Raw genomic sequence first — 70,476 nt, 5'->3', positions numbered from 1 at the left:
GGGGTGATCACTCACCTAGAGCCAGACATCCTGGATTCGAAGTCAAGTGGGCCTTAGGAAACATCACTATGAACAAAGCTAGTGGAGGTGATAGAATTCCAGCTGAGCTACTTCAAATCCTAAAAGATGATGCTGTTAAAGTGCTGCATTCAATATGCCACCAAATTTGGAAAACTCAGCAGCAGCTCACAGGACTGGAAAAGGTCAGTTTTTATTCCTATCCCAAAGGCAATGCTAAGAGTGTTCAAACTACTGCACAACTGCAGTCATCTTACATGCTAGCAAAGCAATGCCCAACATTCTCCAAAAGACGCTTCAACAGTACGTGAACCGAGAACTTGCAGATGTTCAAGCTGGATTTAGAAAAGGCAGAGGAAGCAGAATCAAATTGCCAACATCCAATGGATCATAGAAAAAGCAAGAGAATTCCAGAAAATCATGTACTTCTGCTTCATGGACTACACTAAAGCCGTTGACCATGTGGATCACAATAAACTGTGGAAAATTCTGAAAGACATGGGAATACCAGACCACCTTACCTGCCTCCTGAGAAGAATCTGTATTCAGGTCAAGAACCAACAGTTAGAACCAGACAAGGAACAATGGACTGCTTCCAAATTGGGAAAGGAATACATCAATGCTGCATACTGTCACCCTGCTTATATAACTTCTATGCAGAGTACATCATGTGAAATCCCGGGCTGGATGAAGCACAAGCTGGAATCAAGATTGCTGGGAGAAATATCAATAATCTCAGATATGCAGATGACACCACCATTATGGTAGAAAGCAAAGAGGAACTAAAGAGCCTCTTGATGAAAGTGAAAGAGGAGAGTGAAAAAGCTGGCTTAAAACTCAACATTCGGAAAACTAAGATCATGGCATCTGGTCCTATCACTTCGTGACAAATAGATGGGGAAACAATGGAAACATGAGAGGCTTTATTTTCTTTGACTCCAAAATCAGTGCAGGTGGTTAACTACAGTCATGAAATTAAAAGACGATTGCTCCTAGGAAGAAAAGCTATGACCAAGCTAGACAGCATATTAAAAAGTAGAGCTATTACTTTGCTGACAAAGGTCCATCTCGTCAAGGCTATGGTTTTTTCCAGTAGTCGTGTATATATGAGAGTTGGACCATAAAGAAAGCTGAGCGCCGAAGAATTGATGCTTTTGAACTGTGGTGTTCAGAGAAGACTCTTAAGAGTCCCTTGGACTGCAAGGAGATCAAACCAGTCTATCCTAAAGGAAATCAGTCCTGAATATTCATTGGAAGGACTGATACTGAAGTTGAAGTCCCAATACTTTGGCCACCTGAGGCGAAGAACTGACTCACTGGGAAAGACCCTGATGCTAGGGAAGATTGAAGGTGGGAGGAGAAGGGGACGACAGAGGATAAGATGGTTGGATGGCATCACTGACTCAATGGACAGGAGTCTGAGCAAATTCCAAGAGTTGGTGATGGACAAGGAAGGCTAGTGTGCTTCAGTTCATGGGGTCGCAAAGAGTTGGACACAACTGAGTGATCGAACTGAATAGTGTATTTTAACAAGCCAATAAAAATGCAAGGCACTCGTAAATAACTGCAACAGCATAAATAAAATAAATAACCCCCCAAATGTTATCCTTCTAAAAAATCCTAGTTGTAGGACCTTGCCACCTTGCCTAGTGTGGCAGCTCAAAAAACAGTTGCTAAATGAAACAGTGTAAATTGGAAAGGAAAGTTTACAGGATAAGTAACTCTTCACATGGGTTAGGATGAAATAAAAAGTTTCAGTTCCTTTTTAGCTAACATACTCTGAAAAGGAAGCAGAGGTATCAGAAAAATTTCCCATATTTGATGGATCGGAAGTGGCTGCTTTATTTGGTATTTCTCTGATTAGCAGGAAAGGATGAATGCTTTTTTATGTTTATTTACATATGAAATTTCCATTAGTGCCTATTAATTTCTCTGTCCACCTGCCTATCTATTGAAATCTTGATATATTTATTCCTACAGATTTGAATTAAACTGTATATTTACAATGGCCTTTTGTTGTATTTGACATTTCCAGACTAATTATCTTCCATAGTTTTATTTTTCAATGAGCAAACATTTTAACATTTTAATATTGTGGTCTGCAAACCTCTTCCTTCGAATTCTTCTGCTTTTAAACAGAAATTTATTCCTTCACTGACACATGTATGAGAAACTGTTCCAAGAAAGTTTTAGGAATTCTCTCTGATAACACAGTTTTGCGTTTTCTCTACAGTCTCTGTAACTGTAAACCTCTGTCCTGAATCCATCTGGACTTGGCTGTGACGACTCTTCTCAGTTTCCTCACTGCCTTCCCCCTGGAGACTGAGGGGTGTGTCCCTCCCCACCAGGCCCAGGGGTGGACATTCCAACTGTGCACCAGCAAACATCTGTCCTGAATCCATCTGGACTTGGCTGTGACGACTCTTCTCCAGTCACCTCACTGCCTTCCCCCTGAAGACTTAGGGGGGTGTCTCCCTCCCCACCAGGCCCAGGGGTGAACCCTCACTGCCTTCTCCCTGGAGACTGAGGGGGTGTCTCCCTGCCCACCAGGCCCAGGGGTGAGCATTCCAACTATGCACCAGCAAACGTCTGTCCTGAATCCATCTGGACTTTGCTGTGGCGACTCTTCTCAGTCGCCTCACTGCCTTCCCCCTGGAGACTGAGGGGGTGTCCCCCTCCCCACCAGGCCCAGGGGTGAGCATTCCAACTATGCACCAGCAAACGTCTGTCCTGAATCCATCTGGACTTTGCTGTGGCGACTCTTCTCAGTCGCCTCACTGCCTTCCCCCTGGAGACTGAGGGGGTGTCCCCCTCCCCACCAGGCCCAGGGGTGGACATTCCAACTGTGCACCAGCAAACATCTGTCCTGAATCCATCTGGACTTGGCTGTGACGACTCTTCTCAGTTTCCTCACTGCCTTCCCCCTGGAGACTGAGGGGTGTCCCCCTCCCCACCAGGCCCAGGGGTGGACATTCCAACTGTGCACCAGTAGCGCTCGCTACCGCCGCGTAATCTTCACCGTAATCTGTTTCACCTCAGTTTCCTCATTTGTAATGAAACATATTCAAATCATGTTTCAAGGCTGTTGGGACAATTAGAAAAAATAAGTGTAAACTATCTAGTACAATGTCTGACACAGTGAGTACCTGACAAACAGGAAATATTTTAATTATCTAGTATCTGATGAGAATGTGGAAGTAGTTGCTAAAAAAGTTCATTTCAAAAGCTTCAAGAATATTAAGTTTAACCAACTAAAAGTTAAAATACATTAATTAAAAACATTCTGTTGAAACTACTGTGTTCTATCAACACATGGAGCACAAATAAGGAAGTGAGGTTTCTCACTCTAACTCAATTTCTAAATCAACACTGTAGTGTAGGTTACTGAAAGAGACTTGGGTGTGGTTTTAAAAACAACTCTGGGTGAGGCAGCCAAAGATAAGCCAACCAACTATCTGTTCAACTAAACAAATTTAAGTGAACTGTACTGCACCCTATTCTGTTTATATTTCCAAAATCTGAGAGATAATATTGATACACAAAACATCTGGCTTGGGTCTTCATAAAAATTCTGCTAGCCTCTCAATGCTGATTAATAAATGTGCTCAATTCATATCGAGAGTAGAGACCCTCCAAGCCAAGCCTCCTGGGTTCTGATCCCAGTTTGCCATTTTCTAGCTGCGTAACCTTAGCCACATTTTTAATCTCTCTATAAACTTTCCAGGTGGCTCAGTGATAAAGAATCCGCCTGCCAATGCAGGAGACGCAGGAGACGTGGGTTCGATCCCTGGGTGGGGAAGATCCCCTGGAGAAGGAAATGGCAACCCACTCCAGTATTCTTGCCTGGAAAATCTCATGGACAGGGGAGTCTGCAGGATACAGTCCATGGGATTGCAAACAGCCCGACAGAAGCAACTGAGCACACAAACACACATTCTATGCTTCAGTTTCTTCACCTGTCAGTGGGAATGATATTATTATCTACTTCCTTAAGATTAAATGAGTTAATTTATGTCAAATGTTTCATACAGTGCTTGGCACACAGTAAATAGAATAAATGGCTGTTGTTGTTGTTCTTTTATTATTATTACAAGCATCATTAGCATCTCTAAAGACTGACTGAGGGCTTCCTTCGTAGCTCAGTGATAAGAGTCCACTTGCCAATTCAGGAGACACCGGTTTGATCCCTGGTCTAGAAGGATCCCACATCTGTGGAGCAGCTAAGCCATGTGCCACAACTACTAAGCCTGTGGCTCTAGAGTTTGGGAATCACAACTACTGAGCCCATGTGCCACAACTACTGAAGCCTGCGTGCCTTAAGAGACCCCAACAACAGGAGCCACTGCAATGAGAAGCCTGCCCACCAAAATTAGAGACTGGTCCCTGCTCGCCAAAACTAGAGAAAAGCCCTCGCATCAACGAAGACCCAGCACAGCCAAAAATAAATAAATAAAAGTTATATATATTTTATATATATATATATATATATATATTTAAAAGACTCAATCTCTTTAAAAAGAACACTAGAAGAACATTCTACGATGGGCATTGTCTTCCTCAGAACAAGCACAGGGAACACACAGCAGTACCACTTTTTGAGTTCCCTCTTACAGATATATCACTGCTCTATACTGTCAATTTTTAATACAATTCCTAGATTTCAAGCTTACTGAAGCAGGGAACTATTAAATGCTTTACCTTCCAAAATTCCCAACACAATTCTCTAAACACAGATTTTAAATAATGCTGATTAAATTAACATAACAGAAATAAAGAGCAGTGAGACAAAACCTTATAAGTACACATTTTTAGCACCAGAAAGAACTTGAGAAACCACGTGATCATTTTATAGATGAAAATACTGAACACATGACTTTAGCCAAGTCTCATATTGCTGGTCAAGCTGTGGCTCGCTCTTTCCTGCAAAAACAAATCAACTTCACTGACCTTCAAACTGTGCATTTTAGAATCACCTCATGCTAAATATCCTCTTCCTAAGTTTTATACCAATACACAACCACTATTCCCATTACTAACAAATACCATTTGGAGAGCTCAAGTAAGAAATAAAGTTTTAGAGTCCTGACCACTCAAATAAGATGTTCCATACTGTCATTTTCTAAATATTACTTGCATGTAAGAAATACATAAAACCTCCAAGGGCAAAACAACAACTACAGCAATAACAGCCAAAACCTTGAGACTGAAACCAGAACTCTGAATTGGAATCACTCACAGAATGTGACATGACCAGAGGTCAAATGACAAAAATCTCAGTTGGTAGAGGCAAAAAAAGGAGTAGCTGATGCACTGAACTCTATCAGGGGGTGGAAATGGTCTCAGGCTGAATAACCATGGGTCACAGTAGAAGAAAACAAAATCATCTCAGGAAAAAACATCCTCAGGTTATCCTACAGGTTAAGATCAACCAAATATGGGGTCCAAGTTAAAAACTGAATAAACCCAAAGACAATCTCCATAAGTGACAATCACTGAAGAAATAAATATATTATAGGTCAGGGCCTTCAAAGACTTCAGATACTAGAACTATCAAACAAGACAGAGAATAACTATGTATAAAGAGTGCTTAAAAATAAATTAATCATAAATCTAAAATAAGCAAGAAGAGCTGAAAAAGAAACCAAACAACTTTTAGAAATGAAATAATTTAGAAAAAAAAGTTTAATCAACAATGAATTAATACAATTAATTTCCTACAAACAGCAATCAGTGAATTAAAAGACAGATTTGAAAAGAAATTAACCAGAGAACAAGCACAGAGGGACAAGGAGATGCAAATTATGACAGAAGACAGAATAAGAAAATGTAGAGGGAATGGCTGACAATTCTACATAACTGAAAGACATGAATCCACAAATGTCAAGCAAAGTAAATATCTGCCTCATAAATATTGTAATCATTCTGCAGAATAGCTAAGGCAAAAAAGTTTTTTCGAATAGCAGACAAATGGAAAAACAGACATCACCTACCTAGGAATAACAATCAGACAATCGGCAAACTTGAGACAGAAACAACAAAAGCAGAGAACCTGCTGCAAGGGAATAACTGCCGATCTAGAGTTCTGCACCAAGCAAGACTATTTTTGGAGAATGCCTATGAGATGATGTCATTCCAGATAAACAAAAACAGTTACTGCCTACAAACCTACAGTAAAGGAGTTTCTAGTGAAGAAAAGGGATTCCCTGGTGGCTCAGATGGTGAAGAGCCCACCTGCAAAGCAAGAGACCTGGGTTCGGCCCCTGGGTCAGGAAGATCCCCTGAAGGCAATGTCAACCCACTCCAGTATTCTTGACTGGAGAATGAAGAAAAAATAATCCCAGGGTGAAAATCAGAAAAGCAGTAAGCATCATGAGTAAAGAAACTCTTAAATGTGAAAGCGAATCTAAAAATGTTTTTGAAAAATATAATGATGATGCTGTTCAATCTAGGAGTTTAAAAAAAAAAGGCTAGACTAAAATACTGAACAAAGTAGCAAGTAACTTGATCACTGGATTTAATTGGAATTAAAGTATTTTAATGTCTTTGTTTTGTCTGATAGTGGAATATGAAACTAATTTCACTTTGTTAAATATGCATGGCAAAATTCCAAGGACAACCATGAAAAGAACATAACAGATTATGTAACTTCCAAACCAGACAAGGAGAATACATAACGAAAAACAAGCCAAACAACCTGGTTGTTCAAAAAGGCAAGAATGGAGGGGGGGAAATTACAAATAGAAGACAAATTGTTAGATGACAGAAAAAGTACAAATCTATCAGAATCACAATAAATGGAAATGTTATTACACCAGTTAAAAGACAGATATAATAATACCCACTGTGGTAGGTTTGGTGACGATCCCCAGAGAAATCAGTCCTAATCCCTGTTAGCGATAACCTTACTTTAACGTTGCAAAGATTCTGGAAATGTTAGTAAGGTACTGAGAATGGTGAAATTACCCTGGATTACCTGGATGGACCCTAAATGCAATCGCCAGCATCCTTACAAAAAGGAGGCAGATGGAGATGCTGGCTACAAAGACAAGAGAAGAGGGCAATCTGACCAGGGCCTCGGGAATGGAGTGAGGCAGCGACAGCCAAAGAGTGCTGGCAGCTATCAGTCAAGGAACAGACTCTCTCCTCTACAACTTGAGAGGAAGTACGTTCCCATCAACACAGAGATTTTGGCTTGGTGATACTGGTTTTGGATTTCTGGCCTCCAGAACTGTGAGAGAAAATTTCTCTTGTTTTAAAGCACCAAGTTTGCGGTAATCTGTTAAAGCAGCCACACAAAAAAACAACTAATATAATCATAAAACATAAGAACAGAACATAAAAAGTTTGAAAAGTAAATGGATGAAAATATGCATACCAAGCAAACAATAACCAAAAGAAAGCTGGAATATCTATATTAATGTTGAGATAATAAAGAGCATGGAAAATAAAATCATTTCTTTAGAATGGTAGCACCATTCTAAAAAGTGATAAAAAAAAAATTTCAACGTAACAATAAAATATTCATATATATATGCCTAATATGGTGTCAACACATATAAAGCAAAAACAGTAACAACTCAGAAACTGAAAATCTACCATCATAATGGTGGGCTTCCCAGGTGGCTCAGTGGAAAAAGAATCTGCTTGGAATGCAGGAGACATGGGTTGGGTTCGATCCTTGGGTCGGGAAGATCCCTGGAGGAGGGAATGGCAACCCACTCTAGTATTCTTGCCTGGAGAATCTCATGGACAGAGAAGCCTGGCAGGCTATAGTCCACAGGGTCACAAAGAGTTGGACATGACTGAACTGACTGAGCACGCATGCATGCACCATCAATCATAAAGGGTAGTTTAACCCATAATGTAGAGATTAACACCAAATCATTAGCCAATTATTAACAGGAAAAACAGTAAAAAAAAAAAAAAAAATCAGCAAACAGTAAACAGAAAAGAAGAATAATGTAATCAAAAGATCATCAGAAGTACACAGAACCTTGCAGACCCCTGCTTTCCAAAACAGTTACATTTCATGGGAGTCCCCTGGTGGTCCAGTGGTTAGAATTCAGCACTTTCACTGCAGTGCCAGAACTGAGTGGGGGAACTGAGATCCATGAATCTCGCAGCAGGGTCAAAATAAATAAACAAATATTTTTAAAATGACATCCTTAAAAAAATTCTTCTCTAGAATACTATGAATGTTTATTAAACAATCACATCTGGACGGAAATAAAGAAAATCTCAACAAACTCCAGAGAACTAGTACACACGAAACATTACTCTGATCACAATGTAATTAAAGCAAGTTGATAACAATTTTTTAAAACATATATTTGGAAATTTAAAAGCACACTTTTAAATAATGTCAGGCCAAAGAAGAAATCATAATGAAAATTTGAACACACATTATAAAAATACTATACTTTGAAACTGCTGGGTTTACTAAAGACCTACTTCTAGACAAATGTATAGCCTTCAAAGTTTCCACAGAAATGGATAGCCCTCAACACTTCTATTAAAAATAAGTATGCAAAAAATAAATAAAATTTTTAAAAAGTATGCAATCAATGTCTAAGAAGTTAGAAGAAGAATAAAGTCCAAACCACTTAACAATCAAACTATGCTTTATATAATTTCTAATCCTTGAAACTACTCTGAAAGTTAGATTATAGCTTTGATTATATAGCTACAAATGTTCTGCTTATATGAATTTAAAAACACGAACCAAATTCACTGACCGTCCAGTGGTTAGGACTCAGTGCTTTCACTGCTGGGGCCCAGGTTCAATCCCTGGTCAGGGAACTAAGACATTGCAAGTCATCAGATGTGGCCAACAAATAAAAAATAAAAGCACAATCCATATGCTCCCTCAGGGGAAAAAACATGCATCACATACGATGTAACTCATGTATCCTTGCAACTCTCATTCAGTCTTGATTTTTACTGAGAATAAAGATGACATCATGGCTGTTCTCACAGCACAATAAAATCTGGGGTCAAGAGCTGAAATAACATACAAATAACTCATTTTAAGAAGGTACTAGCAACCTTCCACAGCTGTAGTCAGCAAATTGTACACTATTTTCCTGAGGATTCTACTTCACCCCAGTGCATTATGAAGACATCAAAATGGAAATAATCCACCAAGAAAAAGTAAAACATACTCTAAAACTGCTAGCTTGAAAAAAAAAAAAAAACTGCTAGCTTGATTTTTATAAAGTAGAAATAATAAAAATAACTGAGTGAGTGATATGAAACATTTCAGTGATCTGGGAGCGCTCCTGTCCCTACAGAGAAGCCCCTAGCAGGAGTCTCCGTGTCCTCATCCTCACTGGCTTCCGCACTCTCTGATCTGAGGAGCCATGAGCCCTGGAAGAGGGACCTCTGTTCCTGTTGTGTTTGACACCCAGTGCCCACCCAGTGCAATGCCTGGCTCACTAAAGGCCTTTTTAAAAGTTCCATGAATTAGTAAGTCTCCTAAATGTGACTACTATCATTACAAACTAGAGACAAACAAAATTCATACTATTGCTGTCTGACAAAAAGCCGGAAATGTTTCCCTGAAGAAATTCCTTATTTTCCAAAATAATCAAACACCCCAGGCAGAAGCGGAGCACATTCAGTATTCCAGACATTCTAGGTAAGGGACATTCCTGGTGGTGATGCTGTCAAAGTACACAGTGTTTCAGTTCCTGGGGACAACTCTCAGAACAAACCTAAGACAGCATGTGGATGACAGGGTCACCCAGCTCCCCAACAATGGGCAACTATCTTCACATCTCTCCTATGGAAGTAGACACTCAGTCCTAAAGGGAGTTCATTCCATGAGACCCAGCATCATTTCTACACTCCCTTATCGACTGAAGTTCTGTGCAATAATAACCTGATTAATGGTATCACCTGGGAACAAGGCTGCTCTTAACTGAAATATTCTTAAATCTTGGGAAGGATGGCTTAACCACAAAGTTCATGCTAAGCTGCAAAAGCTTACAGCTGTAACAAACAAAATTATCTCTGCACAGAAATTTACTTAAAAAACAAAAAGTTGGAGTAGCTAGTAACCAGGGCTCTGTATCGCTTTTCTGTGCCTTTCCCTCCTAACACCTGCTTCTCCCTGGTCCGTACAATGGAAGAGAAAAGGAAAGGAAACGCACGCTGACAGCATATCTACATACCACATGCATTCAAAAGCCCCACTGTGGCCCCACAGCAACTCCAGGTAGACAAGACTGTTATGATCACTACTTCTGTTTCAACAGGAGAAAAAAATGAGTTCAGAGAATGTCATCAACTTGATCAGGGCAAACTTTAAGTGGCAAAATGCATCCAGATGCCATACCCCTAATACTCAGCACTGTACTAACAGTTGACAATTTAGTTACTTCAGTGAGAATAAAAATGCCTAATGCAGTACTCACATTTTTCAGCTTTACAGGTATGTATTCACATATCACACAATTCACCAACTTAAAGTGTACAGTTCAGTGGGTTTTAGTATATTCACAGACACATACAACCGCCATCACAATCTAATTTTATGACATTTCAACACTGAAGAAGCCCCACACACACTGACAGTCACTTGCCACTCCTATTCCTCCCCTCCACCACCACCTCTTCCCCTGGCTTCTTTCATTTAGCATAACATTTCTAAGTTCAGCCATACTTAGCACGCATCAGTATTTCATTATTACTGGGTTTGTTTCCATGTTTCAGCTATTAATAATAATACTGCTATGAACATTCATGTACCAATTTTTGTGTAAATGCTTTTTCACTCAGCATTTGCATTTTGAAAGAGTTCTCACAACATGTGACAGAAAAAACGGAGGCTAGGCGCAGCCACGTGACTTCACCCTGCAGTAGCGGGCAACACGCAGGGACCCTGCGTGCGCTCGCACCTCCCGACTCAAGGCCTGCGGCCGCCTCAGCACCACACTGCTGCTCTCTCCCACAAGGAACGTCAAGCAACAGCACGCAGATGAGGAAGCCTGCTTCTCAGGTGAGGCGCTCCCTGAATCATTCCCGCTAAGTCAAACCATGAGGCAAATTTAAATTAAGCCTTACCAGATTAAGAGAAGGGAGGAGCAAGTGTCAGAGGCAGGATGTTCTACAGGGCCTCGCAGAGGACAGCCTCCTCCTCCTCTGGACACACAGAAGGCTGCCAGCTTCTACTGCGTCTGGCCCCTGAGGGCGCCCCAGTGTTATCTGCACGTGCCTGTGGGACTGACCCCAACCTCAGCCTGAGGCCCACAGGCCCCTGGAGCTCCCAAGGCCTCGGTGCAGAGCTGAAAAGGGGACAGCATTTGGGGGCATATATTTCTATGGTTAATTATATAAACCCCTTTTCCAACCTCCTGAAACAGTTCCTAGGCTTATAATATTTTTGGTAATAAGGTTCAGAAATATGGTTAATAATTATATTAGTAATATATAACAGCCACTTACTAGGTAGAATTTAATTCATTGACACCTCATCAGTTCAATTTAGTCACTCAGTCATGTCCAGCTCTTTGCGACCCCATGGACTGCAGCATGCCAGGCTTCCCTGTCCATCACCAACTCCTGGAGTTTGCTCAAACTCATGTCCATCAACTCAGTGATGCCATCCAACCATCTCATCCTCTCTTGTCCCCTTCTCCTCCAGCCTTCAATCTTTCCCAGCATCAGGGTCTTTTCCAGTGAGTCAGTTCTTCACATCAGGTAGCCAAAGTATTGGAGTTTCAGCTTCAGCATCAGTCCTTCCAATGAATATTCAGGACTGATTTCCTTTAGGATGGACTGGTTGGATCTCCTTGCAGTCCAAGGGACTCTCAAGAGTCTTCTCCAACACCACAGTTCAAAAGCATCCATTCTTCAGTGCTCAGCTTTCTTTATGGTCCAACTCTCACATCCACACATGACCACTGGAAAAACCATAGCTTTGACTAGACAGATCTTTGTCAGCAAAGTAATGTCTCTGCTTTTCAATATGCTGTCTAGGTTGGTCATAACTTTTCTTCCAAGGAGCAAGCATCTTTTAATTTCATGGCTGCAGTCACCATCAGCAGTGATTTCGAAGCCCCCAAAAAATAAAGTCTCTCACTGTTTCCATTGTTTCTCCAACTATTTGTCATGGAGTGCTGGGACCGGATGCCATGCCAGATGCCAAGATCTTAGTTTTCTGAATGTAGAGTTTTAAGTCAGCTTTTTCACTCTCCTCTTTCACTTTCATCAAGAGACTCTTTAGTTTCTCTTCACTTTCTGCCATAAGTTCAGTTCAGTTGCTCAGTCACGTCCGACTCTTTGCCACCCCATGAACCACAGCACGCCAGGCCTCCCTGTCCATCACCAACCCCCAGAGTCCACCCAAACCCATGTCCATTGAGTCGGTGATGCCATCCAACCATCTCATCTTCTGTCATCCCCTTCTCCTCCTGCCCTCAATCCCTCCCAGCATCAGGGTCTTTTCAAATGAGTCAGCTCTTTGCATCAGGTGGCCAAAGTATTGCTGTTTCAGCTTCAGCATCAGTCCTTCCAATGAACATCCAGGACTGATCTCCTTTAGGATGGACTGGTTGGATCTCCTTGCAGTCCAAGGGACTCTTAAGAGTCTTCTCCAACACCACAGTTCAAAAGCATCAATTCTTCGGCGCTCAGCTTTCTTTATAGTCCAACTCTCACATCCATACATGACCCACTGGAAAAACCACAGCCTTGACTAGACGGACCTTTGTTGGCAAAGTAATGTCTCTGCTTTTTAATATGCTGTCTAGGTTGGTCATAACTTTCCTTCCAAGGAGTAAGCATCTTTTAATTTCATGGCTGCAATCACCATCTGCAGTGATTTTGGAGCCCAAAAGAATAAAGTCAGCCACTGTTTTTTCCACTGTTTCCCCATCTATTTGCCATGAAGTGATGGGACCGAATGCCATGATCTTATGTTTTCTGAATGTTGAGCTTTAAGCCAGCTTTTTCACTCTCCTCTTTCACTTCCATTAAGAGGTTCTTTAGTTCTTCTTCACTTTCTGCCATAAGGGTGGCTTCATCTGCATATCTGAGGTTATTGATATTTCACCCTGCAATCCTGATTCCAACCTGTGCTTCACCCAGCCCAGTGTTTCTCATGATATACTGTGCATTCAAGTTAAATAAGCAGGGTGACAATATACAGCCTTGACACACTCTTTTCCCAATTATTGAACCAGTCTATTGTTCCATGTCTGGTTCTAACTGTTGCTTCTTGACCTGCATACAGATTTTTCAGGAGGCAGGTAAGGTGGTTTGGTATTCCCATCTCTTTAAGAATTTTCCACAGTTTGTTGTAATCTACACAGTCAAAGGCTTTGGTGTAATCAATAAAGTGGATGTTTATCTGGAATTCTCTTGCTTTTTCTATGACCCAAAGGATGTTGGCAATTAGATCTCTGGTTCCTCTGCCTTTTCTAAATCCAGCTTAAACCTCATAATAACTGTAAGACAGGTACCATGATCACCTATATGTTACACAAACACACTTTCTTATGTGGGGAATACATGCAGTTGGCGGGTGTACAAACTGGTACAGCTCCTCAGAAGGGTAATTTGGAGACAGCTATGCAAATTAAAGGGAGTCTCTTGGACAGCAAAGAGATCAAACCAGTCAATCCTAAGGGAAATCAACCCTGAATACTCATTGGAAGGACTGATGCTGAAGCTGAAGCTCCAGTATTTTGGTCATCTGATGGAAACAGCTGACTCACTGGAAAAGTCCCTAATGCTGGGAAAGATTGAGAGCAGGAGGAAAAGAGGGCGTCAGAGAACGAGATGGCTGAATGGCATCATCAATGCAATGCACATGAACTTGGGCAAGGGAGGGACAGAGGACTCACATGCTATAGTTCATGGGGTGGCAAAGAGTCAGACATGACTGGGTGACTGAACAACAACATGCAAACTATCCTTGGACCGAGCAATTTCACTTCTGAGTCAATATCTACAGATACACTTCACAGTGCCCAAAGACAAGGAATGCTAACCTTAAAAAGCTTGTAACAGTAAAAATCTGGAAACAAATACCTATCAATATAGCAGTTATTAAATAAATTATATAGGTAAAAGAAAAAGCCTGAGATTATTACAGAGAATGATATAGATTTGTGTGCTGCTATTGAGCACTGGTCAAGATGTATTAAAAAGGAACAAAATCAGTGTTGTTACGTATAACACTTTTAACAATTTCTCCTTTAAAAGAAGTACGTACACACCACCACTCCAGCTGTGTGCTCTTGGGCAAGTTTCTTAACTTGCCTCATGGCTTCCTCGTCTGCAAAATGGTACAATACTCCCCACAGAGTGCACAATAAAAATTACCTGTGGCTCTTACTATAACTTAATAATTACTTAATAATGATACTACCACTACTAATATTGTCATTAGTAGATGGGCTCCACCCCAAAAAAATTCATTTCCTCTCTGCACTACCCAGAGCCAGGCACTAGGCATCTACAGGGACACTGGCACACAGCACCGGCTCTGCTTCCTCGTCGAGTTCACAGCCCGTAAGGGTTTTCTTTTCCCAGATGTCTAGCCTAATTACCTGACCCCACCAACAGGCAACAAGAAACCACAGATAGAAAGATGGGTCTCCACTGCCCAAACGCTCTCCCCCAGATGCACACAGATTCCATCGCTAATCCAACGTCGCCTCCTCAGAGAAGCTTCCCTCACTCCCCCACCTACCACAGACCCTGCCGCCCTCATTCTCCGCCCCCTATTCTGCTTCTGTGCTCTTTACAGCAGTTATTACTACCGACAGTCCAGCTTTATTACTTCATCTCTCACTCGAGAACGGAAGCTCCCGAGGGAGGGACATGCATCTTATCCCCTGCTGTGTTCACCGTGCCTAGAGCAGTCCCCAGCACAAAACAGGTGCTCAATAACGGTATGTGAAGAAATGGGACTCCAAGTTAATGAAAGCTACAGAAAGGAAAACATCCTTGCAAAATAACATTTTAAAACTTACTGTTGTCACTTTATCCTGGCAGAGCAGGTTTTCAAGATGCTGTTCAGTTAAAATTTAAGTGTCCCCCAGACTTCACTCCTACTGCATTTAAAAATGCTATTTTTTCCCATGTAGGAAAAATGCTATTTTTTTCTTATGTATATTTTAAATCAATATAAAATCATATAAAACATGCTCAACACTTTTAAGCTAACAGATATTAAAAACAATGTTACACATTAGGCACAACAATTGTTTTAAAAGGTACTTCTGGAATAAAGCTCAAAGGGCAAACAAACTTAAACCCACTTCCCTTCACTCCTTCCAACTCAAGCCTCCTGCATGTAGGAGGTCAGAACAAGCATGAACTATTAAACAGCTCTGTTAAAGTTTAATATCATGCTATGTCAAAGTTCCTAAATATGTTAGATATCTGGAAGAGCCACGTGACAGCGAGTGAGCACTGAACAAACTGAGCAGGTGCCAGCGTATTTAACCTGCTACTGAACCAACTCTGACTCAGCTCTCAAAGCCTCAGACTAAAGGAAATCAAAAAAGGACGGCCCTCTACTCACCAAAGTAACCTGCCAAAGCGTAGGGGAAAATAAAAACACAATGATTATCAGATTCACAGGTAAAGCAGGTCAAGTGTCGCTGTTGCTGTTGTTTCAGTCACTTTCCATTCTCAAGGGGGCTAGATGCAGTCACTCAGTCGTGCAGACTGTAGCCTGCCAGGCTACTCCATCCACGGGATTTTCCAGGCAACAACACTGGAGTGAGCTGCCATTTCCTTCTCCACAAGGAGGCTAGTAGTTTATGTAAAAGAAAATGTTGCCATTCACCATCTACAACACAGTAAAAATTTTACCATCTACAACATAGTAAAAATGTTAAAGTCCTACTGCTAACAAAACAGAGCCAACAAGGCTTAAGAATGTTTATAGGAAGAAATAATGATTCAGAACCCAACAATGTAAAATTTACAGTGTCTGGAATCCAATAAAAAATTACCCAACAAGAAAAGAAGCAGAAAAACAAGATCCATATTGGAGATATAAATCAATCAAACCAACCGAGAAGTGAAAGTAAAGTTAAAATTAGTGGACAAGGTCACTAAAACATTTAGTACAACTATATTACATACGTTCAAAACCTCAAGTAGAGAGATGGAAGATATAAAAATGACACCAACTGAAATTCTAAAGATGAAAGCTACACCATGTAAGATGAAAATTTACACTGAACAAGATTAATGGTGGATTAAATACTGTACACGAGAGTAGTGAATTTGAAGACAAAGCAATAAAAAGAAAAAAAAAGCAAAGGAAAAAGACAATCAAATAAATGAACAGAGCATCCCTAAGCTGCTGGTCAACTTTAAATAGTCCAACATGAGTGGGACTGGAGTTCTCAAAGACAACATCACAAAGAAAATATACACGAAAAGATAATGCCCAAAATTTTCTCAAGTTTGATGAACAAACCCACAGATCTATAAATTTGGCTCTATAAACCCAGAGATCCAAGAAAACTGCTCAATGAACCCCAAGCACAAGAAACATGAAAAAAAAAAAGAAAAACCCACTAAATTCAAAAGCATATCAAGGGACTTCCCTGGTGGTCCAGTGGCTAAGGTTCCTTGCTCCCAACGTAGGGGCTCCTGGTTCAATTCCTAGTCAGGGAACTAGATCCCACATGCCACAACCAAAGATCCTGCATGCCGCAACTTAGAACTGGTACGGCTAAATAAAGAAATGAAAGAAAAGCACATCAAAATAAAATTGCAAAACCAGTGATAGGAAAATCTTAAAAGCAGTCAAAGAACAAGGGCATGTTATGTAGAAGAACAAATATAAAGGTGACAGTAGACCACCTGTAGGAAATGATGCAGGCAAGAAGACAGTGACGCAACATTTTTAAAGTAAAAACGAGAAGATTTTAGCCCCAAGGATTTGAGTTTCAAGACTTTTGGCTCAAATTTACAATTTCACAATTCAAATTTACAATTCAAAATTACAAATTTACAATTCCGTGTAGTAAGCTTCTATAGCAATGGCACCTATGAATTATAAGCATTACATTTTCTCAAACACTAACCTCTCATTTGGCAAAATGAGCTACAATATGTATAGCATAGCTTTTTCAGTACAATCTTTCACACCCAAAAGTCATGACATAAGTTAACAGCTGGGGGTGCATTTAAGAGAAGTTAATGCACCATTAGTAATGGTTCCTCTCTTGCTTTTGCCCTCAAGTATGTTCTAAATATATGATAATAACACACTTAAGCAGCACCTGTCGCTTACAGAGTACTTTTTAATTTAATCATCATACCGATTCTTTTTTGGTATTTATTTTTATTTATTGGCTGCATGGGGCTGTGGCACACAGGCTCTCCACTTGCACTGCCAGAGCGCGCAGGCTCAGTCACTATGCGGCATGTGGGGTACTAGCTCCCTGACCAGGAACTGAACTCACGTCCCCCGCACTGCATGGTGCACTCATAACCCTGGACCAGCAGGGAAGTCCCAAACCATCACACTAGCTCTGTGAAGTACCTATGGAGGGCATTATCATACCCACTGTACAAACGGCGAAACTGAAGTTCAAAACAGGGAAGTGATGTGGCCAAGGATGTGAGGTGGAGAAAGTGATGGAGGTGAGGGTAGAAAATGAGCTTTGCCACTTCCTGGGTTCTTCCTCGGGGCCAGGTACAATGCTAGTTTAAGACTAATCTAGCAAAATTTGCAGCAACACGGAGGGACCCAGAAATGACCCACTAAGTGAAGTGAGACAGAAAGACAAACGCCACATATCACTTATATGCAAAATCTAAAAAGACAGTAATAATGCACTTGTTTACAAAAAAGAAAGATTCACAGACTTCAAAAACAAACACAGTTACCAAAAGGGAAAAGGGGGAGATAAATTTGGAGTTTGGGATTAACATATACACACTACCATATACAAAATTATCAGCAAGGACCTACAGTATGACACAGAGAACTCTGCTCAATATTCTGTATTAACCTATATCGGAAAAGAATCTAGGAAAAAAAAAAAGGATATAACAATCATTTTCCTGTGCACCTGAAACTAACACAACACTGTAAATCAACTATACTCCAAAGTAAAATAAAAATTAAACTAAAAAAAAAAATTAAACTCAATAAAAGATCTATTTAGTGAAGAAAGTTAAACAACCAGGTATAACCAGGTCTTTCTAACTCCAAGTAGTGCTCACTATTAAACCACAGCTGAAATATATTATCTAAAGGACAAACATAAAATACAGACATCCATTCTGGGTCAGAACTAGAATAATGAAGCTGAAACTTCTACTCAAAGAAAAGTAAAGCAGATCTCCTGAACAAAGGAGAGTCTTTATTTCATTTACTATAATGAATAAAGCCCACAGCAGTGGCCCTGCAGCCAGTATCATGTGGCATCTCAGGACAGTGTTTCTCCTCCGCAGTTCCTTTCTGTAGACCAAAGCAGGAAGCAGCAAAAGAAAGTCCACTGGCAAACAAAACAAGGGCGGGCAGAAGAAGGATGTCTAACTTGGTCTAATGAAAAAATTTAAACTCCGGGCAGAAATCAGCAAATGATGCCCCACCTGAAGCCAACTCCAGCCCACTGCCTATTTTTATAAGGGCCACAAGCTTTGTTTGATTTTTAAAGGCTAGAAAAAATAATATATGCAGCATAAACATATGATGGACATGAAAATCAATTCAAATTGCAGCATCCATAAATAAGGTTTTATTGGACAGTCATGTCACTTACGAATCACCTATGGCTGCTCTCATGCAACAGCAGAGCTGAGCAGTTTACTTGCAACAGAGATCATATAGCTCTAAGGAAACACCTGGCGGGCCAGACGGTAAAGAATCTGCCAGCAATGCAAGAGACCTGGTTTGATCCTTGGATCAGGAAGATCCCCTGGGGAAGGGAATGGCAACCCACTCCAGTATTCTTGCCTGAAGAATCTCATGGACAGAGGAGCCTGGTGGGAGCTCCAGTCCATGGGGTCGAAGAGAGTCAGACACGGCTGAGCAACTAACACTCACTCAAAGCCTAAAATGTTATCTGGCTCTTTACAAAAAGTCTGTCAACTTCTGCTTTGAGGGAACAGATGAGCCTTTAATAATTTGCCATGAACTTTATTTTTCACAGCTAAGCTTTTAAAAAATTAACTGAAGATCACTAACAAAACAAATATTTCTTAAGGACCTGCTCTATTCCAGGCATTACTAGCCTCAGCAAACAGTAATGAAGCATAGCTGCTGCCCTCACGGGGAAGACCAGGGCCAACAGTTACAGTCCGTGACTGAGTGGCAGGACTAAGGAAGCGCACAGAACACAGGCAGCACGGCCTGGTGTCGCAGAGCATCATCCCCGGAGTCAGACACCCTCGATTTGAATCCCAGCTCCACCGCCTCCCATGTGACCTTGGCAATTACTTAACCTTTCTCAGTTCTTCCATCTGATGGGATGAAAATAGTATCCACTCAACAGGATTGTTTTAAGGATTAAATTAGATAATATTGGGCTAGCAAAAAAAAAAAATCATACAGGTTTCTCCGTAACATCTAATGTAAACACCTGGATGAACTTTTTGGCTCCCGCACATAAAAAGTACAATGCCTAGCACACAGTAAGTATTTAAAAAGACAAAAATTTAAGCTTATAAACTGAATTTAGAAAACCTGTGTTGCCACTTAAAAGCATATCCCTATTTTCAATAGTCATTTAAACGAGAAAGTGACAGATATCAAAGCAAAGTCCAAAGGCATTTAACCACAAAGTATGCACTCAATGTGGACAGTAACCCCACCTTCACAGCTCAGTCAAAAAAAAAAAAAAAAATAAGAGCTAGACAGGTTCTAGGAAGGCCATGTAAATGCAGCATAAATGGGCAAGTGGAAGAATGGAAGAAGGTGAGCTGGGAGATCATCGTAAGGAATCTGGGGGAATTCGCTGACTCAGTGGCTAGGACTCAATGCTTTCCCTGCCAGGGGTCCGGGTTCAATTCTTGGTCAGGATCATTCCCACAAGCCATAGGGCACAGACAGAAAAAAAAGAAGAAGAAATTTGGATTTTGTTCTACGTATGAAGGAAAGTCATTGGATTGACTTGTTTGTACAATTACTTAATTTATTCTGAGTACATAATTCAATTACATGAATCAAAACTCGAAAGGTTTATTTATGAGATTATCCAGTAAAATGTAAGGCTTCTTCCCACCCCTATCCAACAGCCACATAGTTACCTAAAGGCAACCATTAATACTTTACTGGTCTTTGAGCAGCTTTAGCAAGGCAGACCATGATCCAATTTCTACTGTATGTAAATCACTCTGGCTGTCAGGGGGAGATTAAGTAGAAAGAAAGGACCTGCAGAGACCAGCTGCAGACTGCTATGGTAGTTCAAGGGAGATATGACATCCACTGGGACGCAGGTGGTAACAGTGGCGATGGGACAGAAGAACTGAGCCAGGACGTATTCTGAAGGTAGAACTGACAAAACTGATGTTACCAGACAGCATTAACAACTACAGCTATAAGCACCGGTTTTCCCACACTAAAGTCTCCGGGTCTAGTATTTTAGACTTTAATGGCTCAATACTCAAGAGTTCAGTGATTATGAAGACCGGTAATACATGAGAGAACAGATAACAGAAAAAAGGAGATTACTAAAACGTGATATTTACAATTGGATTAATATTGTGTCAATAAGAATTAGATGATTTTATATCAGAAATTACATTTTTTAAGCCAACTCCAAACTGTATTAATGCAGTTGAGGGACTGAAATAGCAGATATTAAAAAGCAAAAAAAAAAAAAGTTAAAGTGAAATCTTTTAACATCAGTATTGGCTAACTACCACATAAGAGAAAAGACTGAAGTCTTCTCAACAGAACAGAATTTAAGAGTATGACATTACATTTATGTGAAGTACTTCTTACCATTCTGATCACTTTAAATGCATCAGTAAAATTTCACCACGTTACAGTGTAAGTGAAAAAAACTGCCATTAATGGACAAGAACATTCATTAAAAAGCAGTCATATCTTCCTGAAAAAAGTATGGTACAACCATATAAAGGAGCACAATGCAACTGAAAGGAATGAGAAATGTCTATAGTATAGTCTGGCACAGATGCCCCAAGTTAAGTGGGGAAAAAAAGCCTGATGGCACAGTGGTAGCCTGTAGCCACAGTGGTCATCCTAATGGGTATGAGGACCACCGAGGCTACTATCAAAAAAAAAAAAGGAAACAAATGTCCCCAAGAACATGAAAACACTGGAGTCCTTTTGTTCTACTGGTGGGAATATACCAGTAAAACGGTGCAGCGACTGTGAGGAACAGCACAATGGTTACTCAAGATGTTTTAAACAGAACTACCATCTGATCCAGCAATGCCACTCCTGAGTACATAACGCAAAGAACCGAAAGTAGGGTCTCAAGGAGGTATTCACAATTGCTGAAATGTGGAAGCAAACCAAATATTTGCAGAGGGATGAATGAATAAACAAAGTGTGGTATATACATACAATGGAATGTTATTCAGCCTTAAAAAGAAAGAAAATTCTGATACTTTCTATAATATACATAAACCTTGAGAATACTATAAATAAAATTAGGTCAGACAGAAAGACAAATACCACATGATCCCACTTAAACATGGAACCTCAAAACAAGACAAAAAGCAATTTCTTAGCCAGTATTTTATAGTAACTATAAATGGAGTATAACCTTTAAAAGTTATTTATCACTACACTGTATACCTGTAACTTACATGATATTTCAATTTGAAAAAAAACAAAAAGCAATCCCTAAACATTGAAAACAAAATAAAAAAAAGAACACTAAACATCCAATAGTAGCAAAATCATGCAGTAACTATTCCAAGTGACTTTAAAACACAATAATTTGACTACATATTCCAAATAAGGATACAAAAAAGACCTCTTAAACACCTTTTATTAGTTGGTACTAGTGTTCATATTATTCTTCTGATACTGATATACAGTGTAGGATAAAACAATGAGTAATTAGAGTCAAGATGTTTGTCTTAGAAGAAAAAAGAGACACATGCAAGATTAAAAAGGTTAAACAGAATTCTGTCATCTCACTTTACAACTAAAAGTGTCAGTAATCCACCATGGGTGCACTGAAAAGACCTAGAAACAATGATCAACTCAGCAGCAATAAACAACTCCAGGGCACAGATTGTTAATTACTAAATATTATTTTTTCATTAAAAAAAATCAAGGCTCCTTGGAGAAATGATGATTCCAGGGCTGGGACAAAAAATGTACAAGATGAGCCTGGTGTGGTTTGTCATACCAGAAAAAAGAGCAATCAAAGACTTGTGTCTAAAGGATTTAGGAGCCAATTTGAACAGATTTCTATTACACAATGATGGAACAATTTGAGTCTCAATAAGGATCTACGATGAACTGAACCATATAAATACGTTTAAATCCATGAGTTCACAATGACACAAATACATATACACAACTCACTGGCCACTTTTGGAGAATGCCAACTCATTATTTTGAAAACTAATATAAAATGTAGCAGGATTAACCATTTATCCTGCCTTTCCTATGAGAGTTACAATTCAAGGTAACCAAATCATGAAGGAAGGGAAATTGCTCTTTACAGAAATATTCCAGCTAATAAATGATGAAGTTATATAATTAAAATATCAACATTTTTAATACCTAATGAAAGAATGACTCTTAACACTGAGCATCAAGGGATCCAAACATGAAGACTACTTGCAGCAACATTGATTGACCTAAAGATTATCATAATAAGTGCAGCAAGACAAGGAAAGACATCATATGATATCACTTCAGCGGAATCTAAAAAATTATACAAATGAACTTACTTACAAAACAGAAACAGACTCAGACTAAGTAAACAAATTTATGACTATCAAAGGGGAAAGAGGGAGCAGAATAAATTGGGATTTGGGATTAACAGATACACACTACTATATAAAAAATAGACTTAAAAGTACCTACTATATAGCACAAGGAACTATATTCAATATCTTTTAATAACTACAATGGAAAGAAGTTGAAAAGAAAATGTATCTATACACATGCTATATACCTGAAACACTATAAATCATCTATACTTCAATTTAAAAGACTACTAATCCTTATCTGCCTACTAACCTATGAAGTCTTGCTAAAAATAAATCAACCTTGAATGTGATAATGCCTTTAGTTCTAACTAAATTACATTACATTTACAGCAAATACTGTTTTGTAGATAAACTACAAAACAGAATAAAATCCAGACTGTGAGTAACTCCACAGGACAAACCAACAAATAAATTACAAGCGACAACAAAAGATGGAGGAGGAACCTATAGATTAAAACATTTCACAATGTATGCATTTGGATCCTGATTCAAACTGTTAAAATCAAGAAAATATACATACAGAAATATTTAACAGCTAAAATCATATGACATCTTGGGTATGAAGATACAGGTAAAGCAAAACTAGCCATGAGTAAATAACTACTGAAGCTAGATGAGGGTAAAGAGAGGTTTATTATACTAGTCTCTCTACACGTGGTGGGAAGAATTCAACATGTCAAAATAAATAAGTCCAATTTAACCTCTAAGTTTCACATAATAAGTCTTTTTTATATTAGCTGTCAAACTGTTAAAAATTATGACAACCAAGAAAATTTTAAACTGGCTGGATATCTGATTATTTTTTTTAAATATCTTTTAAAGCACTTCAGTATTTACTGATGCAATATAAGGACAACTTGAAAGACCTAAAAACTAATAATCATCTAAAGAAACACCTTTTATACCAAAATCAATAACAACTGAATACCAAACAAAACCTTACCAATATCAGACAACATCAAAGAGTTAAAGGAGAAAATGGCTAGCTGTATAAATCATATTTTAGAGAGGAAACTATCCCACCTTTTGAAGACTGGGTAGAATTTAGATTCACGTCTTTCAGTGAGCCTTTGTAACTGAAACCACACAAGCAGTAAAACAAATCATACCATTTGTCCTGCTGTAAACCACATCAAAACTCTGAAAAGCAGCTGGGACTGCCAAAACCATTCACTTCCTTAGAAAACAACTTTACCATTCTAGTGTAACCCACTATCAGAATACCAAGATTCTGGATTTAAATAAGTAATTTACACGTGGGCTGGCACTTGTCCGTTAACTAAAGACCCCAACTGTACAATCCCACCCTCATACAATTCATCTTTGCCTGGGGTGCCCTTCCCTCTCTGGTGCTCGTCGACTCCAGCTGGGTTTCACCGGGCGCCTTCACTGATGTGTTTAAGCAAAGAAGACCGAGTGGACCTTTCAACAGCTTATTTCCTATCCTCATTAAGATGTAACCAATTTTTCACCCGGAAAGAAAAAAATCCTTCTGTAACAACTTACGAGCATTGCATACAACGCTCAGCTATGTTTTCGGCCCGTGCGGATATGACAAATTGCTTTCTGTCATTTAGGCATAAAATCATATGGTCACACCACTGCTAGCAGCTCCAGGTTAACAACAAAAAAAATACTATTTTAAGGTAAGAATGCATGAAGCGAACGCCAAAGCTTACGAAATCTCCTGACCATGAATTACGCGACCAAAGATAAAACGGTTAAACGGCAAGAGACCCTCTAACACTCCCCGAGACGAAAAAGAAAGGAAACAGAGGGCGAGGATGAGCAACAGCCCCTTCCCTGATCAAGCTGCAGGACAGCCCTATTACCGTCCGCAGGCAGATGTGGCTTCTCTTTTGGCAGAAGCTGTCGTTTTCTTTAAAAAGAAAAAAAGGAAAAAAAGCGCAGACGGGGGACGGGATCCGGATGCCCCCGAATGTCTGCGTCTGTGCACGAACCCTGGAGCCCTTGGCACCGCGGGACCAAGGGCCGGGTCGCCGCGACCACCGCGCCGACGCACCGTCCGGCCCGCGCCCTCCTTCTCCACAGGGACCCCCGAAGCCCACCACCCAGCCCACCAACAAGCTGTCCAGCCGTCTCCACAGACCAGGCCCTGGGGCCAAGGGTCTGCACGGTATAGCCACCCCACCCCCCGCCTCCGCCCTTCAAGGCCGACGGCCGAAAGGCGGGGACCCCTCCCATGGCGGCCCCCGCCCTCCGTGCCGCAGCCCAAGGCCCGCTCCTCGGCCTGCAGCCCCGAGCCCGCCGCCGCGCTGGGCACCAGCCTCACCTCAGAGGCGAATGGCGGGCACGCGAAGGCTCCCAGGTCCCAGTGCGACAGCCTCCCGTCCGCTCCGGCGACTCCGGCTCCGGCTCCGCCCCCTGTCCGCCGCGCGAACTCCGGCCCGCAGCCCCGGCCCGCCCGGCCTCCCGCCCCCTCAGCCCTCCTCACAGCCCCAGACGCCCGAGCTGGGTGCGGCCTGCGGCGCCGCAGCCCAACAACGCGCCACCCCATAGGCCCAGCCCTTGCCGCACCTCCCAGCAACCCGTGCTGCTATTGGCTGGGCGCGGGCGGGGCGCCGCGGGGCGGGACCGAGGTGGCGAGGGGCGGGGCCTGAGCGGGCGGGGTTGCCGCTTGGAGGCAGAGTCGAACTTCTGCCACCCGGCCCCGGGTCCTGCGGACTGGGCGGGGTCCAGCGCGTAGGGATGACCGCTCGCAGACTCACAAGCCTCTTCGCTGAAACCGGTCAGGCCGGCGTGCCGGCGGCGCCCGCTCACCCGAAGCCGCTCGGCCACTCATTCATTGTCGTTGATCGGGCTCTTGGAAGCCTCATTCATCGTCGTTGGTCAGGCTCTTGGAGGGCAGGTTCGCAGGACGCGCATGAGCGCGCTCCAAGGGGTCCGTTCCAGGCCCTTCTCGGCCTGAGGCCTCAGGCCTCTCCCGGCCCGACTCGCCCATTCTTCCAGCGGACGGACTCTGCCCCTGTGTCCAGTCTGTGCCCTGTGCCCAGAGTTTGGGGCCGGGCTGGCAGCCAGGGTGGGGCCAAGACAGCGAGGCCTGTGGATCCTGATAAGGCTCTGTCTACGCGGCCGCTGCCTGATGCCCGGAGCCTGGTGTCCTGATGCTGGATGAGCGAGAGCACCAGGGACCTTAGCAGAACCAGGGCATCGGTGAGACCAGGCCATCTGCCAGTGACCTGGAGGCGCCTCCCCAAACTGTCCCTCCTGTTGGTCTCATCTGAGTCCCCAAAGACGCAAGAGGCATATGAGCCAGCTCCCTTTATACCCACAGAAAATTGAGGCCCAGAGCTGAGCAGTGAAGGAACAGTGTGGGATCCAGGCCTGCCCTCCCAGCAGGCTCCTCGTTGGCCTGGTCTGCTGAAGGGTCAGGGACACTCTCCATGGACAAGAGACACCGACCTCTGATCTCCTGGGTGCGGACTTTTCTCAAGACAAGACTCAAAATTGTACATCACTCACTTTGTTTCCCTTTCACCCAACAAAAAGGCCTGGCCCACAGGAGATGTCAGTGGGGGCTTGCTGAAGGGAGGAGGGGAGTAGAAGACCACTGAGCATGTTAAGTAGTGACAGGGAAGATACAAAAAAGACCCAGGTCAAACAAAGGTGCAAAATATAACGTGAGACTCGGCAGCATGGCCTGATAAGCACAGGGACTCAGACTCCCAAAGCCAGAGGGCGAGTTGAGAACACTCTGGAATGGGTGGTGGAAAGGGGAGGTGTTGGGTATCAGTGTGGCTTTGAAGCCAACTGCAGCAGTGGGGGCCACAGTTTATCCCTCTATCCATCTTCCGTAAGTTCTCCCAGGTACTTGGACCAGTGAAAACACTGAAGAGTCTGTGTCTCAATGGACTGAACTTAATATGAGAAACATTAAGTGGATCTGAGCCCTTCAAAGGGTGGACAAGGGGTGTTGCCATTGGTGTCCAGCCCACTTCCCTATTCTGGGTGGGTGCTACAAGTGGTCCACTCTCCAGGTGCTGTGAGTGTGAGCTGCTAATTGCCACGGACCCCCTTTCTCCAGAGTGCTGCCTTGCCCAGGACTCCTACCTGGACAGTAACTGGCTGACCAGTTGTAACTGGGGTACAAGAGGCTGGTCCCTTCAAAGCAAAACCAACTATGTAGGACAGTCATACTCCAGAGATCCCCTTAGGGCCAGGTTAAAGCTAGTCTCCAGCTGAACCACCTCTTTCCCTTTGTACTATCCTAATTCCCCCATTCAGCTTATCCTGAGAACATTCCCCAATAAATCACTTGTACAAGATTCCTCTTCAGAGTTTTGCTTCTGAAGAACCCAATCTTAAGAAAACTGCATATAAGAAACCCTTTATCTACACGTTAACACCAAAAAAGTATACAACCCAGTTAAGGAATGGGCAAAGGACTTGAATAGACATTTCTCCAAAGATATATAGATGGCCAATGAGCACATGAAAAGATACTCAACATCACTAAGGATTAAAAAATTGCAAATCAAAACCACCATGAGATACCATTTAACATCCATTAGGATTGCCATTTTATTTTTAAAAAAGAAAATAAGTGTTGACAAGGAGTAGAGAAATTGAAACGCTTGTCCATTGCTGGTGGAAATGTAAAATGGTGCAATCAGCGGGGGAAATGGTGTGGTGGTTCTCGAAAAAGTTAAAGAATTACCATATACCATAGCAATTCCACTTCATGGTATATATGAGACTAACATTTGCACATCCATGTTCATAGCAGCATTATTAACCATATACAAAAGGAGGAAGCAACTCAAATGTCTTTGAAAGATTGATAAAAAAAAAAAAGATTGATAAACAAAATGTGGTCTGTCCATACAATGGAATAATATTCAGCCTTAAAAAGAAGGAAATTTTGCCATAGGCTATGATATGGATGAATCTTAAAAGACATAATGCTAAGTGAAACAAGTCAGTCACAAAAACACAAATTATGATTCCATTCGCATGAGGGCCCTGCCAGTGGCCAGTGAAAGTCGTTCAGTCATGTCCAACTCTGCCACCCCATGGAGTATACAGTCCATGGAATTCTCTAGGCCAGAATACTGGAGTGCAGGACTTAAGTAGTCAAATTTATAAGACAGAAAGCAGACAGTGTTGCCAGAGGCTGGAGGAGGGGGAAATGGGGAGTTCCTATTTAATAGATACAGAGTTTCAGTCTTACAGGATGAAGAGTTCAGTGGATGGATGGTGGTGACGATTCACAACAATGTGAATGTACTTAATGCCTCAGAACTGTATGCTTTAAATGGTTAAAATGGTAAACTTATGTAAATTTTATCATCATAAAAAGTTTAAATGCTATTAAAGTACACTTTCCTTTTCCAAAAAAAATAAATTAAGGGAGGTGTTGTGTATCTTCTGAGTGATACTGTCTTGGGAGTGAAAGTTGCTCAGTCATGTCCAGCTCTTTGCAACCCCATGGACTATACAGTCCATGGAATTCTCCAGGCCAGAATACTGGAATGGGTAGCCTTTCCCTTCTTCAGGAGATCTTCCCAACCCAGGGATCAAACCCAGGTCTCCCACATTGCAGGCAGATTCTTTACCAGCTGAGCCACAAAGGAAGCCCAAGAATACTGGAGTGGGTAGTCTATCCCTTCTCCAGCAGATCTTCCCCACCCAGGAATCGAACCAGGGTCTCCTGCATTGCAGGTGGATTCTTTACCAACTGAGGTATCAGGGAAACCTCTATGTAGGAGCTTAAAAACAAAACAAAAAAAAAACAAACCCAACAATACAAAATTAGACACAAACAACAATGAATATCAATATCAAACGATGAGATGAATAAAATTCAGCCACCTGAAAGCAGCTCTCCGGCATCCCCAGTGGTTAGTACTCCATGCGACCACTGTAGGCAACATGAGTTCGATCCCCGGTCAGGGAACTAACATCTTGCATGCCACAGAGTACAACCAAAAAAGTCACCTGAACTCCTTGTGTTGTGCAGGACAGTAAAAGCACTGACTGCTCTAAACTTAGTTAAGAATAGAAATAGACTGTATAACTTTCAAACTAGAAGAGGGAAAGCGGCATGCTAAAAAAAAAAAAAGAAAAAAGGTTGCTCAATCCAAAAACAAGAAAAAATAAGAGAAAAACACCAGCACAGATGGAAAAATATGACAACAGATTTAATTACATTAAACACAAATGGACAAATTGCTGCAGTTAAAAGACAAAATGTGTCCTATATGCTACCATTACATGACAAAAAAGTTAAAACCATATACGATAAAGGGAATACGAAACACCTATGAATGAAACCTAGCGAAAGCTGAGCAAGACCGTAAAGGACAAAATTATAAAAATCCTATCGGTAAACCTTAAAGACAGACCCAAATGAAGAGAGAGAGACCCACGTTCATGAATCAGAATAATCAGTGATTTCAAATTTCCACCAGTTGATTAATAGCTGCAATGAACTCCTGGTCAAAATACCAACTGAGTTGTCATTAATGGAACTGACTAAATGATTTTAAAACTTACACGGAAATCACTAAGAGCCAGAAGAGCCGAGACACATTCAAAGAAAAATATGGACTTACTTTACCAGATATGACGACTAATTGTTGTTGTTTAGTCGATAAGCTGTGTCTGATTCTTGTGACCCCATAACCTCTAGCCCACTAGTCTCTGTCAATGGGATTTCCCAGGCAAGAATACTACAGTGAGTCGCCATTTTCTTCTCCAGGGGATCTTCTGGACCCAGGGATCAAACCCGCGTCCCCCACACTGGCAGACAGCTTCTTTACCAATGAGCCACCAAGGAAGCCCATCAGAACTAACTAAACAACAGTGATTAAGATAGCTTGGTATTGGCATAGAAACAGACAAATGGAAGAGAACAGAGTCCAGTCACAGACCTACACGTGTATGGATAGATGGCAAGTGGCTTTGCAGATGCCTAGGGAAGGGGCTGATTATATACATAGACAATGCAGGGACAGGTGGGGTCACCCTCCGTGGGGAGGTATGAAAGTGAATCCTTACCCCGTGCTACGTCCAAAGAACAATTATCGAGTTGGAAAGATATACATGATACATGTTACTGACAGTCTCAAGACTATATAAAGAATTCTTAGATTAATAGAAAAAGACAAACACAGGAAAATGGGCAGAAGAGTTGAACAGACACTTCACAGGAGACAAAATCAACATGGCTAATAAATATGTGAAAATGTGCTCAGCCTCATTAGTAACTGTTTAGTCACTAAGTCATATCAGACTCTTTGCGACCCCATGGACTGTAGCCTACCAGTCTCCTCCGTCCATGGGATTTTTCCAGGCAAGAATACTGGAGTGGGTTGCCATTCCTTCTCCAGATCTTCCTGACCCAGGGATTGAACCCAGGTCTCCCACATTGTAGGCAGATGCTTTACCATCTGAGCCACCAGGGAAGTCCGGTAATAACTAGCTAAATGCAAATTAAAGCCATAATTATACACCCACCAGCTTGGCAAAGATGGAGAAAAGTCTGACAATCCAAGTATTAACAAGGAATGTGGAACCACAGGAGATCTTTTACTGCAGAATTCTTGGGAAACAGTGGAAGGCCCTGATGCCCTAGAACTCAAGAGTCCTGAGTACACACCCCAGAGAAACTCGTGCACACATGGGTCAGAAACAGTTAAGACTGTTGCTAGCAGCACTGTGATTGTCCCAAACTGCAAACTAAACGTCCATCCACAGTAAAACGGATCCATGAACTACTACACCATCAACAGAACAGTTTTCTGCAAGAAACTACAGCTACGCATAGAAACCTGGATAAACCTGAAGACATGACAGGCAGAAGACAGATGCCAAAGCTTGCATGGGTATGACTCCACTCATGTAGGTGCACAAACAGGAAAGCACGGAGACAGATGCAGGCTTCACAGTAAAGCAGGAGCCCCCACAGCCGGGGGAGACAGGGCAGGGGTGGCGCTGAGCTGGGTGGGGCACGGGGCGCGGAGGGGGGGCGCTGGTCCGCTTCAAAGCAATGCTATGCTGTACATCTGTGTGTTCTCTTTTCTGAATGCGTTTTATTCCACAGGAAATGAAAGGGAAAAGGAGGTGCCTCCGCTCTGAGGAGCTCAGGGTGTGGCCAGGATGCAGCTGGACAGTGACGCAGGGGCAGCCATCAGGCAGCCTCTGAGGTTTCTGAGGGCGGCAGATGGGTCAGGGCTGCTCTGTGCCCCGTGACTCTCCCTCCCCAGAGAGTGCTGGTAGCCTGGCCCCCAGCAGCCACTTCCAGGGCCCTGACAGGGAGCCTAATGTGTGTGCAGGCTGCCCGGCCAGGGGCTCCCTGCTGCCAGGTCATAGCCAGAGGTGGGTTGCGGTCCTCCCCTCACTGCCCTTCCTCTAGGGAGGCAGGTTTGTCCATTGCCAGCTCCCTCTCCTGATGTTCCCTGCGTGGCTCTGCCATCCCCTCCAGAGGCCAGCCCAGTGCTGCCCAGCTGGACAAGAAGCCCCTTGGCCCCAGGCCCGAGGCCCCTGAGGCTCAGCAGGGGGCTGCTGGAAGCCCCCTCCCCATCCCCCCCACCCACCCGCCTGCCCCAGGCCAGCAGGGGTCGTCCACGCCATGTGACCCAGGGTTGGGGTGGGGGCAGGGAGCAACCCCGATTGGTTTCGTCAGGTCTCTTCTGGTTCTAAAAGCACATTTTTGCAATAAAAAATCACTATTAACAAGTTACAGGGGCTTTCTGCACTCTTTCTGATCAACCGCAGGAAGAGTAAAACCAGGCTCAGTGCTTGGCTTGGAGGAGCTCTCAAAGCAGCTGGGGCCTCTTCCCAACGGCAGGGACTGAACCGCCTCTGGACTCAACCAGGCTGGGCAGGTCAGCAAAGCCTCTGTGAGCCTCAGCTTCCCTGTCTGTAAGGTGAGGGGCAGCATGGCCCCTCGGGTGGGCCTCCCGGCGGGTCTACCCACAGACTAGGGCTGGGAGGACAGAGAAGCGAGGTGGGTCGGTCTTGTCCTCTGCCACCCCCCAGCTGTGGGCCCCTTGCTGGGTGAAGGCAGGTCTGGAACCCTGGGGGTGCAGGTTAACCAAACACCCCACAATGCCTGTCCGAGGCCGCTGGGCAGACGCCAGGGTCTGGGCTCAACGGCAAAGGACAGATCACGTGGCTGGGACGCAAGCCCAGGCCGCTCCACGGCTCGGTTTTCTCACCTGTGAAACGGTCTGCCTGCAGCTGGAGGAGCGGCGGCTTAAGTCAAGTCTGCAGCTTGGCGCCTCGAGTACAGGAAGTGCTCGGTGCTAACCACCCTCCAGCCAACGGGGGGAACAGAACATTCTGGCAGGTCGGGGACCCCCGCCTCCCCGCCTCCACATCAGAGGATCACATCTGGTGCCCCATCCACTGCCTCCAGCCCACACACTCTAGCAACCGAGGCCCTGAGCTTGCATGGTCCACAGAGGTGGGCAGCTGTCCCGGCAGGCCCTGTGCTGGGCCTCCGGCAGCAACAGACCCCATCTGTCCAGGCGGCCGGAAGGACCTGTCACCTGGCTCTGGATGCCAGAACCCCCACAACTTCCAGCTCGGGGTCTTCTAACACGAGCTGGCTCCCAAGCAGCTGCATGCCAGCTAAAGGCAGTAGCGTTCTGCGGCGGTCCCCAGCACAGCAGACCCCAAGCCTGGCTGGAAACTGCGTCTGACCCCAGGCCCCACTTGAAGCGGCAGCCACACAGGAACGGTGTGCCTCCAGGGGTTCAGGGCAGAGCGGGTGAAGGAGGGCAAACTGTTCATTCCCCGTAGATGCTGCAGGAGGAACACCAGGACTCCCAAACCCCAGACCCCCAGAGTGGGGGTGACCCCGGTGACCCCCATCCCTGGGGGCTGAAGTGGAAACATCTGCAGAGCTGGACACCCCATTTCTGGAAGCAGACGGCCGTCGTCTTCCCCATCAGAGAGCCGACGCCCCTGCCCGGCCCCCCCTCCCCTCTCCCCTCTCCACCACCTCCCACAGGACGTGCCCCAGGGCAGAGGCAGGGACGCCCGAGTGGCCTTCTCCTGGGGCCTTTAATCAGTGCCAGTGGGCACAAGTGCTCTCGTGGCCTAGGTTTTACACAACAAATTCCTCTTTCCTAGCAAAAGAGGGCAATGCAGAGGATCAAATGGCCCTAGGTTCCCTGGCAGCCCCGACACCAGTTGAGCTTGTTTTTATGCAAAAAAAAAAAAATCACCCCTGGATGGTCATGCCAGGGAGACCAGCCTGCTGGAGGAAGCACGGAGGTACTCAGGGCTGGGCATGTGTACGGACCGGAGCATCTGGGCATCTAGTTCCATCGTCCCCATCTATCCTTGGCCGACACGGGGCCCACTCTTCCCCTAGTGCTGTAGCCATCACTTCCTCCAGGAAGCCTTCCTGGAACCCTCAGCTGGGTTCCAAGCTCCCAGCCCCTGCAGACCCTACTGCTGCGGACAGTGGACGCTGGGAGAGCCTCCCACCTGGCTGTGTCCCAGCTGCTGGTTAATCCAGCCAATGACCCAACTAGAGATGTGCGGGGCCTTCAGCCTGCCCTGGACTGGACTCGCGGCAGCAGAATCTGGTCCTTCATGTACAGGCTTTGAACCCAGACCGTCCGACTCTGGGGTCCTGTCCTGTGACCAGCTGTGCACCCAAGATCAAGCCATTTAGCGACCTGTGGTCTAGAAGACAAGACCACCATTTAGGGCGAGCTGACCTGGCGAGGTCACTGCTTGGACCCTGGAGTGGGTACTCAGTTAGCCCTGGCCACGGTGCAAAGGTCATCTGTGCTTTATTGCTCAGCACCGGCCCCTCACAGAGCCTGTGTTGTAACGTTCCTGGGGGGTCCAGCCCCTGCCTCCCCACCCCAAACACGCCAGCCCTGCCAAGCTCCCAGCCCAGTGCAGGGTGTGTGTGCTGGGGGAACCTCCATTCCTGTCCGTGAAGTCCAGCCCAGGCTCAGTCCTGGGCCCCTGGGCAGTGGGCAGGGTGAGATGGGAGAACCCCACCTCATCCTCTGGGGCCCAGGGCCCGGCCCGCCCCGGGACCCAGCCTGCTGGGCGGGGCCTGGCCTTGAGATTCCTCTGAGATGTCCGCTGGGGAGGCCCCAGGTCCGAGCTCGCCGCCGGCTCTGCTCAGCCCCCAACGTTGGCCAGCGTCCTCCTGCGCGGCCTGGGGCCGGGGCCCCCGGGGTCGCCTCTGCCCAGTAGCGAGGCGCGCAGGTGTCACCTGGGCCTGGCATAGCCGTACGGGTGCTGCAGCAGCAGGCTCTGGTGGCCGGGCAGCACGTGGGTGTGGTAGTGTTCCACCAGGCTGCCCACGCTCACAAACAGGACCTCACCCTCCAGGTAGAACTTCGAGTCCTGCGGGGGGAGGGGGGCAGTGTCGGGGGGCTGGCCAGCTTGCCCGCCCTGTGTGGGGTGCTCGGCAGTAACGCCCGCTCAGGGGGTGCCAGCGAGGTCTGCAGATAAGTTGAGGGTTGGGGGCGGGTCACCCCATCTCCTCTGGGGTCCATGGGGGGACACAGCTGGGCCGGGAATGGGGGAGGGGAGGGGGAAGGAGGAGGGGTGTTTGGAGATCGCGGGCCTGAGTGCCCACTGCCTGTGCTCCACCAGGGAGACTCCCGGGACCCCAGCCAGGCTCCAAGGCAGGCTTCCCCTCCTGCCTGGGGCCTTCCGCGAGGCCCCTTAAAGGCCGCTCACCTTCTCAAAGATGCGGTAGTTCCTCACTTTGCTGGAGGTCTCATCCCACACGACCAGAACCTGCAGGCAGAGAAGCAGGCAGCACAGGGCTTGCTCACCTTGGGAAGACGATGACCCTCAGACCCCGAGCGGCCCCTCAGAGACCGAGTCGGTGGGCAGCAGAGTCAAGGCTGGGTCCGTGGGGGAGGGCGGCCCTGCACACGGACAGCAGCGCCCAGGGATCCCGCCCTCAGAGTCGGGTGAGACGTGAGCAACAGCAGCATGTGTCTGGTCCACGCTGGGACCACCCCTGATAGTCATGGGGCAACTGAGGCCCAGTGAGGTCACACGAGTCACCCTTGGAGGGCCCTGGGCAGAGCCAGCGGACGTCCTACCAGGCTCACCGCCCCCAAGAAGCCCCCCTCAAGTTGCAGGAACAGGAACGCCACCCTTTCCTTCTTGCCTCCTGCCCGTGCTGCGGGGTGGGCATCACTGCCGATGCTGACGAGACCCCCGGGCCCACCTCCCTCGGTGCCTACCTTCCCCGACTTGGTGGAGGAGTTCCGGATGCAGTAGAGACCATCCTGGGGTGCCCCCCGGGGGCTCGTGGTCTTGAAGAGCCTACAACAACACGGCTTCGTGGAGGGGAGCCGGCCGTGGGCAGCTTTCGGGGACCCTCCGACCCCACCCACCTCCCCCATTCTGAGCACCGGGGGCCACAGGGGCAGACGCACAGAGCCCGGGCGGGGGGCAGAGAACCTCGGGTTTGCCCAAACAAGGCCGTGGAGAAAGGCAGACGGCACACCGACCTTTCCACCTCGCAGGACTCGGTGGTGTTGATGAAGACTGAGCTGGGCAGTGGCACCTGAGTGGTCAGGGTCAAGGGTCAGGGTTAGGGTCGTGGCCCGGGACCAGGGCTGGGGTCCCTCCGCCCCGCTGGCTGCCAGCCTGTGCTGGGAGCCAGGCCTTTGTACCGGGTTCGACCCTCCAGCCCCAGGGCCCCCAGCTTTCCGACAGCCCGCCACCACCCTCCACAGCCCCCTCAGCGGCTGAGATGTGGGCACCGCCCCCCAGCCTTGCCTTCTCATAGTCATCGTCGGAGCCCTCCCCGCCAGCGTCCGCCTGCGACGTGTCACTCTGCACGGCTTTCCGGGGTTTTTCAAAGGAGAAGCTCCTGAAACTCTGCCCGTCAGGGGGTGATCGCCTGGGAGAGGGACAAGAAAAGGGAAGCCGTGGTCCATCAGACGGGGAACAAAGCCCCGCTCCCCTCGGTGACACCCCCTCGCCCTCCGGGCGACCACACTGAGCCTTGGAACCCAGGAGGTCTGGGGCCTGAAGCCCTGGCGGCCGTCAAAGGCTCGTGACTGTGGAGCTCCAGGAGCCGGGGTCCATGCTGACCACCCTGGGGCGGCAGGAATAGCCTGAGGCTAGGAAGCCTGAGCTGGGATCCCTGGCCTGGGTCATCCTGGGGTCTGGATGCTGCGGAAAAGGCCCCAGTCTAAGGGCAGTCTCCTTGCTACGGACCAGCCCTGTGGCCTCAGCCAAGCCATGCTCCCCCAACAGCAACCGAGGACAACGCCAACAGCCCAGGCCAAAGAGACACGCCCTTGCGCGTGACCACGTGCTCCTAAGGCAGGGCTCCGGGGAGGATTCAGTAAGGCGCCCGGGATGGGCTGCCAGGCTATGGGTGCCGCTGTGCTGTGGATGATCGGCTGTGGCCCAGGCGGCCCTGTGGCACTCAGGGCCAGGCCCAGAGCCTGATACAGGGACCCAGCCCGCGACTCTGCAGCCCCTCACAGGACAAAACCGCCAGGGACGTCCTGACAGCACAGTGCTGGCAGAGCCTGGGGAGGAGCCAGACACGGTCAAGGGCTCCCGGGAAGAACCGGGCGGGAGCATCCGCTCGGGGCTCGCCCCGTGGCCCCCAGAGCCTTCACTATTGAGGGTCCCACGTGCTGAAGATGCCATGACACACGCCTTTCCCAGCACTGCCCAGCAATGAAGCCCACGGGGTCTGGAGCAGGCCTCAGAGGGAGTTGGGCGGTCCGGCATTCCAGGGCCTTTCCAGTTGGGAAGGGCTCAAGGCAGCCTTGGTGGCTTCAGAGCCAGTGCTGGGAAGGATGCTTGTGGCCCCAGAGGGCCCGCTGGCCCACAGAGGCTCAGCACCACGCCTCCCCGCAAGGCCAGCTGCCCTGCAGCCGCTCCCCTGATCCTGGGGGGCCCTCCCCACCGACAGGGGCTCCAGAAGGCCAGTGTCCCCAAAGCCCCCCTCGCCCACTGCTCCCCGCAGCAGCCACAGACCCCAGGCTCACCACCCACTGGGTAAGGCGGGACGCCCCCGAGCCCCAGGGTCAGGTGTGAAGGGGCAGCCGGTCAGCCTAAGCAGGTAGGCGATCGAGGACCCTGACCTCCCTGTGCCAGGGCCGCCTGGCACCCATGTGGGCTGAGAGCCGGGGGCAGGGAGACAGGGTCACCAGTGGTCAAGAGGGTCAACGGGCTGGGGAGGGGATTCCGGGGGGCCCGGGCCGCAGACTCACTGGAGGTGCGGGAGCGCTGGCTTCTCTGGCCGGGGCAGGACGGGGGGCCGGTCTACAGCCTCGGGCACGGGCAGCTTCAGCGGAGGCGGCCGGGGGGCCACGGGGGGCACACAGGGTCCAGGCCTGGCTGCCTCCCTTGGGGGGCCCTCTTCCACCATCTTCAGGAACTTGGGCTTGTTGGCCGGCACGGGCGGGGGCTCAGGGGCGGGTGGCCCCCGGGGGGACAGGTGGAAGGACTTGAGCTTGTCACAGTTCCGGGAGGCAGCCATGGCTGTGCTGGTGGGGCTGACCCCATGCATGGGGATCCTGGGCTCCAGGCTGGGGCTGCTGTTCTCAGGGAAGCAAGGGGCTTTCCGGAGACCGGGCCCGGGGGGCAGGACGTTCAGTGGGGGGTCGCTCATCCTCCGGGAGATGGCGGGCACCCTGGGGCTGGGCTCTACCCGCCGAAGGGCCAGAGGCTCCTGCCTGGAGTCCTCGGGGGCCGGGCCGGCGTCGGGGAGGCCGCGTTTGGGGGGCGGGGGTGGCAGCAAGGGGCCTGGACCCTTGGAGGTGAAGGAGTGGGCGCGGGGCACCTCAGAGAAGACTGGCTTCCTGGGCGTGGGCACAGGGGGCGGGGGGTAGGCCGGTGGGTGGATCAGGGCGTCTGCAAAGCAAAAAGAGCCACGTGGTAAGCAGGCGTCCCCCGCTGGAGGCTGCAGCTGCACCCTCTCTGCGGGTGGCGGACAGCCAGGGCCCCTGCCCCGCAGCCTGGCCGCCCCACAGCCCCGCACACCCAACACTCCCCGTGCGGCCTTCCTTCTGGGTCTGACCCGCCTCACACCACTGGGCCCATCCCAGCCGCCCTCCAAAGCCTGGACAAAACTTCCCGAAGCCCAGATGCACACCAGGTTCCCAGAGGGAGAGGCAAGAGACAGAGAGGAGGCCGGGAAGCCTCCCAGGATTGGGCTCAGAGGGCAGCTGGGACTCCTGCCAACAGGCGAGCGAAAGGGCAGGAGCAGGCTGGGGGGAGACAGGTTGGGTCTACTCGTGACACATTCAAGCTGCTACAAAGCATTTAGTGGACGCTGAGTGGACTTGATGCTTTCAAACTGTGGTGTTGGGGAAGACTCTTGAGAGTCCCTTGAACTGCAAGGAGATCCAACCAGTCCATCCTAAAGAAAATTAGTCCTGAATATTCATTGGAAGGACTGATGCTGAAGCTCCAATACTTTGGCCACCTGGTGCGAAGAACTGACTCATTTGAAAAGACCCTGATGCTGGGAAAGATTGAAGGCGGGAGAAGAAGGGGACGACAGAGGATGAGATGGTTGGATGGCATCACCGACTCCATGGACATGAGTTTGGGTAAGCTCCAGGAGTTGGTGATGGACAGGGAAGCCTGGCGTGCTGTGGTCCATGGGGTTGCAAAGAGTCAGACACGACTTAAGAGACTGAACAACAAGAGCCAAGAAGAGGTCATGAGGGGACGAAGGAAGGCAGAAATCTAGGTCACTGGACAAGAGGTCAAGGAACAGGTAGGCGGTGGTGGAAAAATTGGGCCAAGTCCCCAGGGATAATGAAAGTGACAAGGACAAGAGGGGCTGGGAAAGGAAAATGGGGTGGGGGAAGGACTAGTGAGCAATGAGACAGAAGGCAAGGGATGGAGAGGTGGGGACGGACAGCAGGGGCGGGGAGTGACAAGGCATAGAGCAGGACAGGGGCATGGCCCTCCCACAGGCCTCCCTGTCTTCCTGGTGATGCGGGTACAAGCTCACAGCCCTGGCTTTGGAAGGTAGGGCCGGGTGGGGCGGTAAGTGACCACATGGCCACCAGAGGTGCTCACAGAGGGCTAGCCTTACTGTCCCCGGCTCAGCCAGGGCCTGGCTAAGTGGAGGGCCCCCCAATTTATCCCTGAACCCCCCTCTCCCACCCAGGCTAACTGGAGGAGGTCGGAGAGCAGAGCCCGCCACTCCTGGTCTGATTCTCCAGTGGAAGGAGGAAAACTGAGGCCCGAGGTGGAGATGGTCAGGCCTGAGGCCACCCAGAGCCCACCAGGACAGCCACACCCAGCGAGGGGGCTCTGCCCAGTCCCGAGGCCCCGCTCCCCGCCCCACGCGCTGCCCCGGCCGCAGGCCTGCCCGACCTACCCTCAGGCCTCCCGGGGTCGGGGGAGTCGGGCTCCAAGTACGAGTCGTCCTCGTCATCATGCTCGTAGTCTGCGGGGCAGACAGGGCGTCAGGCCCGGGGCGGCCTGGGACCAGGTGGCTGGGCGGGGCCCTCCAAACCCCACCCGCTCAGGGGGGCAGAGGCCAGGATGGGGACCCCGGACCCACGACACCCAGGCAGCCTGAGGAAACCCAAGGGGCAGAGCAGGGAGGCCAGTCAGCCACGCCTCCCTCCTGGGCAGCAGCCAGCCGTAGAGGGGCGCGGGCCGGGCCCACGGGACGCATCTCACCTTCGCTGTCTGTGGGGTGCGGAGACAGGCTGATGTCCACCGGCCGCTCGATGGCGCCGTAGAAGCTATCGGTGTCCGAGCTGGAGTCGCTGAGAGTGGGGCGGGCAGTGAGGACCGGGCACTCACACACGCGGACACACACAGAACAGGAGACTGGGGCGGGGGGCGACTGCCTTCTCAGCCCCACTGTGGTTCTCGCCACAGGCCCACCTCCTGCCTGCCCAGCCCGGTGGCAGGCCTCAGGGCTGGGCCCAGGTCCCCGCCCGCTCCTGCCCTGGGGGCTCAGGCAGGGGCCCACCGGAATCCTCATCACTGAAAGGACCGGGTAAATGCTCCCACCTGGAGAGCCCCTCTGTCTGCTGAGCCACCCTCCCCATGCAGTCAGCAAGACTCGGACGGGCCCTGGGGACTCACTCCCCTGAGAAGGGGGCTGGGGACCCACAGGACTAAGCCGCTACAAAACCGGGCCTCCCGGCTGGACAGGTAAAACCACATGTCACCTCCCACACAGACGCCCTTGACAGGGCGCACGCACACACAGGCTTACACACTCGGGGGCACACCCTGCACACACACAGCCCAGGTGGCACCCGGATAACAGCCTTCGACGAGGGGACCCTGGGCCCAGCCCCCAGGGGTTGGGGGCCGGCTCAGGATCCCAGCCGGGGCCCTAGGAACACCCTGCCTGCCCCCAGGTCCTGCCCACCTGGCGTCTAGAGGCAGCTCCTTCTTCTCCTGGAAGTGGCCGATCTCCTTGCGCAGCAAGGCCATCCAGCTCTGCAGGTGAGCCAGGGCCTCAGCGGGCAGGACCCACCCTCGCCTGCCCTGCCCTCCCCTCCCCACACAGGCTGGTCTGCATCAACCCCCAAGGCCGGCTCTTCCGGGGCTGCGGCCCTCTGCCGGCCCACCCGGGTTCCTCCTGAGACCGCCACCCTGAGCCAAGGGCTGCCAGTGCCACGCTCTGGGCGCGAGGACAGGAGACAGAGGAGCAGCACCCGCCCAGCTGCCCGCGTCCCGGGGGGCCCCACAGGGCCTGCATGGGGGCCGCAACCGTTCCTTGACCCTCAGGCACCTTGCGCTCATCCTCCGAGGAGGCAGAAAAGAACCACGTGCGGTGCTTCTTGCTGATGTGGATGATCTTGAAGGGGAAGACGTTGTTAGACGTCGTCTCCTCAGCCGCCCGCATCACCCTGAGGTCAATGCCAGTGGTCACCGTCTGCTCCCCATCCACAGGAACTGCCTGAACATGGACCCACCCCTGGACAGGCCTTGGCACCCAGCACCACGCCCTGACGGACACGGTCATCCCCCCTGTGCTGCGGCCTGAAGGCCGGGGTGCTTGCAGCAGACGGAAGGGTGTGGGCAGGAGCGGGCGGTGAGGGACGGTGCAGATCTGGGAGGGCTTTCAGGAAGCAGTGGTGCAGGGCCCCGAGTCAAGGACACGCCACTCTCGCTGCCCTCCCACCCAGCAAGACTTTACTTGGATGCCTGGGGCCCCACCTGACCCCTGGCTGCCTGCTGGGGACCCTCATGGGGCTCGGGTCAGCCTCGGCCCCACCCCTGGTCCCAGGCAGCGTGCCCCAGAGCACTTCAGAGAAGTGACTGTGGCTGTTCCCAGAGCTGGGACGTGGGGTTCAGGGAACGATCACATCTGCCAGGGGGATGAGGTCAGGCTGGGCACCCGGGCAGGTGCCATCAGGGGGCGTGGACCATGCCCTGGGGCAGGGCTGCACCCCCACCAGGCTGTGGGCAGTGTGTCTGTGGAAAAGAAACATCCCTCTTCAGAAGACCCCAGAGCTCCACGCCCCCGTGCCTGCTGGCAGTCACAGGGTCCTGGAGCCTCTCCTGTCCTCCGCTTTCAGACCTGGTACTAGGCTGGAGGCAGGATGTACGCAAAGGCCCAGAGTCACTCGCCAGGGGTCCCTGTCCTGTCACTGACACCATGGGACCCGCGGGTTCTCCCAGGCAGGAAGGGCCAGGCCCTTCTCAGGGGACCAGAGCTGCAGGGCCTGGGTGGTGTGACCCCAAGACCTAGAGCCAGGAAGCACAGGCCTCAGCGCAGGTCCCAGAGGCTGAGGGTGGGCCCGGCCCGCCCCGCCCCGCCCAAACCAACACGCCCCATCCCAACGGACCATTAGCCAGAAAGGCCCTGGGGGGCAGGCTCGTGGCTGATTAAAGCCCCAGCGCACAGCCTGGGCCAGCAGGCTGGGCTCTCGGCCAGAAGGAGGCGGCAGTGGGGGAAAGGGCGAGGGGTGGGGAGGAAGGAGGGCTGGAGGGGGACTCTGGAGAGCAGATCCTGGTGGAGGCCCTCGCCTTGCCCCCAGGCCCTCGGCCAAGCCTGAGGGCTGGCTCTCAGGAGAGGAGGGACTGGGGTCTTGAACAGGAAGGCCTGGACCTGCCCTGGTGGGAGCCGGGGGGAGCCCTGGCGGCCAGCAGGGCACTTACCGGTTGTAGCCGCTCAGTGAGAAGGCGCCCTGCGGGGAGGCGGATGTGCTGCTCTTGAAGTAGTAGATGCAACGTTTGTGGATGACCACAAAGCGCAGAGGCCCTGCGGGTGGGGCGGGCGGGGCAGGGCAGGTGAGCCTCGGCCAGGCAGGCCCCACTCTGGGGACCACGCCCAGAGGCCCAGGATGGCTCCAGGGCAGAGTCTAAATGGGCAGCAGGCTGATGGGCACGCAGGTCCCCCGGGCGCAGGGGGAGATTCGGGGGGCTGTGTGGCGCCCAGCAACAAGCACTAAAGCGGGCTCCCGGAAGGGCAGAGGTGGGGCCAGCGGCCAGAGCCACCTTGCTGGTGCTACCCAGCTTCTGGGAGGTGCCCTCCACCCCGGGTGGTGGAGTGAGGGTGGGGGCAAAAAAGCCCAGAGATGCTGCCAACAAGAGCGCCACCCCCCAACATGGAGCCGACCCCAGGTAGTGATCGTGAGAGCCCTGTCCCTGAGCAGCCCCTCCTGGGCCCGGGAGCAGCTCAGTTCCAGGCCCTCGTTGGAGCCTCCGGTTCAGAAGAGGAGAAGGGAGACACCAAACCAGTCAGCCTGGGCCCCTCAACCAGGCAGCACAGGGTCAGGGAGTCCCTGGCAGAGGGCACAGCTCAAGCAACCCCACGGGACCTCGTGGCTGGTCAGAGGGATGGACAAGGTCCTGATGCTCTTGGGCCTTCAGTGTCTCGAAGCCAGGCATCTGCCAGGCCTGGGGGCTCCGCCTCTCCCAGGCTGCTCTCCTAGGGACCAGAGCCCAGGTCTTATGAAGCTCTCCAGAGACCCAGCACCCAGATGGGTGTTAGCTTGGCACATGGGTTCACTACAGATGGAGTGACTGCCTGACTCAGTGAACACCAACCTGATACAGTGAAGGCACCATGCAGGAGCCAGACCTACCAGATAAACAAGGGCCCACAGCTCCTGACCACGTGCTGAAGCTCCCTGGCCAGCTGGTCAGCACTATGCACCCAATGCCCTCCTGTCTCCCCCAGCTGCACCACCCCAGCCCCTCCCACAGCCCTGCGGGCTAGAAAGGCCAAGGTCAGGGCCCAAGAGGGCAGAGACAGAAGGGAAACTCCAGAGGGCCCACGGCAAGGAAGTAAGCAGAGGCTCAGGAAGGCGGGTTGCCTGGCCACAGAGGCCCAGGGGGGCTCAGCCCTATTCCTGGGGCCTCCCTTCAAGCCCCCCCTCCCCCAGCCAGGGGACTCACATTTGAGCAGCTGCAGCTGGGTACCGCCCTTCTTGTGCAAGTAGCCGGCCTTGGCCACACCCCCAGGCATGGTGAGCAAGTTCTGCGCACCGATGGCCTTCATGGGGACAGGCCAGTGCATCTCTTCGGCCGCCATGAAGCTACAATACAAAGGGAAGGGGACGTGTCTTAGCCAGGGATGGGGACGCACTATTGCCTACTGTGGCCATGACAACCATGTGGTGGGTTGACTGGGATCCACCCCGTCAGCCTGGGGCATCACTCGGGCAGGGACCACACAGTGCAGACACCAGGGACAGGCTGCCTGCCTGGGGGTTAACACAAGACCCTCCGTTCCAGGACCCCACTCCACAGCCTCTTCCTCCTGTTCCAAGCACTCTCCCAGAAACCTCGCAGGCTCTTTAGTCTCACACTTCCAGCCTCCACCTGGAATGACTGCTAACCCTCTTCACCTGGAGAACTCCTACTCGTCCCTCAAATCCCAGATTCAGAGGGTCCTTCTCTGTGAGGCACCTCAATGCCCAGTCACATTCTGGTCCACTCCCTACTCCTGGTCCCTCTGAACTACACCCCCACCCTGCGCTGTTTTTTCCAGTGCCTGCCCCCATCCCACCGGCGCCTGGTCCCTCCTGGGTGCACAGTGGAGCTGGAGGAGTCAGGGTCAGACCCAGAAGCCCAGTCTTGCTGGAACTGCTGCCCCATCCCCAGACACACATGCATTCAGAGAAAACCACTGCTCTTGGCAAACCAGCGCACTCCACCAAATGTTCACTGCCTCCCGCCTCCCCGGACGCCTCATCCTCGGTGGGGCCCCGGCCTCGGCCTCTGCCCAGGTCCCGTGGGCTGCCCCCTTCAGCTCCCCCTGCACACAAAGCCAGCCCTCTGGCCTGCGTCCCCCAACAGCGGAGGCTACGACAAAGGCGCGCCACCCCCGAGCCCGACCGGCCGGCCCAGGACAGGGCACCGCGGGCGTAGGGAGAAGAAGGCCCCGCGCTGGTGTCCGTCCCAGGAGGTGTCGGCAGCAGACGGGCCCTCGCCCCACCCAGAACCCCCAGACCTGCAAGGGGCCGGCCCCCGCCCGCCAGCCCGCCTTTGTTCTCGCCGGAAGCGCCGGCTCGGTCCCGCTCGGTACTCACGATGTCCACGCGGCGGGCCCGGCTGGGTTCGGGGGGGCAGCCCGCACCCGCTTCCCCTGTGCGCACCGACATGGCCCCGGGCCGCGCGCCCCGGCTGCCGCCCCGGCCCCGGCGCCAGCCTCCCGGCGGCCCCAAACCCGCGGCCGTAGCCCCGCGCCCGCCATGCCGCCGCGCCCCCTGCCCCGCGCCCAACCGGGCCGCCCCGCCCACGCCCCGCCCCAGTCCGGGTCGCCCCGCCCCCCCAGATCCGCCCCTCGCCCGGATCCCAGCCGGGCCGCTCCACCCGGCCCCGCCCCTCGCCCCGCCCTCTGCCGGGTAGACACGCCCCCAGTCCGGACCGGACCGCCCCGGCCCCTCCCCTCGCGCGGCCCTACCCGGGCCTCCGTTTCTACCCCGGCCGCCCCGAGGGGGCGCACGGGCGCTAGGAGGAGGCGCATGGGAGCTAGGAAGAGGCCCGAGGGAGCCTGCCGGAGGAGTCAGGAAGCCTCAGAGGCGAACGGGCAGCCGGCTTCACAGCCCCGCGGCTAGAAGGCCCCCGCCCGGACCCCAGCCCCACCCGGCTCCGTGCGGCGGAGCCCTTGGGAAAATGCCTCCTTCTCCCCGGACCCCACCCTGAGGGGCTCTGGTCAGTCGGGGCGAGGACCGCCCTGCCTCTCGGCTCAGGCGGGGCTGGTGGGCGAGAGTGCCCCCTCCGGGGAAGGCTGCCGCGGCGGTCTGACCCGGGATTCCCCGCAGGAGTCAGGGGTCTGGTCCTGGGCACCTCCCACCTTCTTGGAAGTCGGTGGGCACTCTCCCAGGAGACCCCCTAGGTTGGCAGAGGCCCTTGGTGGCCTCCCCACCATTCTGCCTCCCCTACTGCTGACCAACATGGGCCACGGGCAGCAGAGGGCAGGTCTAGCTTCAGCCCTGCTCCCACCTGGCTGCCCGCCCCTGGTTCCCAGCTGCCTTCTCAGGCCAGCGCTCAGACCCCTCACCCCTGCAGCCAGCCCTGGCCTGTCCCAGCAGCCTCCCTCCGCTCCATGCCCATTCACAGTGCCCTTGCCAACCCCTCCCAACAGCATTCCCAGCCCCCCCCGCCTGTGCCCCCCTCCACCACCTCCGGGTGCTACCACTTCCTCTCCTCAGTCCCCTCTGGGCCTCCAGTCTCTCTTTCCTCCATCACCCTCCCCTCCGCACATTCTCTAACGCACCCCCAGTGCCCATCGCTGCTCAGTTCTAAAACACCAGGACCTGCTCCCATCCCACCGGCCCTTCCGGATCCGGCCCCTGTGGACCTCTCCTCCTGCCCTCCGCCTCCGCTGTGCCTGCACCAGCCAGGCCCAGGGCACGCGTTACTCAAGTCCACCACACTCCCACCTTCAGGCCTCTGTCCACTGTGTTTCCACTGGCTCCTCTTACAACTGAGCTAACTCAACCCTCAAGAGTTGGTCCAAATGAACACCAGTCCTTCACAAACTCAGCCAAAAACCAGAGGAAGGCACTCATTCTGAAAGGCCAGCATTACCTTGATACCAAAACCAAAGACCTCACAAGAAAACTACAGACCAGTATCCCTTATGAGTGTAGACAGAAAGTTGCTCACCAAAACACCAGCAAGCTGAATCCAACACCACACACAATGAATTCTAGACCACGCCTAGTGGGATTTAACCTAGGAATGCAAGCTTGATCTAACAGTCAAAATTCAAAGAATGCAGAAAATTCCTTGGTGGTTCAGTTCTTAAGACAGCACTTTCACTGCCAGGGCCTGGGTTCAACCCCTGGTGGGGGAATTAAGATCTCGCAAGCTGGCACTGGGGCCAAAAAAAAGTCAAAAAGCAAAATTCAAAGCATGTTATACATTATATCACCCTGCTTATTTAACTTCTATGCAGAGTATATCACGTAAAATGCCAGGCTGGTAAAGCACAAGCTGGAATCAAGATTGCCGGGAGAAATATCAATAACCTCAGATATGCAGATGACCCCACTCTTAGGGCAGAAAGCAAAGAGGAACGAAAGAGCCTCGAGGAAGGCGAGAGAGTGAAAAATCTGGCTTAAAACTCAACATTCAAAAAACGAAGATCATGGCATCCAGTCCCATCACTTCATGGCAAATAGATGGGGAAACAATGGAAACAGTGAGAGATTTTATTTTCTTGGGCTCCAAAATCACTGCAGATGGTGACTGCAGCCATGAAATTAAAAGACACTTGCTCCTTGGAAGAAAAGCTATAACAAACCTAGACAGCATATTAAAAAGCAAAGACATTACTTTGCCGACAAAGTTCTTCAAGTCAAAGCTGTGGTTTTTTTCAGTAGTCATGTATAGATGTGAGAGCTGGACCATAAAGAAGGCTGAGTGCCAAAAAACTGATGCTTTTAAATTGTGGTGTTGGAGAAGACTCTTGAGAGTTCCTTGGACTGCAAGGAGAGCAAACCAATCCATCCTAAAGGAAATCAGTCCTGAATATTCATCGGAAGGACTGATGCTGAAGCTGAAACTCCAATACTTTGGCCACCTGATGCGAAGAACCGACTCATTGGAAAAGCCCCTGATGGGAAAGACTGAAGGCGGGAGAAGAAGGGGACGACAGAGTATGAGGTGATTGGATGGCATCACCGACTTGATGAACATGTGTTTGCGCAAGCTCTGGGAGATGGTGAAGGACAGTGAAGCCTGGCATGTCCATGGGGTCGCAAAGAATCAGACACGACTGAGCAACTGAACACTACAGTACAAATCTAATAAAGTACAAAACCAAACAACTGTCTCAACGTGCTGTGCTTAGTCAGTCATGTCTGACTCTTTGTGACCCCATGGACTGTAGCCCGCCAGGCTCTTCTGTCCATGGGGATTCTCCAGGCAAGAATACTGGAGTGGGTTGCCATGCCCTCCTCCAGGAGATCTTCCCAATGCAGGGTTCAAACCCAGGTCTCCTGCACTGTAGGCGGATTCTTTACCATCTGAGCCACCGAGGAGGCCCAAGAATACTGGAGTGGGCAGCCTGTCCCCTCTCCAGGGGGTCTTCTGACTCAGGAATCAAATCTGACTCAGGAATGCAGGGGTCTCCTGAATTGCAGGCTCATTCTTTACCAGCTGAGCTACCAGGGAAGCCCCAACTGTCTCAACAGAAGCAGAAAAAGCACTTAACAAAATCTGGCAATTCTTCATGATAAGAACACTCAATAGGAATTTCCCTAGTGGCCCAGTGGCTGATCCTCTGCACTCCCAATGCAAGACGTTCAGGTTCAATCCCTGGTCAGGGAACTAGATCCCACATGCTGCAACTGAGAGTTCACATGCCTCAACTAAAGATCCCACATGCAGTAACAAAGGAAGACTAAACACGCCATGTGCTGCACCTAAGACCCGGTGCAGACAAGTAAACTTTTTTTTTTTTAAGAACATTCAACAAACTAGGAGTAGGAGGAAACTTCCTCAACCTGGTGAAGAACGTCTATGAAAAACCCTGAGCGAACATCACGATTAGCGGTGAGTGACCGAAAGCTTCCTCTCCAGTGAGGAACAAGGGAAGGACATTTTTATTCACCATTGAGCCAGAGTTTCCAGGAGAGTTATGCAGAAAGAAGAAATAAGAGCTATGCAGATTGGCAAGGAAAAAGTAAAACTGTTCAGAGGTTAGATGGTCAGGAAAAACCCCAGGGATCCACTAAAGAATGTTTAGAAATAATAAACAAGCTCAGCAAGGCAGCGGGACAGCAGATGGACACATAAAACTCCGCCGTATTTCCCTCTGCCAGCAACAATCTGAAAATGAAACAGGAGCTAGCTCAGCTGTAGGTGGTCCTCCCTGACCTAAGAGGGGGCACCCGGGCACAGAAGGGGCACCAGGCTGTCCCACAGGGGGAGCAGAATGCTGCTGCCCTGGGTGGTGGGGACTGCAGGTGGCCTGGAAGCCAGAGGAAGTGGACACAGAGCCCCCAGCCCACTCCATCGCCTCCTCCCCAGTCTGTAAGGAGACCTGGCATCTTTGTGGGGGCAGGGGCGCCGGAGGCAGAGCTGAGGACTGATAGAGCCCACCCCTCCTCCTGGCTCCGCACCTGAAGCAGAGGGAGCCGGGCGGCCCCAAAGTCCCACCCTGGTCGGCTCGGTGGCCAGGCGGGCACAGGCCTGTGAAGGGCTCGGTCTCACCTGGCCACAGCCCCCTCTGTGGACCGGAGGAGCGCTCCTGGTGCCCACTGGCTGACCTGGTAGCAGGCCTGGCTGCGCTCCACCGTCACCTCCTCTGCTTCAGAGACAGACGACGACGTTCCGCCGCCCCCCTCCAGAGGGTGGACCGTGGCAGGGCCGGCTCATCCTGATGCCCCTGCATCCTCTGGGCCCCCGGCCCTGCCCCGTGCCCCTCGGACCTGCCCAGGAGCCCAGCACCAGGCAGCTCTCTGGTCTCTGCTCCGTGCTCACCCCCGCCTTCTCTGAAAGCTGAGATTGGTCTGTGGGACCCAAGCCCGAGGCTGCAGCACCCAGGGGCAGAGCAGGCAGGTGAGAACCGCTCCTCCTCGCAGACAGCCCTGGGCTCCAGGAAGTGCAGGCTCTGTGGCGCCTCCTCCCCCTGGGGTGTGAGTCCCCGGGGCCTGTGGTCATCCCCTGAAAAGGCCCACACACCCAGCCACCGTCACGGATGGCGCACCCAGGCAGGACGCGTGCATGAGCCGCACGACGCAGGTGAGAGGTTCTGTGCCTGCTCTTTGGCATGTGTGCACACGCGTGTGCTCCGTGTCAGCCTGTGCACGAGAGCAGAGCTCCCTCGGCTCCCCTTCCCGACACCTGCAGACCTGCGGCCCTGGCTGTGGCGAAGGAGCCGGCGCCTCGTGCGACCACAGCGCTAGGGGTTCCTGTCGGTGGTCACCGGCCGCCCATCTGTGAGCGCTGCAGGGAGGGGAGGCCAGGGCTCCCAGGGTCCCCAGGGCGGTCATTCGCACACTCACAACTATGCACACACTCACTTGTCACAGGCACACGTGTGTGCTTACTCACACACAGCTATCTGCACATGCTCATACATGCCACCTCCACACACGCCCTCAAATGCACACATGGACTCGCTCAGCTGTTCACACTCACACACGTGCACACACTCATCGACACGTGTGCATGCTCACGTTCATTCTTACATGTGTGTTCACCCTCACACACGCCCGCGTGCACTCCAACACACTCAGAGACACGCACTGACTCCCACATGTACTCACACACACCCTCCAGGGTGTTAGGGTTAGGGTTAACCCTCCAGGGCTGAGAGGACCCTCTGGGGGGGGGTCCCGTCCCCTGGGCAAGGCAGCTTGAGCGCCAGAGTCATCAGCACCGCCCACAGCCCTGCACTCGTCCAGCGCCGGGCCTGACCGCTCCTTAAACCCCACAGCGCTGCTCTGCCCCCAGCTCACGGGCTCGCCTGGGTCACCCCGGGCACACACCATGTGCCAGGCTCTGTGCTTCTCAGGGATCGCCCACGTCACCACCCCAGCACCCCTTGACGTGTGAACCAGCATCGTGCCCACTGGTGAAGACAGAGAGGGTCAGAGACGCTGAGTAATTCCGAAGCACACGGCCCTGCCGCCCCACCTGGGCACTCAGCGGGCACTAGGTGGCGCCTGAGGGGTGGGGCGCAGCGCCTCTGGGTTCAGTCTCCCCTTTCAATTGCTCCTCTCCCTTCCTCTTCCCTGAATCTTTCTCCACAAAAGAATGGAAACCAAAAGAAAACCACCCCCAACGAAACCAAAAAAAAAAACCATCTCCCACGAAGGCTGGTGAGCAGCCACGCCAGGGGGAGGCGCACGACCCGGGCTGGGGTCCCTGAGACCCCAGGCTCTTGAGCCCCCTGCCAGGCACCCAGGCATGGGGCATGGCGCTCCACGAACAGGGGGTGGGCGGTGGGCAGTCGGCGGGGCTCACACGGCCCTGCGTTCCCCCAGTGCAGGCACACTCACACACACACAGTCACACTCACACACACTCACAGCATGTGAACCCAGGACCCAGTGCCCACACCCCCTGGGCAGGGCAGGGTGTCCAGTGGAAGGCCCACACCAACCTGGGGCCTTCTGCAGGCTGGCCGGCCGAGCGGCGCAGGCCATGGGCTCCCACCGACTGCCCCGTCCATCCCTGGCCTCTCCTCTCCTCTCCTCCTGGGGCTCGGGGCCAGGGTCCTGTGCGTCCCACTGCCCCGCCCCGAGGAGGGTGGGTCCGGGCTCACACGCGGGCCCCCCGGAGCGGGTCTACAGGCGCTGGGCCGGCACGGGCTCCCAAGCCCCCCACCCCGGGGCCGCCCCACTGACCTGGTGGCGCTGAGCCAGCACATGGCTCTCCTCCTGCTTGGCGACGGCCTGGGGGCAGGTGTCCTGGGGTCCAGGAAGGCCATGCGGCTCAGGGGCCATGGGGCGGGGCTTCGGCCGGCATCCCGGGGCAGGTGAGCCGCCCGCTCCCTCCTGCTGACAGCCGCCCGCCGCCTGTGTCTGGGGCCTGTGGCCGCCGGGGCTCCTCCCCGCCCAGGACTTCCTGCTGCCGGGCCCCTGGGCAGCCCCGGGTAGCCAGCACTTCCTGTGAGGCCCAATGGTGCGCCCGCTCGGTAATCTGGCCTGCTAGCTTTCAGTCGTGCCCACTGTGGCCAGAGACGACACTCGCCAGGCCCCAGGACGAGGCCAGCTGTGACCACCCCCCGCCCCAGGGAGGAAGCCCCTTGCCAGGGTCCCACCCCCTAACCCCAGGGCCACCTCTGCGGATTGGGCTTCTTCCCAGCAAATCACGGGAGCCCTGAATTCCAGGGCGTCAGGCCCAGCTTCCCTGGCCCCAAAGACAGCCGCACATGAAGTCACGACCTCCCCGGGGCGCCCCGCGGGCCAGAACACGGACTCTGCCATGCAGCTCCGCCTCCCGAGGCCACACGCAGGGGCCCACGCCTCTCACAGCAGGAGACCTCCACGTGTCGAGGTGGCCGCCTCTCTGCCCTTTGACCCCAAGGGGCGAAGGATGGACGGGATGCCAGCCTTCCCTCTGCGTCCCCCAGGCCTCTCTGCCCCTCCCACGCCCACTCCAGGCGCAGCCTCTGTGACACAGCTGGGCTCACACCCCCCCACCGAGCGCACTAGCGGCTCCCCGGCAAACACCTGGCTTGCTAGAAAGCATGTCGCCCTGAGTGGCCAAGCACGCTCCGTCCCTGCCTGGTCCCCACCCGGGTCCCACTCACAACGCAGCCCACCCAGCCCCCAGACCTGCTCTGCCCCTCCAAGCTGGGCTTCCTCCTCAACCCGGAAGCTGGGAGCAGGGAGCTCAGCCCAAGCTGCTGGGCACTGAGCCCCGTGCCCCCTGCCTCCCCTCCCGAGCTCCAGCTGGGGGACGGAGCGCTTCAGGGCCCCGCGGCCGCAGGGTCTGAGGGGCACAGCGGGTCCTCGGGTGCTGCAGAGGCTCGTCCTGGCCTGCCCAGCAGGTATCCCAGGGCGAGACCCACGGCCGGCCTGCGGGCACCTGGTCGCACACACATCCAGGTGTCCAGCTTGGGCCTCAGACAAACCCCCCCTGCCCCGCCCCGCCGTCTCCTGGATGGGGAACTTGGGTTTGTGCGTCCTCACTCTGCTCAGGGGGCTCCCTGGCCTCCCCCCCCCCCAGCAGCAGCCTCAGTGCCTGCCGGGGGCCGTGGGCAGACGGTGCCTACGGCAGACAGCTGACCACAGCCCACGGGCAGGGGGTGGCAGGGAGGTGAAGGGGGCCTCCTCCTGTCTACCCTCGCAGCCTGCCCAGAGTGGGGAGGGAGCCCCAGCCAGCCTCCGTCCCGTGCAGGCAGAGATGGGAGCCGGCAAAGGCCCACACCTGCGGGAGCCGTGGGGTCGCCATGGAGGTCAGACCGTGCTGGCCCCTTCCCTACCCTATTTCCTCAGGGAGGCCGAGGCCAGGATTCCTGAGGCCCCCGCTCCAGGCCTCCCGGTTTGTCCCAGTGACCTCCCATCTCTCCCGCTCCAGGCCTCCCGGTTTCTCCCAGTGACTGTCCCTCTCTCCCCGCTCCAGGATTCCCAGTTTCTCCCAGTGACCTCCCATCTCTCCTCACTCCACAGTTCCCAGTTTCTCCCAGTGACCTCCCATCTCTCCCGCTCCAGGCCCCCCGGTTTCTCCCGGTTTCTCCCGGCCTCTCCCCACCCCCCAGGCCGCAATTCATCTTTGCAACAAATAACGCTGCTTTCATTTGGTGGCCCAGCTGGCGCAGAATCCGCCTGCAGTGCGGGAGACCGGGTTCCATCCCTGGGTTGGGAAGACCCCCTGGAGAAGGGAACGGCTACCCACTCCAGTATTCTGGCCTGGAGAATTCCATGGACTGTATGGTCCATGGGGTCACAAAGAGTCAGACACGACTGAGCGATTTTCACTTCATTTCACTTCATGTTCCTGAAACAGAGGGTGTTCAGGGCCCCTCCTTCAGTAGTGGGAACCACCTCCCCGCCCCACTAGACTGGGAATAAGCATCATCCAAGCAGTAAGATGGGTGGGGCTGGGGTCCCAACTCTGGGAAGCTCCGGTTTCCACCCCACCTTCCCCAAGTTGTAGCTCTTCCCCCAGCCCCCAGGGCGGCTGCCTCTAAATTCCAGGCTTGGGGACCACCCACCGAGCCACACACTTACCAGGGTGGGTGGGACTAGCCAGCTGCTGGGCAGGGGCCGGTGTCAGCCTACGAAAGAGGGAGGAGAGCCTTCTGGGTTCCAGGGTCCTCGGCCTCCTCTGGAGCAAGGCGCAGGCCGGCGCAGCACTGCCCCTGCCACAGGCTGTGAAGCCTGTCCCACCCTGGTTTTCACAGCCCACTCACCCGCGCTGACCACGGGGACGCAGGGCTTCACAGAGCAGGGCGCTGGCCGAGCCAACGGCCAGGGAGCGGAGGTGTGGGCACTGGAACCACGGCCCTGGCAACCCCAGTCTCCCAGTCTCCCCTGTGCCCAGCCCGGCGCCCGCCTGCTGCCTTTGTGCCAAGGAGAGCCTGCAGGCTCAGGGAGGGCCCTGTGCCCAGGGCAGGGTGACTGGCACCTCCACTGGTGAAAACCTCAAGCTCTCAAAATAAGACGCTTTGCATCAGTCCCCGCGAAGGGCTCGGGGCCACCCACAGCCAGCCTAGGTCCCACCTACTTGGTCCCCACCCTGCAGGACCGGGGCCCCTGAGCCCTTCCCCTCCTCTCTGAGCCAGTTCTTCTCTGCCTGGCACTGTAACCCGCCTTCCGGCGAGGGGATGCGAGGAGCCCCGGGAACTCGGGCCAGGGTGCCATCCAGCTGGGCAGAGTGAGCGGGGGGCATAGGGGCAGAGTCCTGCCCAGGGTCACCCCGTGTTGCGGGCTGAATGGGGGCCCCCGAGTCCCTGGGAACTGTGATTGACCTTACTTGGGGAAGGATCTTCGCATACATGACTAAGGATCTCACCCTGGTTTAGCCAGATGGGCCCTAAATGAAACAGCAAGCATCCTTGTAACAGACAAAAGAGGAAGAACTCGAGGAAGAAGTCAGCTTTGTGTCACCAGAGGCAGAGAGTGGAAAGAGAGGGAATTGGAGGAAGGCTGCCAAAACGTACAAACTTCCAGTTCTAAGGTGGATAAATCCTAGGGAAGTGATGGACGACATGGTGACTGGCCGACACTGCTGTGTGATACACAGGAAAGCTGGAAAGAGAATACATCCTGCGAGTTCTTATCATAAGAAAACATTTTCTTCTTTTTTTTTCTCTTTTCATTGTATCTATATAAGAAGACAGATGCTGGCTGGATCTATTGTGGCAATCCTCTCACAATATATGCAAGTCAACCATCATGCTGTGAGCCTTCAATTTAAAAATAGAGAGAGAGAGAAGACAGAGGAGAAGGGGAAGGCAGAGGCAGAGACTGGGGTGACGTGCGCCTAAACCAAGGAAGCCCAGGCCCGCAGGCAGCCCCCAGGAAGCTGGAAGACAGAGAATGAGGAAGGATTCGCCCTGGAGCCCTCAAGGGAGTAGGGTGCTGCTGACATCGTGACTTTGGAGTCCGGCCTCCAGGACCGTGAGAATACATTTCTGTGTTTCACAGCCCCCCGCCGGCGGCACTTGGTTAGGGCGGCCGTGAGAAACTATTTCACACGGGGACTTGCCCACGTTCTTCCCTGGATGAAGTCACAGTCGGTTAGAAGCCCGGGGCGTGCCCTGCAGGGTGAGGCTGGCTCTGCGAGGGCCCCCTGGGCGTGAGGCTGGACAGGGTACATCTGGGCAGCCTCCCTGGACATCCATGGCCTCCTGTGGGCCTGGCTCACCACCTCCCACACCCGCCGTGCATCGGCTAAGGCCAGGCCCAGCCCACACTCAGCAGACCTGCAGGGCCCACCTCCCGGCCAGCCTCTCCTTCGCTCTGTCCAGCCACCTCCACCACGGAGCAGAGGTCAGGCTGGCCCCTGGCTGAGCGTGCGGGGTCTGGCCCCTGCTCGCTGCCCTGGGCCCTCGGCTGTGGGCCTATCACAAGGACCACCGCGCCCCATTCTCAGACTGCAATCTCCTCCGCTGGAAGCCATTTCCTCTCCAAAAGGCCCCTGCATCCTTTGCGAGAAGGACCTTCTAGGACCTCAGCCCCTTCCCTGCAGTCTCCAAGTCAGTGGCACAGCCTTATGCATCACATGTGTGACCCCAGCGTCCCCCACGGGCCTGCGTCCCCCTGTATGCCCAGAGCCCAGTGCCTGGCCCACCAAAGGGACCAAGAGACCAAAGGATGCGTGGTCAGGTGGGCTCACGGTTGCGTCTACACACACGGCCACACCAGCACATGCCTACACCAGCACATGCCTAGGCTGTCCCCCAGAGCCAGAGTGAGGAACGAAGCTGACCTCCAACGAGAACGGAGGTCCAGTGGCTGTCGCAAAGCCCCGTGGCCCCAGGACCTCTGTCTGGTGAGTGAGCCGTTGGCCAGCACTGGGTGAGCCCTGGGGTCTGCTCACTGCAAGACAGAGACCAGGCCAGCACCGTGTCGGGGTCTAGGAGGCCCCCCCGGGACTTGTCAGGGCTTCCCAGGGTGGGGTCGCGAGGCAGTCCAGCCGCTGCTGTGGGTGGGGACAGAGGGAATTGGGGAAGTGGAGAAAGACGCTGGCATGCACAGCTGCCCACACGGAGCCGAAGCTTCCGAGGGCGGTGGCCAAACAGGGGCAGGAGTGTGGTTTCGGGACCCTTGCCTCGAGCTCTGTCCCCACAGACAACTCAAGGGAGCCCACGTGCCCCTGTATGCGCCCCCACCCCACAGCCAGCTGGGGCTGCCTCTCCAGGCCTGGCCTCTGCCTCTAGCAAATATTCCCAGATCAGGCAGCATCTCCCAAGGGCCAGGGTGGAGCTGGGTGAGCCTGCGGGGGCAGAGCTGGGGGGCCCCCAAAGAGAGCCGGGGACCCTCAGAAAAGAGCAGGGGCCACCCACGGGCCCCGCAGCAGGTGCAGGGCACCCTCATCGGAGCCCCGGAGAGAGCAGGGCTCCCCAGGAAGGAGCAGCACATGGATGGGTCAGGGGACGGCTGGGCAGGCGTGCCAGGCTCAGGGGCCCTGACCTCTGGACCAAGGCCACACAACAGGCTGTGGTGGGGGGCCGGGGGCTGGGGGAAGTGCGGCTTGGTACCGTCACCCTCTCGTCTCAAACCACAAGCCAGCAGAGGCGTTCCAGGATTCACACTTCAGTTCATCATGACACTGACAAGTTTCCACTTTTTAATTGCTTGATAAAAAAAACTCTCCAAAGGGCTGACGTGTGGATGGGTCCACCCCCACGTTCCTGGCCCATCGCCCACGGATGTTCACAGCTGCGCACACAGCCGGTGTGGGCACCCCAGGTACCCCCCACACACATCGCCAGGGCAGGGCCGCTCCACCACGGGACACTGGGAAGCAGGACAGCGGTGGTGACGCACAGACTTCCTTGGGGACAGGCCGGGCTCCACCCTAACCTCACAGCCCATCCTCAGCTGCTTCCTCGTGAGAACAGCGGGCCGACGGTGCCTGCATGAGCCTGTCCTGAGGATCACCGGGCATGGCCGGGGGACAGGGGGGCTTCAGGGGTTCTGCCGGCCACCCCGTTGTCACGGGCACCTCGGGAAGGGAGAACATCCTCCCGAACTGCCCTGCTCAGAGCCGGAACATGCCCTCCCAGGCTGCCCCTGTGGGTCAGCACCCCCCAGCACTCCCTGCCCACTGCTGCTGGCCCCATTCTGAGCCACGGCCCCAGGCGTGGAAACACCACCTTTGTCCAGAGCATGGCTCAGCCTGGAGCAACATCTCCTGCCTCCCCAGGCCCCACACCTTCCTCCGCAGCCCCGAGTCCAGACCCACTGCCCACACACTGCCCTGCCCACGAGCAGGGCTCCTAGGAGAGGCTCCGTGCCCCCAGCAGCCACACTGACTGCAGCGTTGCCAGTCTGTCTGTTGACTGTCTGCCTCTCCCTCGACATAGCTCGAGGTTGGGGCGGGGAGGGGGATGTGGACGGCAGTCATTCTGTGCATCCGTCCCCTGCAGTGTCCCCATACCATGAGTCCATCCCCTGCAGCATCCCCAGCACAAAGGGGACACCAGCCACCTCTTGCAGCATGAAGAGACCTCACCCACTGGCAGGACACTCCCAGCTCCACTTGGGGTCCAACTGTGGAGCTCATTTACTGAATTAAACCACTCGCCTTGCCCCAAGCATCCCCATTTCTTCATCCCTGGGTGTGGGGCGGGGGCCTCTGGCTGCAAGGATGGTCACCAAAGGGGGTCTGTCGCCCACTGAGCAAGGTCTGGACACCCCCAGAGGGACCTCGGCCAGGCTCTTGACCACTCCCAGCCTCACGGGTCCACAAAGCAAGGCCAGCAGCCCCCACGGGCAGAGCAGGTGTGGGGCCTGGACAAGGCACCGTCCCCCCCCACCTACCCGGCCGCGAGTGCCCGGTGGGCCAAGCCCCAGGCAGACTAGGCTGCCCAACACTGCCGCTGACCCTCCAGAGGTGGGGCTGGAACCTTCCGAGCCCCTCTGTCAGGTCACCTGGAAGGGGATAGACCTTCTGCTCTGAGGTCAGGGTGAGGCCGACCCTCCGTGAACGAGGAACCCATGGGCGGCAGGACTTCCCCAAGCCGAGCCTACCCCACCCTCTTCCCAGAAACCACATGCACGCTCCTTGGGTCACTCCTTGGCACACCAGACAGCCTGGTCCTGCCCTCGGAGGAGGGCCTGGTCCCGGTCACCGGGCCCAGGACTCAGGAGCACAGGCGACCACCAGCCAAACCCTCCTGGGGACACATGCGTAGGTCACACGCGCCTCCTATGGGGACACAGCCCGACTCTCTGGGGCCAAGGCCGGTGGGGGGGGTCTCAAAGGCCTGGGGGGCTCCTTTCTTGCCTACAGTCAACCTCTTGTGACAGAGGGCCAAGCCAGTGGGTCAGGGCAGGGAGCAGCCTCCAGGAAAGTCCCCCCAGCGCCAAGGTGTCAGTGCCCAGGGCCCACTCATTCCCCGCCGCCTGTCTCCAGTGTTCCCGATGAAGATGAGGAAGCTGAGGCTGAGTGGGCTGCAGCAGCAGCCGTCACGCCAACACCACCCTTGCAGGCCACCTCACCCACCCCACACTTCCTGCCAAGCCTGGCTCCAAGGGGTGTGAGGAGGCCCAGGGTCTGCTCTCCAGACAGATGGACAGACAGAGAACCCACAGCCTGGAGCGCAGCTGGAGGACGCCCCCGGGCTCCAGGCTGAAGGCTGGGGCACACAGCGTGGGGGTGCAGGCACATTCCCGTCCGTCCTCCTGATTTCAGGGTCTGCTCCTGTTTCACACGCACCTCCAGGGCTCAGGGGAGCCGGTCCGGAGACTGTCCCAGAGCACAGGCCACCCTGAGGCCTGCTCACTGCCGCCACCGCTAATCGGGCAGGAGGAGACAGTCAGGGCATTGCCCCCTGCGAGCAAACACCACACCCTTCACCCCAGGTCCACGCCAGCCGTGCCCTCCATCTGGGATGCCCAACTGTTACGGAGGTAGCCACCGCTGACTCACACACTTGTGACAACCCTTCCGCTCAGACATAGTGACACATCAGCGCGCATCCACACGCCACAGCCAAGCAAGGTCACATGGAAAGTGTCCCGGATAGGAGGGCACTTGTGCAAAGGGCCTGGGGCTGGGGCGAGAAGAGGCACACACTGTTAGAGGAGGCCGGTCAGGTCCAGAATATGCATGAGGGCACGTGCCCAGCTGAGCGTGGAGAGGGTCTCAGACCTGCCCCAGGGTGAGCACTCAGGCCAGGGCACCACCTCCAGCTTTGCTTCTCTGTACCGGCGACCTGGTGCAAGTCATTTCACTCCTCCCCAAAACAAGCTTGCTGATAAGAGCACCCTGAGGACCAAAGGCACCAAAGATGCTCAAACTACCGCACAATTGCACTCCTCTACACGTGAGCAAAGTAATGCTCAAAATTCTCCAAGCCAGGCTTCAGCAATACGTGAACTGTGAACTTCCAGATGTTCAAGCTGGTTTTAGAAAAGGCAGAGGAACCAGAGATCAAGTTGCCAACATCCGCTGGATCATCAAAAAAGCAAGAGAGTTCCAGAAAAACATCTATTTCTGCTTTATTGACTATGCCAAAGCCTCTGTGTGGATCACAATAAAGTGTGGAGAATTCTGGAAGAGTTGGGACTACCAGACCACCTGACCTGCCTCTTGAGAAATCTATATGCAGGTCAGGAAGCAACAGTTGGAACTGGCCATGGAACAACAGACTGGTTCCAAATAGGAAAAGGAGTACGTCAAGCCTGTATATTGTCACCATACTTATTTAACTTATATGCAGAGTACATCATGAGAAACCCTGGGCTGGAGGAAGCACAAGCTGGAATCAAGATTGCCAGGAGAAATATCAATAACCTCAGATATGCAGATGACACCACCCTTATGGCAGAAAGTGAAAAAGAACTAAAGAGCCTCTTGATGAAAGTGAAAGAGAAGAGTGAAAAAAAATTGGCTTAAAGCTCAGCATTCAGAAAACTAAGATCATGGCATCCGGTCCCATCACTTCATGGCAAATAGATGGGGAAACAGTGGAAACAGTGGCTGACTATTTTTCTGGGCTCCAAAATCACTGCAGATGGTGACTGCAGCCATGAAATTAAAAGATGCTTACTCCTTGGAAGGAAAGTTATGACCAACCTAGACAGCATGTTAAAAAGCAGAGACATTACTTTGCCAACAAAGGTCTGTCTAGTCAAGGCTATGGTTTTTCCAGTAGTCATGTATGGATGTGAGAGTTGGACTATAAAGAAAGCTGAGTGCTAAAGAACTGATGCTTTTGAATTGTGGTGTTGGAGAAGACTCTTGAGAGTCCCTTGGACTGCACAGGAGATCCAACCAGTCCATCCTAAAGGAAATCAGTCCTGAATGTTCATTGGAAAGACTGATGTTGAAGCTGAAACTCCAATACTTTGGCCACCTGATGCGAAGAGCTGACTCACTGGAAAAGACTCTGATGCTGGGAAAGATTGAAGGCAGGAGGAGAAGGGGACGACAGAGGATGAGATGGTTGGATGGCACCACCAACTCAATGGACATGAGTTTGAGCAAACTCCGGGAGCTGGTGATGGACAGGGAGGCCTGGCGTGCTGCAGTCCATGGGGTCACAAAGAGTCAGACAACTGAGTGACTGAACTGACTGAGGCCCAGAGGAGGCAGCTCTCCCAGGCTCTTCCAGAGCCACCTGGCCCAGCGCTGGGCCCAGAGCCTCGGGGTGGAGGGCACCCCACTCAGCCCAGACCCCAACACCAGGCCGAGATAACAGCATACAGAGGCCAGGAAGCGCATGCTGCGTGGGGGCCAAGGAGAGGCCCGGGCCCTACTGCTCCTCGCAGGAGCCACGGCCGGAGGTTTCAGACCGGCCATAAAGCAAGCTCGCCGCGGAGACACTTGCTGTTGGCTAGTGCCAGGCCAGGGCATCTGTGTGAGCCCTGCACGCTGGGAACCACCCACCGAGGCTTCCCACGGTCGACCAAGGGGAACACTGGTTTGACCCCAGTAGCGTCCGTTGCTTCTCTCATCTCTTCAGACTCTTTTGTGCCACGGCAGGCTCCCTCGGGCCACAGGACCCACACGGCTCCTGGGTACCTCGCAGCATTGCCACAGGTCAGCAGGTCAGGGTCCAGGGGCGTGAGGAGTGGCCCTCATCTCGGCTCCTCCTCCAGCTCCTCTTGGGGCGGGGGGGTGTCTCTGGACCACTCACCCACCCAGGAACCTGGCTCACCATCCATCCAGAAAGGTTTTGGCTTTCCGCCTACCCTGCCACAGGCTGGAACCATCAAGGCCAAGTCCATACCACAGGGCCCTTCCCGCCTCCTTCTCACTTCAGCATTTCAGGGTCTGGTCTCTGTTCAGCTTTAACCCATTTATTTTTACTCTTGTTATCCCTGATGCTAATATTTTTCATACCTTTTCTTTTCTTCTTCCTTTGATGTTGTCGGTTAACCCTCACTCTCTTGGAGAGTGTTTTATTTTGTTGCCTCACTTCCTTCTTGGGGTCCACCTTGTATTCCTCAGCCAATTTTTAGGTTGGGCCCTCTCACTGGCTTCTTCCCGGGGTCCCTCATAGGCTGGGAGAGGGGAGCAGCCCATGATGGGGCAGGCAACAGCCACGGTCAGGCTGGGTCTCTGCCCAGGACCAAGGCAGAGAGACAGCCACGTGTCCAGAAGGGAGGGAGCCAGAGAAGAAAGGGAGAGGCTCAAGAGGGAAGGAGGAGCCGGCCAGGACCCCAGGGCGGAGGCTGGGGAAGCAGAGTCCTGGTGCCCCCAGCCCGGGAACCCTGGTGAGGGGCGGATGACTCACCGCTGGCCTCCCTCCCAGCCCCTCGGTGGGGGCCTGGCTGGCTTGACTGTTCCCAGGAGCGCTGACACTGCCCCATTGTTCGGAGGCCTAGCACGGGGAAGGTCTGGCCGGGGGCCCAGGTTGGCGGGAAAGGGGCCGGGTCCCTGTCCCTCCCTCTCCAGCAGCCTTGACAGACAGGAGGCGGCAGGGTGGGGAGGTAGGGGTCTCCCTCCTGCACACTGCCCCTCCCCAAGCCAGGGGTCCTGCGGGATCCTACACGCCAGCCACACACCCCGAGCGCGGTCCCAGTCACAGCCGGGAGGCGAGTCTCGGGTTCAAGGCCATCGCCCCGCTGGTGCTCCAGCAAGACGGCCTGCCCCAACCCAGACGGCCGCCCACTGTCCCCACCCTGCCATCAGGTCACCCCAGGACACCCCGACGGCCCAGTCAGGCCAGGGAGCGGTGCCCTCAGGGGACCTCGGGGCTGGAGGGGCGGGCCTCTGCTCCCTGGGGACTCCAGACCCGGCCCTGCCTCATGGGGTGGGCAACTCCAGGCAAGGCCCCCAGCCACCACAGCCTCGGGCAACATGGCCTCAGCTCTCTGTCCAGCACCCCCTCCCGACCCCCACCGTGGGCCCAGTAGCCCCAGAAAGCCTCCCCAGACCCTGACAGGCCAAGGACCCGTCCAGCCCTGTGGTCTGCCTGCGGGGCCACCACGCACGAGGCAAACACTCTCCTCCAACCCTCGGCCTAACTGAGGCTCCCAGAGGTGAGGTGGTTCCTGACGGTCAGCAGAGCTCCCGAGGGCCGACCCCGAACCTCCTGGCTGGGGACCTGCCACCGCCTGGGGCAGCCTGTCCTGGGTGTGGGAGGGGCATGGCTCCATGGGGGCCACAGGGACACCCTCTCCCTCCCTGGGGAGATGGCCATGGGGGTCACTCCTCTGTGGCCAGGAAAGCCAGCAGAGAGGACTGGGCGGCGGGGTGGGGGGTGCTCCCCCAGGCCCCAGTCCACCACGTCTGCCTCCCCTGGCCCCGGGGGCCTCTCAGAGTGGGTCCCCGACTCACCTTGCTCCGCCGAACCTCAGCCCCCACCGCACACCGGGCTCTCCTGTGTCTCCTGCTTTCATCCAGGCCTCCTTACGGCCACTGCCGCAGCGGGGGTACTGGTGCGTGCGTGGGAGGGATGTCTCAAGACCCAGAGTGAGCTCTGCAAACACAGACCAGCTCTGGGCCTGGCTCCTCCTGCCCGCGTCTTCCTGCTCCCACCCCATAAAGGCCCTACCTCAGGTGCCCAGTGGCACCTCCTATGTGGTTCTCAGGGACCGCCCACTACGAGGACGGTGCCTGCGCCCTCCCCACAGGCAGCCCCGAGCCCGGCCCTGGGGAGGGGCCCCGGGGGTCCTCCAGGCAGCAGGTGAATCAGTGTGGAAACCGCCAGCGTGGGGCTGCCCCGCCTGCCTCCCAAGGCCTTGACCTGGAACGGCTGCCCGTGGGTGCCCGGCTGCTTGGGGAACCTCGGGCCTGGGGCAGGGCCTGCTAGGGTGGCGGGGTGAGCGGGTGTCTCTTTCTCAATCATCTTCCTTCCCCAGAGCGGGCCCAGCCGCCGCTGACCACAGTGCTTCAGCATCCTGCTCACATTCTCAAGAGGACAGATGGCTCTGGTCTCAGAGAGCTCGCGTTCCTGCTGGCAAAACTCCCCAGGCCGGTGCCAGGAACCTCAGGAGGCTGGGGAGCTCGGGGAGGGACTCTGTCCCTTGCTCCAATTTTATACAAACGGACGCCAGGGCTAGTGGAACTGAGGCCCCAGGAGGGCCAGAACCTGGGTCTGCAGCCAGCCTGGGGCTCTCCCTCACCCTGCCCCCAGGTCGGGGACACCTCCTCTGCAGCGCAGCTTAGGGTCTGGAGCCAGATGAGATGGGGTTCAGGGTTTCCCGCCCCCACCCCCGAGCAGCTCCCCTGTGAGGCCAGGAGCCGGCAGGGGGTGCCCCAGTCCTGGTGCACGCCAGGCAGCAAAGTGTCGGGCTGCGGTCCCTCAGAGTTGGGGGTATTCCAGAGAAGTCAGGAGGTAGGGGTTAGGGGAGGACTTGTGGGATAAGGGGCCTGTGGGGTGCAGGGCGGGGTACATGGTGGTTACCCCTCCCACTGGAGACTGGGGCTCTCCCTGCAGGCGCTGTGGGCGCCGACAACAGCTGGCTGGGCCAGCAGGGAGGCCGTGGGGGCCGGGCATGGACCGCGGGGGCCCTAGGCCCCTCTACCGCATCCAGCTCACGGCACGGATCCCGCCCAGCCTCCGACGGGATGGCCGCCCTGCACTCCTAGCAGCTTCAAGCCTCTCATCCTGTGCGGAGGGGCGGGGGCACGGCCACTCCATCTCTGCCCACGAGGGTCAAACCTGCCCGGGAATCATGGACCTGCCAGCTGGGGCCCCGCCTCCAGCCTGGCAGCTGCCTGGCCCATCAGGGGACCCAGCAGCTCGGTGCCAGCTGCTTGCACCCCTGGGGAAAAGGTCTTCCTTTCCTGACCTCAAATAGGAGGGGAGGAAGCAGCTGGAGTGAGGGAGGAGGGGGCAGGGTGAGTCTCCGGGGTCGCCTCCCTCCCCTGCACCTGTCCACGCAGGGCTCCCAGATCTGGTGTTCTAGATCCTTCTCCACCACTCTCCTACAGGGCCCCATCTGGGGGGGGGGGGGGGCGCTGGCTGTCTAGGACTCAAAGACCAGGTCCCCCTGTGGCTCGTGGCTCAGGGGGGCTCAGCCTGACCCCAGCCTTGATCCCAGTGTATGTCTCCAGGGAGGAACGGCCACAGAAAAAGGAACACCTTCCACTTGGGATGGGGGGCCCCTGATCCCTCGCCTCAGTCTCCCCGTGTGAACCCCTGCGGGGACCCCTGCATCCAGGCAGCTGGAGTGGTGACGGCGGAGGACACAGGAGCTGGAGCCCAGAGCCAGGGCTGTGGTGGAAACGCAGAGGGGCCCCAGCAAGATCCCCGCACCGCTGCCCGCTGTGATCCGATCAGGAGCTTCACTGCCCAGCGGCACAGGGCTCTCGGGGTGACGGGGCACCTGTGTCTCTGACACCCAGCAGGAGCTAAACACGCCCGGCCTGCAGCTGGCCGGGCTGCAGGCCTGCTCTACCAGGGACTTCCCTCCTCTGCGCCAGGTCCACAGGGGCATTGCTGGGCACGGGCACTCAGGTGCGGCCCTGTCCTTCACCAGGAACAGACGGAGCAGGGAAAAGCAGACAGGGAAACATGGTGACCAGTGTACAGGCTGCGGGCTTGCACCCAGCTCTGGGAGGTGGGGCGGGGTCCAGGGAGGGTCCCTGAGGACCAGGCAGGACAGACACTCAGGCTTTTTATTAAACTGCTTCTGAGGGAGGCAGCGGCGGTGGGGAGGCCCAGACGGGCCGGGAGGCTCCCAGTCCACGCCTGGCCCAGGGCCGGGTACACAGGGAGCCCGGCACGAATGGGAGGCCCAGGGGGCAGCAGCTTTCTGAGGGGGGCCCACCCCTACCCTCTGCCCCAGGGACAGGACTCAGAGTGGGGTGGCATAGCTTCCCAGCCAGGTGGACTGTGGGTGCCGCCCTGGCTCCTAAGGCATCGGGGTTTAGCCAGGGTCTACCCTGGCATCCCAGGCCCTGAGGTCACTCCCTGACCTCCTGTCACCTTGCTGGGGAGGGGAGCAGGGGGGAGTGGTGGGCAGCCAGCAGTGAGGGGCAGGGGTTAGGCTGGCTCCTCCCTGGCCGGGGGCAGTGGGTGGGGACCCGGAGGTCTCTAAAGCCACAGAAGAGTGAGGCTGGATTACAACATGGAGGGGGGAGACAGGGAGGGGGTGGCAGGGCCCCCCAGATGGAGCTGCAGCGTCTGCACAGGGTCAGGGACGGGGAGGGTAGGCCCCACCCTGGGTCTGGGCTACGTCTCCCAGTGTGGGCTCCTTTGCAGCGTCTCACTTAACTTCCCCGAGGACTCCCGGAGTCAGAACTGCTTTCCCTCCGTTTCCCGAGGAAGGAGCTCAAGTCCAGAGACGCACTTAGACGTGACGAGGGCAGGCTGCTGCTCCACGCTGGGAAACCCGCCCTCCTCATCTGCCTGCTGGGAGGAGCAGTGCCTCTGGGAGAAGGTCCCCCGGGGAGGTCTTCCCCAGGGCTGGCTCAGCGCCCGGCCATGGGGGAGCCCACCCTGGTCCCAGCACTCAGGGCGGTCACCGTCCGCCTGGAGACTCGAGGCTGGGCCCGCCCTCCCTCTGCAGGCTCCAGCAGGCAAGACACCCACACCCCACCCAGCGGCCTGGGACCGGCGTGCTTGGCAGTGGGCCGCCCCTACCCTGGGCTCAGCCAGTAGACAATAAACATCTGATTCATAAGGAAGCAGACAGCACTTCTCGGAATCGGAACACGGCCGCGGCGGAAGGGGTATGGACACCAAGAGGGTGCCCTGCCAACTCCTCAGGCCATCGCCTAGGTGACAGGGCCTACACCTTTCTAGCGCAAGGGGTGCTGGGTCCCACTGTGGCTGGCCCACAGGGGCCGAGGATCAGTCATCTCTGGACCCTGGGGCCAGGGGTGAGAGAAGCACCAGGTCTCAGTGTGGTTCCTGACCTGGGGGGACGGGCAGGGGTCAACCTGCAGGTGGCCCCGGAGTCGGAACCTCAGAATCTCTGCTATCCGGGGAGAAGGGGCGCGGTGGGAAGACTCAAGTCCCGTGCCCCCCCCCCCCCCACATCTGAGCACTTCACTCCCACTGCGCCTGGAGTTGGCGCACAGCTTAGGAGCCTGGCCCCCGAGCCCTTGTCCATCCGTGTGGCCCAGAGCTGGGGCCTTCTAGCGCCCAAATCGGGAAGTGTCATTCATGAAAGAGGCGCGGGTCTCCTGGCCGCGGCCGGGAGGCAGCCCCATTTCTCCTGGCATCGTCCTGCCTACCCTCTGGTGCCCAGGCCCAGCATGGTGAGCAGGGTGAGCAGGCAGTGCTGCACTGCTGGGCCTACCTGTCTGAAGCTACAGAGTCCAGAATGCTCCCCGCCCCTCAGCCCCCGCCTCTGGGGCTTAGGCGGCCCACGTGTGGGACTGTCACAGCCCTTGGATGACTGGTCAGGACCACTGGAGAGAGTCAGAGGCCTTCTGACGACAGGCCACCTGCCTGTGGGTAGGATTTCAGCCTCCTGACCACCCCTCTCCCTGCCCCCCAGGCCCCTCTGCATGGTCATCCACCCCCCCATCCATGCTCCCACCACATGCAAACACACCAGCCACTCCGGTCAAACTGGCCTGCCACCCTCTGCACTTCCAGCCTCTGGTTCAGTCTGTTCCTACCTCCATGGCTGCCCTCTTGGCTCAGACAATCCTCCTCCTGACGGCAAATACTTCCTTCACCGGCCACCTGCCATTCACCTCCCTTGGCCAGGCTGCCTGGTGCTGCCTAGAAAACCACGTATGTGCATGCCCAGGGCTTATTGAGATCACCTAACGAGCCAGCCAATGAGTGGAGAGTGGGGCCTGCCAATCACTGACACTTGGAGTCTCCAATAAGAGCATCAAGGACAGAAACCAGGAGGACCCACGTGGCTCCCTGATCCTGGCCACTCCTGAGAGACTCGGACCTTGGTCACGAGACCCAAGCAGCAGGGACCTGGAGCCTGACCTTTGCCCTAGACCTCTCCAGGTCCCGCCCCCTCCCAAGCAGCCACTGCCTGGCTATCCCTGCTCTCTAGCCCAGAGGGCTGTGGACAGCACCCCCACTGGCCCACAGTTGCTGGACACCAAGCATATGCCTCCACCAGCCCCCGGACCTTCACAGACACCTGTGAGCAGTTCACTACCCCCCTTTTACAAATGAGGAAACCGAGGCTCAGCAGAGTGACGCGTCCTGGCCAAGACCACACAGCTGGTAAAGAGTGGCAGCTGAATTGGAAGCCAGGACCCAGCCCCTCTGCATGCCTCTCTGTGCCCTCTAGGCCTCCCACATGTCAGCCTGCAAGCTTGCCGGGTTCCATGTTGGGGGAGGGACATCGGGGGCTGACTCAGCACCTCACTTTTTTCTGTCCACGTGAACAGAAAGGGCCAAGGGAGGTTTGGAGTCGCCTACCCTCCTGTCTCCCAAGCTGGCCCCCTTGGGGGGCTCCTCCCTGACTCTGCAGGCCTGAGAGGCTCCCCAAAAAGGACAGACCCTCTGTCAGCACCCCTCTTTCCAGCTGACTAACAGGGATCAGTATGGGCCACCTACTCCTCTGGCCAGGCTGCGCCCCAACACGGGGCACAGAGCCAACTAATAGAGAGGAAGGGAGGGGAATTTGACAGAGCTCTCACACTAGAGACCCCATGCTGGCCCCCTGGCCTGCCTGCAGTGCTGGAGACGGTGGGATGAAGGCCAGAAGGTAACGGATCCCAGGCCCCGCCTCCAGTCTCAGAAGCCTGGGTCAGAGAGGGCAGGGGACCGATCCAGGGTCACACTCATTCATTGCTGGGCTAAACATAATCCTAGAAACCTACCCTGACTCCAGGACTTCCCTGCCTCCTTGGCTGTCAGACTGTCCAGAAAAAATTCTACACATTTTATCTTCATCCTAGAGACCTACCCTGACTCCAGGACTTCCCTGCCTCCTTGGCTGTCAGACTGTCTGGAAAAAATTCTACACATTTTATCATCTTCATCATGGCAGATAACATTTCCTGAGCCCCCTTTTTGCTGGAGCCTGATTACAGCCTCGTTAGCAAGACCACATGCCCCTCGTCCATACAGAGCTCTGGCCTGAAGCCAGGGCCATTTAGGAGTGGCTCTTTACTCAGCACGGCCACCTGGCCAGCTGTCACGGACGTCACAGGTGCTCACAGATGGGCAAACTGAGGCAGAGAGAGAGGATGTGAGGCACTGGGGCTCCAGCAGGGACGCACAGGGAGTGGGCCCCGGGCCTGCACGCTGCTGCAGGGTTCAGGCCCAAGCAACACCCCCAGTGCGAGCCACTGTCAACACTTCACCAGAGGCAGGCCAGGCCCAGAGCACCAGGAAAGAGCTGGGCTGCTGGGAGGGGCCGCGCCCACATGTGGAAGAAAGGCTGTCCTCAACCTCCAGCTCTCTGACACTCACTGTTCCCCAGAATACGACTCGCAGACACCCCCAGAGCCACGGGGCTATCAGTCACTCACACTTCAGTGTGAGTCAGCTCCAGCGGGCAGCTTTTCTCCACCCTTCGCTGCGCGGGCCAAGGGAAGGAGAAGTTTGGATTACCGGGAGGAGGTGGGCGCAAACTCGCCGCCCAGGGCCTTCGGAGGCCGGATCTGGTGAGTCGCGTGATAGAGACCTGCGGCGGTCCGCGGCGTTCCGCGAGCCGCAGGGGTCTGGGGAAGCGGGGGCCAGAGGAACGAAGGTACGCGGGGCAGACGCGACGCCCCGGCCCCCGCTCCTAGGCCTCCAAGGTGCACCCTGCGCACCCCGAACTCGCGCGCTTTCTCGGGCAGTGTGGCGCCGGTCGCCGGGCCTGGCGCGCGCTGGAGCTGACCGGCCCCGCCCGCCCTCTGGCTAGAACCCCGGTCCCGAAAACTCCAGCCAGCCCGGGGGACTCGATCGCGCCCCGCCCGCGCCCAGCCGCCGTTCCTTACCTGCCGAGGCTCTGCTCCCAGCCCGCGGGCCCTGCGTGCCTGCGGCGGCTCCCGGCTCAGCCGCCAGGCGCTCCCACCCGCCGGGCGGGTGGCCACGAGCTGGATCCGGCCAGGAGCTCTGCCCGCCCCCGGGTTGTACCCGCCCCTTTGATATGGCCCCGCCCCGTCCGCCCCGCCCCCTCAGGCTCCCTTCCCGGTCCCAGTCCTCCCGGCCCCGCCGCCTCTGCATGGCCCCGCCCCTGACTCGTCTCCCTTTGATCTGGCCCCGCCCCGTCCGCCCCGCCCCCTCAGGCTCCCTTCCCGGTCCCAGTCCTCCCGGCCCCGCCGCCTCTGCATGGCCCCGCCCCTGACTCGTGTCCCTTTGATCTGGCCCCGCCCTGTCCATCCCGCCCGCCCCGCCCCGCCCTCTCAGGCTCCTCGCCCGGCCCCAGTCTTCCCGGCCCCGCCGCTTCTGCATGGCCCCGCCCCTGACTCGTGTCCCTTTGATCTGGCCCCGCCCCGTCCCTGTCCTCCCGGCCCCACCCCTCTACCTGGCCCTACCTTCACCCCGAGCCACCTCCCCAGACTCCCGCCGGTCTACGGCTCGCCTTTACTCCCCTCTCCGCGATCTCGGCCCCGCCTCCGCTGGCTCTCCGGGCCCACCCCACCGACTCCTTTTGCAGTCTGGAGGTCTCCGTGCGCAGCTAGCGGGTCTCCGAGTTCGAGGTTGGGAGCAGGTCAGGACCTCAGAGCCCGGGAATCCCCCATCTTTCCCCACTCCTGGTCCCGAGGCGAGAAGGCTGCGGGGTTGGCTGCGGGTGTGGACGCCATCCCCGCACCTCACACAACAGATGCGCAGTAAATGCACGTGTGTGTCCTGCCCAGGGGCCCCTCGTGGCTCCACTGGGGACGGCGCTGCCCTCTCCCCGCCAACCCACTGACCCTGATCCTGCAGGAGGAGGAGTGGTTGACTCAGGTCAGGAGGCCAGGGGCAGGGACCTGTCGTGACCCCGTACCCCCCTACCCGGCTCCCCCACCGGGCAGAGAGGGCTTGCTGGGAACCGAACCTCTGGAATCTTGCCCTTGTTCCAGAAGAGTCTGGAAGGGCACTTTTCAGTCACTTCCAAGCCGGACACAGACCTTGTAGCGGGTCTGGACTCCCAGGATCCAGGGGTCTTGTTCCAGAATTGGGAGACCCAGAAAACAGGGTATTTCACATTTTACCTCTGGGGGGCTCCCAACCAAGGCCCTTCCTCACAACCATGGGGGTACAGGAGACACAAACCCAGTTTTAGACCAAGATTACCCTGTTTAAGGGCAGAGGGCCTAGGCGAAAGGGAGCTTGTCAGATATTGTAGGGAAAGGGGTTTTCTGGGAGATGACTTCCTGAGAGGAGCCCCAAGGGGCAGTATAGGTAGAGAGAGAGTGCATGTGTTCTTGGGAGAGGGAGCAAGGCCAGCAGGCTTATGGGGACTAGAGCCTTCCTAGGCAGGGCAGGGGTTCATGGCTCAGACACGATGAGGCTGAGGGACGGGGGGTGGGGTCCCTGGTCCCAGAGCTTAGGAAGCTATGAGCAGGGGAAGGACAGGGTCCGGCCAAGGGCTAAAGGGACTGGAGGGGAGAACAGAAGGCCAGCCCGCAGAGGCCAAACCCTGTCCACGGGGGAGGCCCAGGCCTGCCCCTTCGTGCTGCACTGGGCATCAAGGGCCAGTGTCCAACAGGGCAGCCACGGCAGGGGCTGGGCCAGCTACCCCAAACCAG

The 70,476-nt window shown here is 53.9% G+C and overlaps 2 protein-coding genes across 21 annotated transcripts in view; both read right to left on the bottom strand.

Moving 5' to 3' along the window:
* Positions 1-25,373, bottom strand: part of ADD1 (adducin 1) — an 89,777-nt gene extending 64,404 nt beyond the window's left edge. For 4 of the 9 annotated variants that reach the window (XM_020889844.2, XM_020889845.2, XM_020889850.2 and 1 more), the window contains exon 1: positions 25,217-25,372. The gene's annotated coding sequence lies outside the window, so the exon portion shown is untranslated. Of the gene's footprint in view, positions 1-25,216 lie in introns of all 9 variants that reach the window. The other 5 variants (XM_020889841.2, XM_020889847.2, XM_070462560.1 and 2 more) reach the window with 2 other exon arrangements.
* Positions 25,374-33,678: 8,305 nt separating this feature from the next.
* SH3BP2 (SH3 domain binding protein 2) lies at positions 33,679-68,842 on the bottom strand. 12 transcript variants are annotated; one of them, XM_070462564.1, is made up of 15 exons: positions 68,737-68,841; positions 52,986-53,032; positions 52,651-52,752; positions 43,243-43,382; positions 42,001-42,103; positions 40,628-40,745; positions 40,262-40,332; positions 39,556-39,644; positions 39,248-39,316; positions 37,122-37,764; positions 35,665-35,788; positions 35,394-35,449; positions 35,124-35,205; positions 34,606-34,665; positions 33,679-34,266 (listed from the first exon to the last, which is right to left on the bottom strand). In XM_070462564.1, the coding sequence occupies exons 3-15, from the start codon at positions 52,692-52,694 to the stop codon at positions 34,129-34,131; spliced, it is 1,737 nt and encodes a 578-aa protein (XP_070318665.1). In that variant the 5' UTR covers positions 52,695-52,752; positions 52,986-53,032; positions 68,737-68,841; the 3' UTR covers positions 33,679-34,128. The 12 variants fall into 12 exon arrangements, with proteins under 12 accessions (XP_070318665.1, XP_070318666.1, XP_070318667.1 ...); XM_070462565.1 differs by lacking the exon at positions 68,737-68,841 and adding an exon at positions 66,454-66,562; XM_070462566.1 differs by lacking the exon at positions 68,737-68,841 and adding an exon at positions 62,215-62,765.
* Between the last annotated feature and the right edge of the window lie 1,634 nt (positions 68,843-70,476).

This window comes from Odocoileus virginianus, unplaced genomic scaffold (assembly GCF_023699985.2).
Source record: "Odocoileus virginianus isolate 20LAN1187 ecotype Illinois unplaced genomic scaffold, Ovbor_1.2 Unplaced_Scaffold_5, whole genome shotgun sequence".
NCBI lineage: Eukaryota > Metazoa > Chordata > Mammalia > Artiodactyla > Cervidae > Odocoileus > Odocoileus virginianus.
This window is presented reverse-complemented; position numbering and strand designations above follow the sequence as displayed.

Bases quoted from the DNA above. Each gene is read 5' to 3' on its own strand.
- SH3BP2 (XM_020889836.2), bottom strand. From the start codon at position 50,753: ATGGCCCCTGAGCCGCATGGCCTTCCTGGACCCCAGGACACCTGCCCC. The intron at 39,645-40,261 runs GTGGGCAGGACC...CCCCACTCTCAG, and splicing joins GAGCTGCCTCTAGACGCCAG to CGACTCCAGCTCGGACACCG. The intron at 34,267-34,605 runs GTGAGCGGCCTT...CTCCCCCCGCAG, and splicing joins ACTACCGCATCTTTGAGAAG to GACTCGAAGTTCTACCTGGA.